This window comes from Clupea harengus, chromosome 1 (assembly GCF_900700415.2).
Source record: "Clupea harengus chromosome 1, Ch_v2.0.2, whole genome shotgun sequence".
Taxonomy (NCBI): domain Eukaryota; kingdom Metazoa; phylum Chordata; class Actinopteri; order Clupeiformes; family Clupeidae; genus Clupea; species Clupea harengus.
In genome coordinates, this window is record NC_045152.1 from 30,170,158 (window position 1) to 30,225,157 (window position 55,000).

The 55,000-nt window shown below is 39.5% G+C and overlaps 2 protein-coding genes and 1 long non-coding RNA gene across 3 annotated transcripts; all 3 read right to left on the reverse strand.

Moving 5' to 3' along the window:
* Nucleotides 1-25,268: 25,268 nt before the first annotated feature.
* On the reverse strand, nt 25,269-29,774 carry LOC122133169. The gene is made up of 3 exons (XR_006152583.1): nt 29,747-29,774; nt 27,189-27,425; nt 25,269-25,409 (listed from the first exon to the last, which is right to left on the reverse strand). It is a non-coding gene; the product is annotated as an uncharacterized LOC122133169 (long non-coding RNA).
* A 12-nt stretch (nt 29,775-29,786) lies between these two features.
* On the reverse strand, nt 29,787-32,114 carry LOC116222290 (the record flags this gene model as incomplete). The annotated part of the gene is made up of 3 exons (XM_031575632.2): nt 31,521-32,114; nt 30,168-30,434; nt 29,787-30,064 (listed from the first exon to the last, which is right to left on the reverse strand). Coding segments are annotated over exons 1-3 (600 nt in total), but the record flags the coding sequence as incomplete, so codon positions are not given.
* A 1,520-nt stretch (nt 32,115-33,634) lies between these two features.
* On the reverse strand, nt 33,635-43,939 carry LOC105905696 (hemicentin-1-like). Its single transcript, XM_031575626.2, has 10 exons — nt 43,193-43,939; nt 42,487-42,756; nt 41,936-42,274; nt 41,387-41,614; nt 40,932-41,159; nt 40,347-40,613; nt 38,751-39,014; nt 37,652-37,984; nt 35,542-35,778; nt 33,635-34,638 (listed from the first exon to the last, which is right to left on the reverse strand). Exons 1-10 carry the CDS (start codon nt 43,248-43,250, stop codon nt 34,403-34,405), a joined length of 2,460 nt encoding a protein of 819 aa, XP_031431486.1. The 5' UTR covers nt 43,251-43,939; the 3' UTR covers nt 33,635-34,402.
* Between the last annotated feature and the right edge of the window lie 11,061 nt (nt 43,940-55,000).

Here is a 55,000-nt window from a genome sequence, read left to right on the forward strand (position 1 = left end):
ATCATATACTACATATGTAGTATATGTTATCATCATATACTACATGTATCTAAACATTAAACATCTTATCATCATATACTACATGTATCTAAACATTAAACATGTTATTATCATATACTACATATGTAGTATATGTTATCATCATATACTACATGTATCTAAACATTAAACATCTTATCATCATATACTACATGTATCTAAACATTAAACATGTTATCATCATATACTACATGTATCTAAACATTAAACATCTCATAATCATGTATCTAAACATTAAACATCTTATAATCATGTATCTAAACATGAAACTTCTTGTCATCATATACTTACATGTATCTAAACATTAAACATCTTATAATCATGTATCTAAACATGTTATCATCATATACTTACATGTATCTAAACATTAAACATCTTATAATCATGTATCTAAACATTAAACATCTTATCATCATATACTACATGTATCTAAACATTAAACATCTTATTTTCATGTATCTAAACATTAAACATGTTATCATCATATTCTTACATGTATCTAAACATTAAACATCTTATAATCATGTATCTAAACATGACACATGTTATCATCATATACTACATGTATCTAAACATTAAACATCTTATAATCATGTATCTAAACATTAAACATGTTATCATCATATACTACATGTATCTAAACATTAAACATCTTATTTTCATGTATCTAAACATTAAACATGTTATCATCATATACTTACATGTATCTAAACATTAAACATCTTATAATCATGTATCTAAACATGAAACATGTTATCATCATATACTACATGTATCTAAACATTAAACATCTTATAATCATGTATCTAAACATTATACATGTTATCATCATATACTACATGTATCTAAACATTAAACATCTTATAATCATGTATCTAAACATGAAACTTCTTGTCATCATATACTACTTGTATCTAAACATTAAACATCTTATAATCATGTATCTAAACATTAAACATATCATCATATACTACATGTATCTAAACATTAAACATCTTATAATCATGTATCTAAACATTCAATTTGTTATCATCATATACTACATGTATCTAAACATTAAACATCTTATTTTCATGTATCTAAACATTAAACATGTTATCATCATATTCTTACATGTATCTAAACATTAAACATCTTATAATCATGTATCTAAACATGACACATGTTATCATCATATACTACATGTATCTAAACATTAAACATCTTATAATCATGTATCTAAACATTAAACATGTTATCATCATATACTTACATGTATCTAAACATTAAACATCTTATAATCATGTATCTAAACATGAAACATGTTATCATCATATACTACATGTATCTAAAGATTAAACATCTTATAATCATGTATCTAAACATTAAACATGTTATATCATATACTACATGTATCTAAACATTAAACATCTTATAATCATGTATCTAAACATGAAACTTCTTGTCATCATATACTACATGTATCTAAACATTAAACATCTTATAATCATGTATCTAAACATTAAACATCTTATAATCATGTACTACATGTATCTAAACATTAAACATCTTATAATCATGTATCTAAACATTAAACATGTTATCATCATATACTACATGTATCTAAACATTAAACATCTCATAATCATGTATCTAAACATTAAACATCTTATAATCATGTACTACATGTATCTAAACATTAAACATCTTATAATCATGTATCTAAACATTAAACATCTTATCATCATATACTACATGTATCTAAACATTAAATCAGTTAAAAAAAAAAAGTATTAATGCATGTATATTGATAAACAAAATCAGTTTAAAAAAAAAAAAAAAGTATTTATGCATGTATTTTGGTAAACAAAATCAGTAAAAAAAAAAAAAAAGTACTATTCTTTTCTATTTTGGCCTGTAACACTTCAAACACTTAATGGCTCATCTACAGTCTTAGTCAGCACCTAACAAGGCTAGCCAATGACTTTCCTGCCTTTTTTGCTTAACCGGTCGAGGTTACCAATATGCTCATACAAATTTTTTCTCTTTTGGCCTGTAACACTTAAATCAGTAAAAAAAAAAAAAAGTATTTATGCATGTGTATTAATAAACAAAATCAGTAAAAAAAAAAAAAAAAAAGTACTATTTTTTTCTATTTTGGCCTGTAACACTTCAAACACTTAATGGCTCATCTACAGTCTTAGTCAGCACCTAACAAGGCTAGCCAATGACTTTCCTGCCTTTTTTGCTTAACCGGTCGAGGTTACCAATATGCTCATACATTATTTTTTTTTTTGGCCTGTAACACTTCAAGCACTTAATGGCTCATCTACAGTCTTAGTCAGCACCTAACAAGTCTCGCCAATGACTTTCCTGCCTTTTTTGCTTAACCGGTCAAAGTTACCAATATGCTCTTACTATTTTTTTCTATTTTGGCCTTTAACACTTCAAACACTTAATGGCTCATCTACAGTCTTAGTCAGCACCTAACAAGGCTAGCCAATGACTTTCCTGCCTTTTTTGCTTAACCGGTCGAGGTTACCAATATGCTCATACAAATGTTTTCTCTTTTGGCCTGTAACACTTAAATCAGTAAAAAAAAAGAAAAAAAAAAAAAGTATTTATGCATGTGTATAAATACTTACACATGCATAAATAAACAAAATCAGTAAAAAAAAAAAAAAAGTACTATTTTTTTCTATTTTGGCCTGGAACACTTCAAACACTAAATGGCTCATCTACAGTCTTAGTCAGCACCTAACAAGGCTAGCCAATGACTTTCCTGCCTTTTTTGCTTAACCGGTCGAGGTTACCAATATGCTCATACATTATTTTTTTCTTTTGGCCTGTAACACTTCAAGCACTTAATGGCTCATCTACAGTCTTAGTCAGCACCTAACAAGTCTCGCCAATGACTTTCCTGCCTTTTTTGCTTAACCGGTCAAAGTTACCAATATGCTCTTACTATTTTTTTCTATTTTGGCCTTTAACACTTCAAACACTTAATGGCTCATCTACAGTCTTAGTCAGCACCTAACAAGGCTAGCCAATGACTTTCCTGCCTTTTTTGCTTAACCGGTCAAAGTTACCAATATGCTCTTACTATTTTTTTCTATTTTGGCCTGTAACACTTCAAACACTTAATGGCTCATCTACAGTCGTAGTCAGCACCTAACAAGGCCAGCCAATGACTTTCCTGTCTTTTTGCTTAACCGGTCAAAGTTACCAATATGCTCTTACTATTTTTTTCTATTTTGGCCTGTAACACTTCAAACACTAAATGGCTCATCTTAGTCTTAGTCTTAGTCAACACCTAACAAGGCTAGCCAATGACTTTCCTGCCTTTTTTGCTTAACCGGTCGAGGTTACATTGGCTCATACAATCTTTTTCTCTTTTGGCCTGTAACACTTAAATCAGTTAAAAAAAAAAGTATTAATGCATGTATATTGATAAACAAAATCAGTTAAAAAAAAAAAAAAAACTATTTATGCATGTATATTGATGAACAAAATCAGTAAAAAAAAAGGAAAAAAAAGTATTTATGCCTGTATATTGACAAACAAAATCATTAAAAAAAAAAAAAAAGTACAATTTTTTTTTTATTTTGGCCTGTAACACTTCAAACACTTAATGGCTCATCTACAGTCTTAGTCAGCACCTAACAAGTCTCGCCAATGACTTTCCTGCCTTTTTGCTTAACCGGTCGAGGTAACCATATGCTCATACAAATGTTTTCTCTTTTGGCCTGTAACACTTAAATCAGTAAAAAAAAAAAAAAAAAAAAAGTATTAATGCATGTATATTGATAAACAAAATCAGTTAAAAAAAAAAAAAAGTATTTATGCATGTATATTGATAAACAAAATCAGTTAAAAAAAAAAAAAGTACTATTCTTTTCTATTTTGGCCTGTAACACTTCAAACACTTAATGGCTCATCTACAGTCTTAGTCAGCACCTAACAAGGCTAGCCAATGACTTTCCTGCCTTTTTTGCTTAACCGGTCGAGGTTACCAATATGCTCTTACTATTTTTTTCTATTTTGGCCTGTAACACTTCAAACACTTAATGGCTCATCTACAGTCGTAGTCAGCACCTAACAAGGCTAGCCAATGACTTTCCTGTCTTTTTGCTTAACCGGTCAAAGTTACCAATATGCTCTTACTATTTTTTTCTATTTTGGCCTGTAACACTTCAAACACTAAATGGCTCATCTTAGTCTTAGTCTTAGTCAGCACCTAACAAGGCTAGCCAATGACTTTCCTGCCTTTTTTGCTTAACCGGTCGAGGTTCCAATATGCTCATACATTATTTTTTACTTTTGGCCTGTAACACTTCAAGCACTTAATGGCTCATCTACAGTCTTAGTCAGCACCTAACAAGTCTCGCCAATGACTTTCCTGGCTTTTTTGCTTAACCGGTCGAGGTTACCAATATGCTCATACAATCTTTTTCTCTTTTGGCCTGTAACATTAAATCAGTTAAAAAAAAAAGCATTAATGCATGTATATTGATAAACAAAATCAGTTTAAAAAAAAAAAAAAAGTATTTATGCATGTATATTGATGAACAAAATCAGTAAAAAAAAAAAAAAAAGTATTTATGCATGTATATTGATGAACAAAATCAGTTAAAAAAAAAAAAGTATTAATGCATGTATATTGATAAACAAAATCAGTTAAAAAAAAAAAAAAAAAAAGTATTTATGCATGTATATTGATAAACAAAATCAGTAAAAAAAAAAAAAAAAGTACAATTTTTTTTCTATTTTGGCCTGTAACACTTCAAACACTTAATGGCTCATCTACAGTCTTAGTCAGTACCTAACAAGGCTAGCCAATGACTTTCCTGCCTTTTTTGCTTAACCGGTCGAGGTTACATTGGCTCATACAATCTTTTTCTCTTTTGGCCTGTAACACTTAAATCAGTAAAAAAAAAAGTATTAATGCATGTATATTGATAAACAAAATCAGTTAAAAAAAAAAAAAAAAGTATTTATGCATGTATATTGATGAACAAAATCAGTAAAAAAAAAAAAAAAAAGTATTTATGCCTGTATATTGACAAACAAAATCATTAAAAAAAAAAAAAAGTACAATTTTTTTTTATTTTGGCCTGTAACACTTCAAACACTTAATGGCTCATCTACAGTCTTAGTCAGCACCTAACAAGTCTCGCCAATGACTTTGCCTTTTTTGCTTAACCGGTCGAGGTAACCAATATGCTCATACAAATGTTTTCTCTTTTGGCCTGTAACACTTAAATCAGTAAAAAAAAAAAAAAAAAAAAAAAAGTATTAATGCATGTATATTGATAACAAAATCAGAAAAAAAAAAAAGTATTTATGCAATATTGATAAACAAAATCAAAAAAAAAAAATTACTTTTCTATTTTGGCCTGTAACACTTCAAACACTTAATGGCTCATCTACAGTCTTAGTCAGCACCTAACAAGGCTAGCCAATGAACTTTCCTGCCTTTTTTGCTTAACCGGTCGAGGTTACCAATATGCTCTTACTATTTTTTCTATTTTGGCCTGTAACACTTCAAACACTTAATGGCTCATCTGCAGTCGTAGTCAGCACCTAACAAGGCTAGCCAATGACTTTCCTGTCTTTTTGCTTAACCGGTCAAAGTTACCAATATGCTCTTACTATTTTTTTCTATTTTGGCCTGTAACACTTCAAAACACTAAAATCTTAGTTTAGTCTTAGTCAGCACCTAACAAGGCTAGCCAATGACCCTGCCTTTTTGCTTAACCGGTCGAGGTTACCAATATGCTCATACATTATTTTTTTATTTTGGCCTGTAACACTTCAAGCACTTAATGGCTCACACTACAGTCTTAGTCAGCACCTAACAAGTCTCTCCAATGACCTCCTTAACCGGTCGAGTTACCATATGCTCATACAATCTTTTTCTTTTGGCCTGACACTTAAATCAGTTAAAAAAAAAGTATTAATGCATGTATATTGATGAACAAAATCAGTTTAAAAAAAAAAAAAAATTCATGCATGTAATTGATGAACAAAATCAGTTAAAAAAAAAAAAAAGTAATTTATGCATGAATGAACAAAATCAAAAAAAAAAAAAAGTATTAATGCATGTATATGAATAAACAAAATCAGTATCAATAAATGGCTCATCTACAGTTTTAGTCAGCACCTAACAAGTCTCCCAATGACTTTCCTGGCTTTTTTGCTTAACCGGTCGAGGTTACCAATATGCTCATACAATCTTTTTCTCTTTTGCCTGTAACACTTAAATCAGTTAAAAAAAAAGTATTAATGCATGTATATTGATGAACAAAATCAGTTTAAAAAAAAAAAAGAAGTATTCATGCATGTAAATTGATGAACAAAATCAGTTAAAAAAAAAAAAAAAAAGTATTTATGCATGTATATTGATGAACAAAATCAGTTAAAAAAAAAAAAGTATTAATGCATGTATATTGATAACAAAATCAGTTAAAAAAAAAAAAAAAAAGTATTTATGCATGTATATTGATAAATCAGTAAAAAAAAAAAAAAAAAAAAAAGTACAATTTTTTCTATTTTGGCCTGTAACACTTCAAACACTTAATGGCTCATCTACAGTCTTAGTCAGTACCTAACAAGGCTAGCCAATGACTTTCCTGCCTTTTTTGCTTTAACCGGTCGAGGTTACATTGCTCATACAATCTTTTTCTCTTTTGGCCTGTAACACTTAAATCAGTTAAAAAAAGTATTAATGCATGTATATTGATAAACAAAATCAGTTAAAAAAAAAAAAAGTATTTATGCATGTATATTGATGAACAAAATCAGTTAAAAAAAAAAAAAAAAAGTATTTATGGCATGTATATTGATGAACAAAATCAGTTAAAAAAAAAAAAAAAGTATTTATGCATGTATATTGATAAACAAAATCAGTTAAAAAAAAAAAAGTACTATTCTTTTCTATTTTGGCCTGTAACACTTCAAACACTCAATGGCTCATCTACAGTCTTAGTCAGCACCTAACAGCTAGCCAATAATTTTTTTTTTGCTTAACCGGTCGAGGTTACCAATATGCTCTTACTATTTTTTCTATTTGGCCTATACACTTCAAACCTTCAATGGCTCATCTACAGTCGTAGTCAGCACCTAACAAGGCTAGCCAATGACTTTCCTGCCTTTTTTGCTTAACCGGTCGAGGTTACCAATATGCTGCATACATTATTTTTTTCTTTTGGCCTGTAACACTTCAAGCACTTAATGGCTCATCTACAGTCTTAGTCAGCACCTAACAAGTCTCGCCAATGACTTTCCTGGCTTTTTTGCTTAACCGGTCGAGGTTACCAATATGCTCATACAATCTTTTTCTCTTTTGGCCTGTAACACTTAAATCAGTTAAAAAAAAAAGTATTAATGCATGTATATTGATAAACAAAATCAGTTTTAAAAAAAAAAAAGTATTTATGCATGTAAATTGATGAACAAAATCAGTTAAAAAAAAAAAAAAGAAAGTATTTATGCATGTATATTGATGAACAAAATCAGTTAAAAAAAAAAAAAGTATTATGCATGTATGAAACAAAATCAGTTAAAAAAAAAAAAAGTATTAATGCATGTATATTGATAAACAAAATCAGTTAAAAAAAAAAAAAGTATTTATGCATGTATATTGATAAACAAAGTCAGTAAAAAAAAAAAAAAAGTACAATTTTTTTCTATTTTGGCCTGTAACACTTCAAACACTTAATGGCTCATCTACAGTCTTAGTCAGTACCTAACAAGGCTAGCCAATGACTTTCCTGCCTTTTTTGCTTAACCGGTCAAAGTTACCAACATGCTCTTACTATTTTTTTCTATTTTGGCCTGTAACACTTAAATCAGTTAAAAAAAAGTATTAATGCATGTATATTGATAAACAAAATCAGTTTAAAAAAAAAAAAAAAAAAGTATTTATGCATATATTTTGGTGAACAAAATCAGTAAAAAAAAAAGTTCTATTCTTTTCTATTTTGGCCTGTAACACTTCAAACACTTAATGGCTCATCTACAGTCTTAGTCAGCACCTAACAAGGCTAGCCAATGACTTTCCTGCCTTTTTTGCTTAACCGGTCAAAGTTACCAATATGCTCTTACTATTTTTTTCTATTTTGGCCTGTAACACTTCAAACACTTAATGGCTCATCTACAGTCGTAGTCAGCACCTAACAAGGCTAGCCAATGACTTTCCTGCCTTTTTTGCTTAACCGGTCGAGGTTACCAATATGCTCATACAAATTTTTTCTCTTTTGGCCTGTAACACTTAAATCAGTAAAAAAAAAAAAAAAAAAAAAGTATTTATGCATGTGTATTAATAAACAAAATCAGTAAAAAAAAAAAAAAAGTACTATTTTTTTCTATTTTGGCCTGTAACACTTCAAACACTTAATGGCTCATCTACAGTCTTAGTCGGCACCTAACAAGGCTAGCCAATGACTTTCCTGCCTTTTTTGCTTAACCGGTCGAGGTTACCAATATGCTCATAAAATTTTTTTCTCTTTTGGCCTGTAACACTTAAATCAGTAAAAAAAAAAAAGAAAAAGTATTTATGCATGTGTATTAATAAACAAAATCAGTAAAAAAAAAAAAAAGTACTATTTTTTTCTATTTTGGCCTGTAACACTTCAAACACTTAATGGCTCATCTACAGTCTTAGTCAGCACCTAACAAGGCTAGCCAATGACTTTCCTGCCTTTTTTGCTTAACCGGTCGAGGTTACCAATATGCTCATACAATTTTTTTCTATTTTGGCCTGTAACACTTCAAACACTTAATGGCTCATCTACAGTCTTAGTCAGCACCTAACAAGGCTAGCCAATGACTTTCCTGCCTTTTTTGCTTAACCGGTCGAGGTTACATTGGCTCATACAATCTTTTTCTCTTTTGGCCTGTAACACTTAAATCAGTTAAAAAAAAAAGTATTAATGCATGTATATTGATAAACAAAATCAGTTTAAAAAAAAAAAAAAGTATTTATGCATGTATATTGATAAACAAAATCAGTTAAAAAAAAAAAAAAGTACTATTCTTTTCTATTTTGGCCTGTAACACTTCAAACACTTAATGGCTCATCTACAGTCTTAGTCAGCACCTAACAAGGCTAGCCAATGACTTTCCTGCCTTTTTTGCTTAACCGGTCGAGTTACCAATATGCTCTTACTATTTTTTCTATTTTGGCCTGTAACACTTCAAACACTTAATGGCTCATCTACAGTCGTAGTCAGCACCTAACAAGGCTAGCCAATGACTTTCCTGTCTTTTTGCTTAACCGTCAAAGTTACCAATATGCTCTTACTATTTTTTTCTATTTTGGCCTGTAACACTTCAAACACTAAATGGCTCATCTTAGTCTTAGTCTTAGTCAGCACCTAACAAGGCTAGCCAATGACTTTCCTGCCTTTTTTGCTTAACCGGTCGAGGTTACCAATATGCTCTTACTATTTTTTTCTATTTTGGCCTGTAACACTTCAAACACTTAATGGCTCATCTACAGTCGTAGTCAGCACCTAACAAGGCTAGCCAATGACTTTCCTGTCTTTTTGCTTAACCGGTCAAAGTTACCAATATGCTCTTACTATTTTTTTCTATTTTGGCCTGTAACACTTCAAACACTAAATGGCTCATCTTAGTCTTAGTCTTAGTCAGCACCTAACAAGGCTAGCCAATGACTTTCCTGCCTTTTTTGCTTAACCGGTCGAGGTTACCAATATGCTCATACATTATTTTTTTCTTTTGGCCTGTAACACTTCAAGCACTTAATGGCTCATCTACAGTCTTAGTCAGCACCTAACAAGTCTCGCCAATGACTTTCCTGGCTTTTTTGCTTAACCGGTCGAGGTTACCAATATGCTCATACAATCTTTTTCTCTTTTGGCCTGTAACACTTAAATCAGTTTAAAAAAAAAAGTATTAATGCATGTATATTGATAAACAAAATCAGTTTAAAAAAAAAAAAAAAGTATTTATGCATGTATATTGATGAACAAAATCAGTTAAAAAAAAAAAAGTATTAATGCATGTATATTGATAAACAAAATCAGTTAAAAAAAAAAAAGTATTTATGCATGTATATTGATAAACAAAATCAGTAAAAAAAAAAAAAAAGTACAATTTTTTTCTATTTTGGCCTGTAACACTTCAAACACTTAATGGCTCATCTACAGTCTTAGTCAGTATCTAACAAGGCTAGCCAATGACTTTCCTGCCTTTTTTGCTTAACCGGTCAAAGTTACCAATATGCTCTTACTATTTTTTTCTATTTTGGCCTGTAACACTTAAATCAGTTAAAAAAAAAGTATTAATGCATGTATATTGATAAACAAAATCAGTTTAAAAAAAAAAAAAAAAAAAGTATTTATGCATATATTTTGGTGAACAAAATCAGTTAAAAAAAAAAAAGTACTATTCTTTTCTATTTTGGCCTGTAACACTTCAAACACTTAATGGCTCATCTACAGTCTTAGTCAGCACCTAACAAGGCTAGCCAATGACTTTCCTGCCTTTTTTGCTTAACAGGTCAAAGTCACCAATATGCTCTTACTATTTTTTTCTATTTTGGCCTGTAACACTTCAAACACTTAATGGCTCATCTACAGTCGTAGTCAGCACCTAACAAGGCTAGCCAATGACTTTCCTGCCTTTTTTGCTTAACCGGTCGAGGTTACCAATATGCTCATACAATTTTTTTCTCTTTTGGCCTGTAACACTTAAATCAGTAAAAAAAAAAAAAAAAAAAAAGTATTTATGCATGTGTATTAATAAACAAAATCAGTAAAAAAAAAAAAAAGTACTATTTTTTTCTATTTTGGCCTGTAACACTTCAAACACTTAATGGCTCATCTACAATCTTAGTCAGCACCTAACAAGGCTAGCCAATGACTTTCCTGCCTTTTTTGCTTAACCGGTCGAGGTTACCAATATGCTCATACAAATTTTTCTCTTTGGCCTGTAACACTTAAATCAGTAAAAAAAAAAAAAAAAAAGTATTTATGCATGTGTATTAATAAACAAAATCAGTAAAAAAAAAAAAAAGTACTATTTTTTTCTATTTTGGCCTGTAACACTTCAAACACTTAATGGCTCATCTACAGTCTTAGTCAGCACCTAACAAGGCTAGCCAATGACTTTCCTGCCTTTTTTGCTTAACCGGTCGAGGTTACCAATATGCTCATACAAATTTTTCTCTTTTGGCCTGTAACACTTAAATCAGTAAAAAAAAAAAAAAAAAAAATATTCATGCATGTGTATTAATAAACAAAATCAGTAAAAAAAAAAAAAAAGTACTATTTTTTTCTATTTTGGCCTGTAACACTTCAAACACTTAATGGCTCATCTACAGTCTTAGTCAGCACCTAACAAGGCTAGCCAATGACTTTCCTGCCTTTTTTGCTTAACCGGTCGAGGTTACCAATATGCTCTTACTATTTTTTTCTATTTTGGCCTGTAACACTTCAAACACTTAATGGCTCATCTACAGTCGTAGTCAGCACCTAACAAGGCTAGCCAATGACTTTCCTGTCTTTTTGCTTAACCGGTCAAAGTTACCAATATGCTCTTACTATTTTTTCTATTTTGGCCTGTAACACTTCAAACACTAAATGGCTCATCTTAGTCTTAGTCTTAGTCAGCACCTAACAAGGCTAGCCAATGACTTTCCTGCCTTTTTTGCTTAACCGGTCGAGGTTACCAATATGCTCATACATTATTTTTTCTTTGGCCTGTAACACTTCAAGCACTTAATGGCTCATCTACAGTCTTAGTCAGCACCTAACAAGTCTCGCCAATGACTTTCCTGGCTTTTTTGCTTAACCGGTCGAGGTTACCAATATGCTCATACAATCTTTTTCTCTTTTGGCCTGTAACACTTAAATCAGTTAAAAAAAAAAAGTATTAATGCATGTATATTGATAAACAAAATCAGTTTAAAAAAAAAAAAAAAGTATTTATGCATGTATATTGATGAACAAAATCAGTTAAAAAAAAAAAAGTATTAATGCATGTATATTGATAAACAAAATCAGTTAAAAAAAAAAGAAAAAGTATTTATGCATGTATATTGATAAACAAAATCAGTAAAAAAAAAAAAAAGTACAATTTTTTTCTATTTTGCCTGTAACACTTCAAACACTTAATGGCTCATCTACAGTCTTAGTCAGTATCTAACAAGGCTAGCCAATGACTTTCCTGCCTTTTTTGCTTAACCGGTCAAAGTTACCAATATGCTCTTACTATTTTTTTCTATTTTGGCCTGTAACACTTAAATCAGTTAAAAAAAAGTATTAATGCATCTATATTGATAAACAAATCAGTTTAAAAAAAAAAAAAAAAGTATTTATGCATATATTTTGGTGAACAAAATCAGTTAAAAAAAAAAAGTACTATTCTTTTCTATTTTGGCCTGTAACACTTCAAACACTTAATGGCTCATCTACAGTCTTAGTCAGCACCTAACAAGGCTAGCCAATGACTTTCCTGCCTTTTTTGCTTAACAGGTCAAAGTCACCAATATGCTCTTACTATTTTTTCTATTTTGGCCTGTAACACTTCAAACACTTAATGGCTCATCTACAGTCTTAGTCAGCACCTAACAAGGCTAGCCAATGACTTTCCTGCCTTTTTTGCTTAACCGGTCGAGGTTACCAATATGCTCATACAATTTTTTTCTCTTTTGGCCTGTAACACTTCAAACACTTAAAGGCTCAACTACAGTCCAAGTCAGGACCTAACAAAGCTAGCCAATGACTTTCCTGCCTTTTTTGCTTAACCGGTCAAAGTTACCAATATGCTCTTACTATTTTTTTCTATTTTGGCCTGTAACACTTCAAACACTTAATGGCTCATCTACAGTCTTAGTCAGCACCTAACAAGGCTAGCCAATGACTTTCCTGCCTTTTTTGCTTAAGAGGAACTTTCAGTACAAAGAACCACATATAGAACCGAGTTTATTTCTGAGAATTGTTAACTCCACGATGTTTATCTTTTCAGCAATTTTGCTCACAATTCTCACAGGTAAAACATTTGTTGTACATAATGGTTTTTAACATGTGAAAACGTTGAGGCTTACAGTGACAGAGCTGTGACAAAGTTGTCAAATCTGAATCTGTTTTTCAAGCCTTTTAATGCCCAATGTGTTCCTACAGGGGACTCCTCTGGGGATATGATAACATCAAATAGGGCTGACAGCACTGCAATGGGAAGATCTAATGTGATCCTTTCATGCAACTACTCTTCTGCAACAATTCTTCAGTGGTATCGTCAACATTCAGGATCAACTCCAACATTTCTAATGACTGTGTACAGTGATGAAGACCAGAAATATGAGAAAGATGGTCGGATTTCTGGTAGACTGAATAAAGTGTTCCTGGAGATCTCCTCTACTCGAGCGTCAGACTCTGCTCTCTACTACTGTGCCCTGCAGCCCACAGTGACGGAACACCCAGCTGCTCTCTACAAAAACATCTGCAGCAGTGCAACAGCAGCTAATCCTTTCAGCATGGATGCAAGTCAAGTGTGCACTCTATGTTTCTACATGTGGCCTGTTGCTCTGATATGAGCTTCATTTTTAATTCAACTTTTAATGGATTCATGATGCTTTCATTTACATTGGATGAATTAAAAATATTTCAGGTATTAAATCAATTTCATATAATACGCTAGCACTAATAGGACAGGATGTTTCAGATATTAACAAAGAGGTCATGTTTCTTTCTAAGTGTTGCTTACTTATGTTTCCACCGTGAAGAGTAAATGTAACGTTCTCAGGTACAGACACAACCGGAACCCAAAAGCACGACAGACACAGAAAATAGTTTTGCGTTTGTTTACTTGGTTACAATACAACAGAGTCAAACCCTGGTCATCAGCCCAGTGTCTCAGTAATCCTACAGGGAAGCAGGCAGAGTTATCCGGGGAACAGGCAGGCAGAGTCGAAACCGGGAGATCCGTCCGTTCAGCAAACCATCCGACAAGGAGCAGGCAGAGTAATCCGTAAACGATGGACAGGCAGGCAGGGTCAAAACCCGGGAGATCCGTCCGTACAGCAAACCATCCGACAAGGAGCAGGCAGAGTATCCGTAATCGGTGGACAGACAGGCAGGGTCAAAACCGGGAGATCAGATAATACAGCAGACAAGTCAGACGAGGGGCAGGCAGAGAAAACGGAATCCGAGGTACAGTCCAGGGTCTAAATACAGGGGATGATAACACATGAACACAACCCAGATGAAAAACCCAGATGAAAAACAAACTAGAATTCAGGGGAATTCGTGACAGAACCCCCCCCTCTAGGGACGGCTCCTGAAGTACCACCCGGTTGTTCCGGATGAGACTGATGGAAGTCCCTTATGAGGGGTGGATCCAGAATCCAGCGACTGGGAACCCATGCAGGTTCCTCAGGTCCATAACCCTCCCAGTCCACCAGATATTGTATTCCCCTACCACGTCGCCGGGACTTGAGGAGGCGATGAACTGTGTAGGCGGGTGCTCCGTCTATGAGTCGGGGGGGTGGTGGGGCTCTGGAGGGGGGCTGAAGCAGACTTTCATTAACAGGTTTAACCTTGGAAACATGAAAAGTGGGGTGAACTCTCATAGATCTTGGCAGACGGAGGCGAACTGCTGCAGGGTTGATGACTCTAGAGATGGGGAACGGACCCACGTAACGGGGAGCCAACTTCTTGGACTCCACTCTGAGGGGAAGGTCCCGTGTGGATAACCATACCCGCTGCCCCGGGGTGTAACGGGGTGCAGGGATGCAACGACGGTTGGCGGACCGTTGGTAGCGGTCGGAGGAGCGCAGAAGAGTAGAGCGGGCCTGCTTCCAAGTGCGTCGACACCGCTGGACAAACGTCAGGGAAGAGCGGTGGTTGGTAACCCCGTGAGCAGGGCCGGCGATTGCTATAGGCGAACTAGGCGACTGCCTAGGGCGACAAATGGGTTGGGGGCGCCCTAGTGTCGCCCTTGGACCTACTTCCCATTAATCATAGTTAGAATAACAAGCAAATTAAAACATGTTTATTAATCATGATCATCGTAGGGCGCCCCTTCAGCCACACGTTTACTTGTCAACCTGATTTTTAGATTGAATTGATGGTTATTGTCGATCATTTGTCGCGGTTGCGTTAAGTTACGTTACGTTAGTTACGTGAGGGCTCCTGCACACTGCCAGGGTGGGGTGGGCGTGTCAGCTACGTGACATTCGCAAAAATGAAGCGGTCTAAACCACCTGGAGCACAGGGACGAAAACGGAAAAGAAATCCAAGTATAGAGGTAAGTCTTCTCATCTCAGCCATTAAGGTGTCAAATGAAACAAATGTAGTATTGTGCATCACCTAATATTGGACGTTTCATTGCTGTCACTTAGGCTAGCTATAGCTAGCTAGCGACTGTTACTTTGCTAATTTGCTACGTAGGCTATTACTAGCAAACGTAACTTCACTGATAACCTACATGGATGTAAATGTCAAAAGACCAGTATCTGGATAACGTATGCTAGTTATTGAAAGTACAGTTGCTGTCTAGATTCATTATAAATGTTATAAGTTCTGTTTAGTGAATTCACAACTAGCAGGTGCATACACACACAGTAACCATTTTGGGGATAGTGGTGGTGTTCACCCTTCTGTACAGTTCCTCCCCAGGAATATACTAAAATGTATATGTGTTTTTTTTTTTTTTTTTTTTTTTAATTGGCCAGATGCACTCAGGCAATTTTTGCAGAGGCCGGCCCCTGCTGGAGAAAGGACGCCTGATTCGCCTCCCTCTGAACTTTGCAAGTAGCCTACACAACTAGATAGTACTACTGTTGCTGTTTTTGTTATTGTTATTATTATTAGCAATTATTACTTTCATAATCACATCACATTAATACTACTAATTGTAATCAGTAGCCTAGTATTATTTAGCCTTGTGGCAGTAATTGTAATTGATCTACTACAAGTTACATGGTCAGATAAAATGTATTTGTACAATGCAACCATGTGGTGGGATGATATAAATGACCAAATGCAACTGTGTAAGGAACAGCATGGATGAACTCTGTGTTTAAATACAGCTTCAGGAGAAGGGACATCCAGTAGTACTCAAGGGGCCAGTAACACACAGGCCAGGAACACACAGCCTGCATCAGGTGAGTCTATTTAATAGTATTTTTTCAAGCCACATCCATACTTTAAAGTACAATAGAAACATGTTAGCATGGATTAAATACAATAGCTTGTTTTCTTAAAGAAGTTCAACCACATTCATGATAATTTCACTTATTATATTAAACACTGCTTGTCTGGCTATACAATATGCTTGAATACAGGTGAAGGTGAAGGGACATCCAGGACCACATCAAGCACTCAGGGCACCAGTGAAACTACACTGCAGACACCTCACCCTCCACAATTCCTGATATTCAGGGAGAACCTATAGATCCTGCTGACTGGCCAGCCCTCTGTGATCCGGTAAGGACAGAGTTAGTTTGCAGAGTACCATACCAGACCAGTCCAGACTTTACATTTCCAAAAAGAGATGATGGGAGAAGCTGCCACCACAACCACTTCTACAGGAAATTAGTAAATGGGGAGAAAATCAAGAGAAGCTGGCTTGTATATTCAAGGGAAAACAATACTCTGTATTGCTTCTGCTGCAAGCTCTTTTCACAGAAAAATGACCACCTCATTAGTAGTGGCCTAAATGACTGGAAGAATTGTAGTGAGGTATTTGAGATATTTTGTAGTGGTACGTACAGTATCCATAAAAGCACTTTTGTTTGTAGAGGGTATAGTTAGGGTATAGAGCAGGGGTGCCCAATGCGTCGATCGCGATCGACCAGTCGATCGCAAAGCTTATGGTGGTAGATCGTGTCATTTAAAAAAAAAATTAAAAAAAAATTAAAATAAAGTTTTTTTTTTTTTTTTATATAAATCGCCAGATCACAACAGAAATAATTTAAGGTTACCTTTCTTATAGAACAGATATAGCTTTTTCGTGTATTAAACTAAATAAAAAGCCTTATGTTATTTAGCTGTGAATAATGAAGGAAGCAATAAATCCGATTATTATCCAAACCCTTGAGAGCTGTTGCCATGGAGATTTAACGTTACTTTCTGTTTGAAGATAAGGTAGAGCGAGTGTTGAAGAATGGATGACTTGAAATTGGATGACTTTAAATTAATATATGAAATTGAACAACAACTTTACGGATAGAATAAATAAACAAGGATAGCAGAACAGAAATTGATACGCATAGAATGAGAACGGCAGAAACGCAGGCAGGACGTCAGATGACGAGACAGATCACAGTGGCACAGGCTGTTTTTTTTGCCTCATATGTGAAGGCTGAGACATTCATAACATTTTATTTAGTCTTACTGATGGTCCTTCTGTAATGCCAACAGGTGCACTGTGTTGTGGATACGTTTTGTAGTCCTGGTAATCTTTTGTTTAGCATATTGGCAAGGTTATTTATTTTTGTTCTTGATGAATGAATGTTTGTTTATTAATCAGTTACTTTTCAACAAATAACTCAATTATGATTACAAAGAGGAAAATTCGCAACAAACACCTAAAAACACAGCAACTTTCATCTGAACTTTTTGGAAAAGCTCCCTCGAAATCAAGAATTTTAGGCCGCAACTATCTCAAATAATGTCACCAATATGATTCCTTTAAGTGTCTGTGTCGGTGCCCCCCCCCCTCCCCCCCCCCCCTTTTTAGCCATGCATAGTCTCTATTTATGAACATGTTTTGTGGTAGATCATTTTTAGTTGGTCATTTTAAAAGTAGATCACAAAAAGTGTGGGCACCCCTGGTATAGAGGGTCATAATTTGCTTAAATGTCCTTACAGGTGCTTAAGAGTGTTTTGCACAGTTTATGGTTTTGCACAGTTTATGGAGTTAATTTAATCAAAACTTTGAGTGTGTAATAAATTATTAAAAATAATAAAAAAGAAAATGTTCTGAAACTATTCTGGTGTTTGTTGTCCATGCAACATTTATTGTTGAACTGCAATGTAGAATAGTAGAATTATAAGTGGGTGAAAAAACTGCTATGCAAAGTAAAGTGATATTCAGCAGGTCCCGGAGAACATCATTTACCAACCCCTGGAAAACTGCAGGTGCATTGGTAAGACCAAAAGGCATGACTAAATACTCATAGTGGCCGCTAGGAGTATTAAATGCTGTCTTCCATTCATCCCCCTTCCTGATTCTTACCAGATGGTAAGCGTTGCGAAGATCAAGTTTAGAATAAATGGTTGCCCCTTGTAACAGCTCAAAAGCAGAGGCGAACAGTGGGAGAGGATACCTGTTCTTTACCGTAATGTCATTGAGTCCTCTGTAGTCAATACACGGTCGTAAACTCTCTTTCTTCTCCACGAAGAAAAATCCTGCCCCCGCAGGTGATGATGATGGCCGAATAAGTCCTGCCGCCAAGGAGTCGTTAATATACTTCTCCATGGTCTTGGTCTCTGGAGCAGAAAGGGAGAAGAGTCTGCCTCTAGGAGGAGACGAACCCGGAAGAAGGTCAATGGCACAGTCATATGGGCGGTGCGGCGGTAAAGAGGTGGCACGAGCCTTGTTAAAAACCTCCTTAATGTCCATATATTCCTTAGGCACCCCGGAAAGATCTGGAAACTCAGAAACAATGGGTGAAAAAGCAGGTGATAGAGCCGATCTTAGACAGACAGCATGACAATGGGTACTCCACTGCATGATGGTCCCTGATGCCCAATCAATGTGAGGATTGTGCCTCCTAAGCCAAGGATATCCCAAAATAACGGGTTGATGAGGTGCATGAATTAAATGAAAAGAGAGGGTTTCATGGTGATTACCTGACATGTTCATCTGCAGAGGGTTAGTTTGATGTGTAACCCTGCAGAGGAGACGACCATCCAGGGCAGTGGCGTGTATGGGTGTTCCCAACAGCTCCCGACCGACACCCAGCTGAGAGGCAAAAGTTATATCCAATAGATCGGCATCAGCACCAGAGTCAATCAGGACAGCCACCGTGTTCTTTTTCCCCGCACAGCATAACTGTGCCTGAATCAGAGGTCGAGAGGGCAATTCAAAAGTCATGGTTCGACTCACCAGCGCCCTCTGGATGACTGGTGAGCCCCGTCTTTTAACGGACATGATGAAACATAATGGCCGCCCTGGCCGCAGTACATACATTTATTATCCTTCAGACGACGCTGTCGTTCAGACCCTGACAGCCGGGTACGTCCGAGCTGCATAGGCTCTGAACTGTCGGAAGGAAAACCAGTGTCGGTTTCAGTATTGAATAACAGAGGATGAGGTGACTGGCTGTGTGGCCGATGTGAATGTGAGAACGTGTCCCTGTCCTTCCTCCGTTCTCGTAGACGATCGTCAACCCGAATGGAGAGAGCGACAAGTTCATCCAGATCTACAGGAAGATCTTTGGCTGCTAATCCATCCTTGATGCGGTCTGCTAGTCCGTTGTAGAACGCATCCAACAGTGAACTATTGTTCCAATCACTCTCCGCCGCCATGGTGCGAAATTTAATAGAATATTCCGACACCGATCCTCCGCCCTGTGTCAGCTTGAACAAGCCCCTCGCCTGTTCCCTTCCTGGGGTCACATGATCAAAAACTTTTCTTAGTTCAGCGGAAAACAACACAACTGAAGTGCAGGAGAAAGCTCTCTTCTCCCACTCAGCAGTTCCCCAATCTCTTGCCTTACCTGTGAGCAACGAGATGATGTACGCAACCCGGGACTTCTCCGTGGGAAATGCGGAAGGCTGGAGGTCGAAGGCGAGTTCACACTGGACAAGGAATGCCCGACACAAGTAAGGAGCACCGGAGTAGCGCTCTGGAGGAGGCAGGCGTGCATCAGAAGGATTCCGAGGCGCAGAGCTGGCGTGTGATGCATGACCCACTCCTGGATCTGCCAGTCTCCGAAGCTGCTCCTGAATCGCAGTCATGCCCCTTGTGTAGCGATCCGACATCTCCTGCAAGGCCCCTTTTATGGAAGTAAGTTGTTCGCCATGTTGCTGAATAGCGTTAGCCTGTGCTGTCAACTCCTCTTCCAGCGCCTCTTTGTCGGCTGGGTTCATTTTGGCCAGATTGTACTGTAACGTTCTCAGGTACAGACACAACCGGAACCCAAAAGCACGACAGACACAGAAAATAGTTTTGCGTTTGTTTACTTGGTTACAATACAACAGAGTCAAACCATGGTCATCAGCCCAGTGTCTCAGTAATCCTACAGGGAAGCAGGCAGAGTTATCCGGGGAACAGGCAGGCAGAGTCGAAACCGGGAGATCCGTCCGTTCAGCAAACCATCCGACAAGGAGCAGGCAGAGTAATCCGTAAACGATGGACAGGCAGGCAGGGTCAAAACCGGGAGATCCGTCCGTACAGCAAACCATCCGACAAGGAGCAGGCAGAGTATCCGTAATCGGTGGACAGACAGGCAGGGTCAAAACCGGGAGATCAGATAATACAGCAGACAAGTCAGACGAGGGGCAGGCAGAGAAAACGGAATCCGAGGTACAGTCCAGGGTCTAAATACAGGGTAATCAGGTTTATGGTTAACAGACATATCGCGGGAAAGCTTGGCACAACACACAAGACAATCTGGCAAAGAACAGGTATAAATACACAGCACCTAATGCGGAGATGAGCTGCAGGTGCAGAGATGGGCGGAGATTTAACAGGTGAGAGAGATGAGGAGATTGCCGAGCCTGTGGGCGTAGCCGGATCTGAAATGACAGGGGATGATAACACATGAACACAACCCAGATGAAAAACAAACTAGAATTCAGGGGAATTCGTGACAGTAAATCAATTTCCTAAAACATAAAAATCAATTTGTCAATTTTTGTCATGACAAAGCATCTGGTGCTGTATTTTCATGACATCCAAGTTATTTCAGCATTTCAATTTCAACATCCTTTCAACATTTGATAAACAGGGCTGCATACAAATACATTCATATGCAGTGAGTAATAACAGAGTTAATGTCAATGCTAATCAGCTACTCTAGATCCACCAATCCTGAATGAAGGTCATGTGACTTATTTTAGTGCAGATGCAGTAACTCAAGGAGAAGCACCTCAGAGAACTGTGAGCAAGAACAGTGATCTCATCTGCCACTGCAGATTCCACATGGAGAAATCACTGCTACTAATCCTCATTATGACAACAGGTGAATTTGAATGAAAAGCACTGGATGATATGCTGCATCTTATAATGGTAGTTTAATAAATACTACACTCTATACTATATCAGGGATAACAGTTTCATGTCTGCATAACCCTTTCTTCAATTCTTCACAGATATTGCAGCCGATCAACTTAGTCCTGCCAATTCCTACATAGAAAGTGTGGAAGGAAACTCTGGAAATATGCAGTGTTCATATGACACAAGCAGTGACTATATTTATCTTTACTGGTATAGGCAGTATCCAAATGAGGCCCCTCAGTTTTTATTATGGAAAGGAGCGGGATCTGCCAGTGGTGCACATATTCCTGACTCTCGGTTTAGCACTACAACATCCAGATCATCCACTGAGCTCCATATTAAAGACCTGACTCTGGCAGACACAGCTCTCTACTACTGTGCTCTGAGAGTAGCCCAGTGACACAAACTCACTGAGACGCTGTACAAAAACACAAATGCAGATAATGGCTTTGAAAAAGACAAGTACATCAAAATAATCTTCCCACAGGGCGTTGTGGTTTTACCAAAAAGCAGACATCCATTCTAAATAAGTAAGAGATGTGGTCACACCTGGAGCACACTGCCACGTGAACTGAAATAGGGGAACAGCTGTGGCATTCTCCATTCTCTGGTTTTCTCAGTTGAGTATGTATATTTCTGAAGTGTACACTTCAAGAACAAGAGTGTGTGGCACTCTTAAAATGTATTTGTTCTATGAAAGTAGGTCTGGCAGTGAAAACTACAAGGTACATCTAACTAAATATGATGATCATGTCAAGGCATGAGATTGTGTATTAAGAGCGGTAATTCCTAGTACAGGAGGCATAATCTACAAACAGAAAAGGCTAAAAGCTATGATGACTGTTAGAGAAAATGGCTGACTTGACCAATAAAAGTGACACAGTTTATTTTTGTTTAGCTGATACGATTGAGTATTTCAGACATTTGCACAGCGGTGGGTATTTTGCATGACTATGTTTGTTAATCACATTATGCATGTGGACTGGCCTTAACACTGACTTTTTGGTGGTTTATTTTTAATACACATGTACTTTTACAAGTTGAGAATAACTTTCTAATTTAGTCAAAGTCAAAGTCAAAGTCAAAGTCAAAGTAGCTTTATTGTCAATTACTTTGCATGTTAAGACATACAAAGGAATCGAAAAAAACGTTTCCCACTCTCCCACGGTGAAACATATAAGTGCACACGCACAACAACAGATAAGACAGGACATATAGATATACATATACATATAGTTATAAACATTCAGATACATGTACAGCAGCATAAGTTTACTTTAAAGTGAGGTTATGGTAGTGCAAAAAAAGGCAGCAAAAAGACATCCTGTGAGATGTATTTGTTACATTGGCAGTGCAAGTATAACAGTAAGTGGTAAAGTGATAAAAGTGCAAGGGACAGTTTTGTTGCAGAGTCCTGAGTTATTGTAGGGGGGGGGGGGGGATTTCAGCCTCGTATCAGACTGACGGATATGGCTGGGGGGGGTGAGGGGAGAGAATTTAGCTTCCTGACAGCTTGGTCCTACACTGTAAAAAATGTGCATAAAATTCACACTGAAATGCCGTAAAATCATGACATAAAAAACGTTAAATAGAAATACAATAGAGCATGGGTCGGCAACAGGCGGCCCGCGGGCAAATTGTGGCCCGCCAGTTCATTTTTTGAGCCCGTCAAATTATTCCGATCGTAGCAGTTTTTTTTTAAAGAGACAGTTTTTATACTACAACATTAATTCATGAAATAATACCCCGCTAATGGTTAGATTAACATTTTACTTTTATTTTGAAACCGGAAACTGGGTTTCCTGTCATTGACTTTTCTGAAGTTTTTTATCGCTACATCTCACTACTGACAGATCGCCTGGGAGAAACAGTGTGTTTTACAGTTATGGCTAGTAATCCTAAACGCCCGCGTCTATTCTCACTGGATGAGACAGTATTTATGTGCACCAACGATGACGAGCCACCACGTTTGGATGACAGACCATGTTGATGTCAAATTTCAAAAACGTATTAGAAATAGTAATATTATCTAGCATCCTCCTGTTTGTTCTGGCAAGGCAACCCTCTCGTAACGTCTTCGTATGGCTGTCACAGAGAAGTGTCGGTTGGTTTATAACTAGCATCTCTGAATTGACATCGGTAGATCAATGAAATTTAAATGGATCGTAAACCCATGACACTTTTATTGGGGGACTTTTGAAGGACGTTCAATAAAGCGAATTTTAACGTTACCTCACTCATAGAAATGACAAGTCACTTTGTTACTACAAAGCAAGCACCGGTGTACGTCAGTGAGAGCTGTTTTTGTGCACCAATAATGACAACGTGGGTAATCGGCTGTGTTTTCTGTTTGTGGAAGTCAGAAAAAACGTCTTTTAAAATTTGTATCGTCATCTCGTTTTGTAAGACTATTTTGCCAGCTAACCTGCTAGCTAGCTACCTTGTCTGAGGTAATGTTAGTCGATAGCGTGCTATTGAGTGCACCAGCCTCATCACTCCTTAAATTGAAGAGACATAGCCTGATCATTGACATTGTACCCTTTGCAAACCACAACAAATTTGTTGCAGATGAGACACATGGGCTTTCCATTAGTGAAGCCGGGGTAAGATGAAGGCAAAGTTTAATAGGCTCTGTTGTCGTTGTCAACTTTCCTCTTCAGACCTTTTGACAAAGACATTGTATGCTAATTTCTCTCTGCACGCTATTTTCCCAAACAATAAACATTGTAAGGAGGTGCGTCAACCAACTATTTCGAAATAAAAGTAGTCTAAGATGGACTCTAAGCAGTAGCCTAGGTCTAATTAGGAGGCTCAATGTTGAAAAAACTTTGTCATTGCTATTATTCACAATAGGCAAGGCTATATTGACAGGGGGTTAAGACAGAGTTCGTTAAAATAATTAAATTATTCAAACAGACAACCAATGGGCTCATTCACATGGTTTATTATCATTAGTTATTTGTAGTAGACCTATCCATTCTCCATGTAGGCCTAGTTGTTGCGAGTGCACCTATCGCAGCGTCTTAAAATGCAGTAACCCAGACTTTGGCCCGCCACCTAGTGGCGAGGAAAAATACTGGCCCGCGGCCCAAGTTACTTGCCGACCCCTGCAATTAGGGGGATCTATTATCAGAAATGGAATTAAGTATTCATAATTGTTTTTATTAGTGTTCCCTGTAACTATTAATTGTCCTTTCGACATATCTACATAGAGGAGGTCGTCTTCCGTGTTTTGCCACCATGTCAAAAACAAGGAAGCTATGACCTAAAGTTTTACAGACTTAATGACCAAATACAATTTCCAAATATACATCTAAAATAATCTCGCCACTTGACATTATGGCGACTCGATGCGGTCATAGATGATGCAGTCATTTTAAAAAGGTAGCTACTGGCACCTGATACACACCATACATTCTCCTACACACTTGGAGAGGGTATCCAGTTGGTTGCAATCTGCAACCTCACCGCTAGATAAATGCCACAAAATCCTTCACACATTTACATTACATTTAGTCATTTAGCAGACGCTTTTGTCCAAAGCGACGTACACCACACCTTTAAAATGGCTTCTACATCAGGGACGTGTTTTGTAGAGGCAAGTGAGCAACTGGCCAAAGTAGGACTTATTTTTATGTGGTATGGAGTTAGTTGGCTGTGGAAGGTAGTTAAGTGCACCCTAAAGCTGTAAACTAAACTGATGACGCATCAATGCCGGCGTTAATATTGACAGAAATTATATGGTTTGAAATGGCTCAACACACCATGTACTGTTTAAAAATCATCCTGAACCTTGCAAGGTTGACACTGACGCATTTTTACGACCATTTGGTACATATCTACGTCATGAATGGGCGGCCCACCTCCCCCAGCCATAAGTCATTTTCATTTGCCGATTGAGACTTCTGCCCCACCCCTCAGCCCCACGCCCACTTTTTAGCATTTTTCAAAACTGCAGTGGGTGGAGTTAGGCTCAGAACTTAGGGTAACTTCCACTTTAATATTTGAGGGTGTCAGATAAGTGTGTGTGGGGGTTGGGATGTACCATGTAATGTTCCCTTGACAGCTGAGGTACTGGTTGATGTTTCTTGATCAGATAATGGAATTGGCACCGGCTCTCCACTTCAAGATTCCGTAGCCGCCGCATAGAACAAAAATCACAAAAATACCGGTTCCGATGATGGCCCAGAATGTACCTGTGACAGAATGAGTGGGATTAACCATGATTTGAGTGAGAAACAGTCAGCAGCAGTTAAGCAGCCTAATGCTCATCTCGCTCTGTCAAGCCTTACTGGCTCTGAAGGTCCAGCAGAGTGTCTGTTCTGCTTAATAGCCACAACAATGGCCACCATAGCAACAACTATAATCAGAACACCCATTATAATTCCAGCAGTGGTCCCTGTGGTGCCTAATGGAGAGAAGGGGAGCAGAATTGTGCAAAATAGTCATAACGTCAATTACAGTGGATGAGTCAGGTTCTGTAAGCAAAAGTTTGTCCGTGTCTGAATTACTTAAGTACAAGTGGTGTGGAGAGTTACATGTACTGTATGCGGATGAGAAAGTCCTTTAGACCCATAGCAAGTACATTGCAAGTTTCTGCTGAATATAGGGGGGGAAAGTAACTTTGAATGCTTATCAATAGAAATGCAGGGATATCTGTCCTTTTTTGTGTTTTTGGTTTTGTTTAGTTTTTCATTTTGTTCAAATGACAAAAATATAGACAAATTCTAAGCCTTCATTTTTGTTACTGAACGACTATTTGATTAAATAAACATCAATGAGTCATACTCCTGACATTATTATTAGCTGCCTGCCCAAATCAGATCAGTCCTCCTTCTCTGGTAGTGAGTACGGAGGTTCTACCGTGGGGGCTGTGGGTTTGGAGGAGGATGTTACAGAGCTCCTTTGGACTGCGAAGGGGCTGAGAGAGTGGTCAGTGGAGCTGACATGGGATTGCTATACTTGCTACTTCACTAGGAATAAGGAAACTTTACCCTTGATGAAGAAATGTACACATTCTTCTTCCTCTGGCTTTCAATTATTCGATGTTTGTTAGTGCTGCTACTACTTTTTGTATCGCTTCATCTAGCTCTAGCACTGCCACCATTGTTGCTAGTACATTTTGAAACGCTTCACTTCAACTTTTACTAAGTCACCCCCACTGGTCACTGAACGGTCCGCCCTTCAGAGTGGCTAAGTGATTCATCTTGCAAATAGGGTTTCCAGACTACAATCTCTTGGGGGGAGCACAGAGCAGGGTGTTAAAGGGTTGAGCTTGACATAGAGGCTGTGTGATCCTAATAGCATTTTCAATTGTATTTAGTATTTGCTTTGTTTTTATGTCTAACTTCTCAGGATTAAGGTTTGAAATGACCTAACTCTGTTGAGTGAGTCCCTACCCAGCTCACAATCATGCTTTGTCCCTGAAAAATAAACATAAACTGATCAAAAACAACGTTCTCACATCTCACGCTAGGTGTGAGATGTCATCAAAATTGAAAGTAAAGAGTGGACGTAACAGGAGTTCAGTTGTTTCCTATGGACCCTGGTGTGCAACTATTAAATGATGACTCCCATCTTTCCCTTGTGGAAAAAGATCGTAATCTGGCTTGCAGGCCTTACTGCAGCCAAACAGATTGTTGTCCAGCACTGGAATACCCCCCCCTGACATTTCCACAGCCCACTGTTTAGACATATCCTGCATCCTGTCATCTGTAAGAGTGAATAATGCTCAGCCACATACACTCGTACTGTGGGAGAATTTGATATCCAGGTTGAAGGATCTACTGTTGATGTAGACATGATTTGTCTGTGACTGCCTCAATGCTGTGTTGGGTGGTGTGGGAGGAGGGTGGTGGATGGGGCTGGGTGTGTGTGTGTGTGTGTGTGGTGTATCTGTATCTATATAACATGTCTCCTTATGTGTTTGGCTATATGTCTTGGATATGGAAATAAAAAATTGCTCATATTCTCACCTGAAGATCTGGACACTACTATGAAATGTTTGGTCCCACTGCCAAGACGGTTGGAGGCTGTGCATGTGTAGTTCCCAGCTACATCAATGGGGAGGACTGGCGTCTTCCCCATTTTCTCATGTGTTCCTGAGGTCTTCCAGGTATAACTGGGAGGGGGGTTGGCATCGGCTGTGCAGTTCAATGTGGTGTCACGCTCCAGCTCCAGCACCGACACACCCTCCGAATCAGAAGGGGGATCTGAGGAGGAGTGCAGCAGGGAGTCAATGCCATCTCTTATTTTACATGAGTCACATCAGGCAACAGTTCTCCCCACTATTCTCTAATTTGAAAAAAGACATTTGGACCAACAGCACACAGTAGAAAATGTGCAGTATGAAATTAACTCTGATGGTGTTGAACTTAAAGGACCAATATGTAACACGGACAGCGAGCATTTAAAATGGGGACTGCAGCCCAAGTTCAAAATATTGGAGAGAGTGGTCTCACATGGGTTGCCACATTGAGGACACTGAACCTACATGAAGGTTTGAACAAGTGTAAAATTAAACTTTGACAATGGCAAGCAACATCGAGTCCCTCACAAGTTGTTTGCAAATGATCAACCAGATCATGTGGATTGTAGCATTGTTGTCGGAGAAGCAAGTGTTTTAACTTAGCCTGTTTCCTTAATCTCTGGTAACATATTTTGGTGTAATATATTACATGTTGGTCCTTTAACACCGCTAAATCGATACAATCCCAAATGTGACTGACAATGGTGTAACTCTGAGGATTCATTTTCCTCATTAGTATTATGTCATTGCTCTTTTAGCATTTTTTAGAACTGAGTTTACTTGGCAGCAGTGTTGGGAGTAACTGATTACAAAGTAACCGATTACTGTAATCAGATTACTTTATCCAGTAACTCAGTAATGTAAAGGATTACCTTTAAGTTTTCGGTAATCCGATTACAGTTACTGACCGAATAAAAAAGCAGTTACTTCAGTTACTTTTTACGTGCCTATCTGCTCCCTTTCATTCGATTGATATGCTCACGCGCGGCCGTGACCCCATATTCACCTCAGTTTCCATGGTGTTACTTTGTAAACCGTTGGTGGGAACTGCGGTGAATGTGGGGTCACGCGAGTAGAAGGCTAATAAACATGATGGCAGGCGATAAGAGTGACCACGGATGTTTCGGAAGATGGAAATACTCCCATTATTTTCTTTTTGTATCCGTGAAAGAAAAAAATATTACAGTTAAATGTAAGCTGTGTCCTGGAGACAAGCGCCTCTCAACTGCACTTGACTCAACAAGCAACCTCTACAAACATCTGTTTCGCTAAGACAAACAGGTGAAACTTGTAGCGAGAGATGGTCATGCCTCGGCCTCGACTGAAGGACAGACTGCCCCAACTCCTCCGAAACAAGCTAAACATTAAGATTAGGTTGTAACTGCACCACGAAGCCAGAGCTGGCACTTAAGTTATTGTTTGTGTAACCCTGTTAAATTGTATTCATTAAAATATAAATATAAGTTAGAATAAATAAGTTAATTATATAATAAATAGCATTTAAGGTTTAAAAAGTGAATTGATTCAAATGTTAATTATTTGCTGTGCTGCTTTTACTATGTCAAGCGCTGGGCCTAAGGCTTTCCATCAGTCTCTGCCTTTTCTCTTTGGGAGAGCAGTCACACTCCTCCACCATGGGCCGTGCTTGACCCAGCCACAATTGTCAGCCACGATTTAGCCTGTTTGGTAATTTGTGTGTATTTTACATTTTTGTAATTTCATATTTGAAAATTAAATGACAATCTAGATAATTGACTCTGTTTGATATGTCACTAATCCTATAGTGTACTGGTGCATTACAAAATTGCTTGTTATATTCACATTTCTATTAACTTGGCTTGGGTGCATTGGTTGGGACATTATGGTAAAAATAGATTGCTATAGTATGTACAGTCTGCTTTTTAACCCTTCCTGTTTATGTCATCGGGTCAAGATGTGCCTAGAGTGCTGGTATAGGATCAGATTGTCTTGTGTCTATTCAAAGATGCAAAACTGATCCTAGATCAGCACTTCTATGAATCAGGTAAGGGATGATCTTTTTTTTGTTTTTGGAAAGTAACTGAAAGTAATCAGTAATCCGATTACTTTATAGAGCAAGCAATCAGTAAAGTAATCTGATTACAATTTAGAGAACGTAATCAGTAACTTTACCTGATTACTTTTATTAAGTAACTTGCCCAACAATGCTTGGCAGTGAGTGCTAATTTAATAATAATAATAATAATAATAATACATCACATTTACATAGCGCTTTTCACAGTTCTCAAAGATGCTTAGATTTATACCCCCTTATCTCAGAAACTGGTGCTGATAAGACTCTTTGGGACCTTAAGTCAGAATAAGGTAACAGAAATTTTGATAATCCATTTTCATCAGGAAACACAGAGGTGCAAGTGTAGAGTGTAGAAATAAATAATTCTGTCATGTTTATAAAACGTCTCCTACACTGTACTGTAAAAATGCTTGGTTGTAATGTAACTTAGCTCCATAGCTAGTGTTTCTTACAGTGGACAGTGACAAGGACTGGTTGTGATTGAATATGAGGATCAGACGTCAAATTTAGCCCAGCTTCACAACGGTACTCTGCTCCATTGTCAGATGGTTTGAAGATGAGTTGCCGTTCATAAGTCTTGTTCTGTGGACCAATGCTGTCATCTTCTTCCCCACCAACTTCCTGAACCAGCACCTGTCCTCCTTTAAACCACCTCACATTCAGGTTCTGGACAGGGGTGAAGTTTTCAATGCGGCAAGTAAGGATGTATGTCGTGCCAGCATCCTTTGGCCCAGGATCACCTATCGTCAGGGTCACACTGTCTGGCATTTCTGTAAAAGGAATACTGACAATTTAAACATTTAACATTACAAAATTATCATATTAGTTATATATCATAAGGAAACATTTTTGGAGAATGAAAAGGTAACTCACTGTATACCACAACAGCAAGTTCTTTCTGGCACTGGTCACCATCCTCTGGGTTGATGAAGCATTGTGGCCTCATTATCCACTCTCTCAGCTCCTTCACAGTCCAGTTGAGCTCAGTAACACCCTCCTCCAAACCCACAGCCCCCACAGTAGACTCCCAGCCCATACCACTGATGGGTACGAGTGTACGACAGGTGGCAGAAGCAGAATCTCCATACCTCACCACCAGAGAGGGGGGACTGATCTCAACAGGACAGGCAGCAAATAAACCTAAAACACAAGTTACTCTGTCTGAGCAGGTGTAGGTGCAGTTGCAAAGCACCCCAAGTCTCCATAGCATATTCTTAATCCTATACCTTGCACTTGATGAAAGCAAAGTAACCCTTAGTGTGTGTCTCTAAAACACAAAGATACATACAATGTATTGATATAATACGTGAGCCTTTTGGGAATTTAGTTACAGGAACATGTTCTATTTTGTTATTGAATATTAACAATCCATATGTATAACACTTGTACTGACATACAATAAACAATACAGCACACGACACAGCGCATTTTGTAGTTCCTTTTAAATGAAAAAAGTCTATACTCAATGCATATTAAAAACGCACAGCATTTTCCTTTGAATATTTTGTTAAAATAACGGCATAACGACTTAATTCAGAAACAAATTACCAAGAACTTATTCTTGGTGTTACTACTCCTAACTAATCACAAATGTTCATGCATTCATCCATTGAATTACTTTTGTAATTACACCCAAAGACCACAAGCCTTTACAATCTCTTAAAATGTAACTCTTGATTAGGTTCTAAAGGAGCTAAGACACTTTCATATGTAGCCTATAGACGCTCTAATCTAGACAACTTTATGTTCCCCTAAAAACGAATTAGATTAGAATCAAGTAGGGGGGTGCTGTTTTCCAGAGAAAACAGGGCTAATACGCTCAACATATCCCAGGCGATAATGTGATATACTATTAACCCTAGCCAGCGCAGCCAGTGACGAGTAGGCTATTCGTTACCATATCTTCACCCAATCGCTGATGCAAATAGAATGGGCTTGAGCCATTTTTAGATACTCCTGATGCCTTACTCGAAAGTATGGATCCACTGACGACTAGGCTATGACTTATTTTTTAAACGAAAGGAAATTTGTGTGAAGACAATGTAACTGTAGCAGCCTACTAAACATTCGCTGAGTCCAGACACATAGATGCAGATACAAATGTAGGCCATATGAGCTACAACAGGGAGTTGAACAAGTCAATAGCACACCACCGCCTAGTTTGCAGCCGCTGTGAGACAGGATACCTTAGTTACCCTGAGAACAGTAGTGAAACAGATTTCTTACCTGAAGGTGCAAGCAACAACAGGAATCCACAGTAAAGCTTTACTTGAGTCATCATATAGGCTATTCGTTAGGCAGTTCCTTCGATTATTAAATATATACGTAGCTATATACCAGCTACCAGAACTTTTAAAATGATCTTAAAAATACAATTCCAAAATTCTTGGTTATTTAGTTCCAGTTTATATCCACCGCGCTGGCATTGCTAGTCTGATTGTGGACCCTTTTCACGTAAAGCGCCAGTGATCAACTATACATGGAATCTTCCATGTTCAAGTAGAAAGTTAAGCAAAGCTGTTCAGTCGAAAAGTGGCGTTTGGTAGGGCTGTTTGATACTCTGGCTCGATGTAAGTAGTAAAAATCCTCGTCCACGATATTCCGTTTGGTTAGTAAGTAGGCGACTGTGGGCAAATGGTGAGCATATCATGAAGATATCTCACCTTTGGTTGAAACGCTCAGCAAGCAGCCCAACCCGAAGAAGATGAGGGCGGAGCTGTTGTTTTGGGAGTAACACTATTGATTGCTAAGCCATAGGATCACTTTTGGCAGAACATGACAACTTCACCATGTTCAGTCATTTTACGCTTACTTGGGTCGTGCCTGAAAGTAGGTGCTGCTACTGAAATGAACTATAGCGTTGTCTGTTCCGTGGCTCGTAATATATAGCCTAATTCTGCGGACATTGACTCTTTTTGAGTCTATAGGTCCTAGGCTTTTTTATTTTTCCCATTTCCTAAGAAATGTCAAAGTGAAACTTCCACAAGCAGGACCAAAATGCGTTATGACTTAGTTGTAGCCTAATTCCTGCCATATCAAGGGCAGATAGATTGACTGGAGACTTTTCAAAATCACTGTGTAACTTCATCCCCAGCTTTGAACAAATCTCCACCCTCTGCATTATTTTGAAATATGGGGGGTTGCTCCGGGGAATGATGAGTCCCGATCAGCAGGGGGGCGGGGGCTTCCCAAACGGTTAACTCTACGTCTTGCTAGGTTCAGGATGGGCACTAGATGGCGTGTTGAGCAAATAAAATAAATAAAAAAAGCCGTGTTGATCTATTTTCAACACATACAATGCCTATTTTTTATGAAAAGCAAATGTTGTCATGTTGTAACAGTTGTACCCCAACATTGATTTGTTTCATCACAGTATAGTCATACCATTTCGTTTATAGCTCAATAAACACATTTCAGTGTGACACCCCCATATTCCTGAGCATTATTTTGCATCTCAGAAACAAGCAGGAAAGTATCAGCATTCTGCAAATATAAGTTGGAAGAATATGGGCTATACGATTCTTGTAATTACAGTGCATGAAATGCCCTGTATTGTTATTCATATTGTGAATTCTGAAATAAAAAATTAAGGGCATTTTCAATATTTCGTATTAAAATAAGCCTACGCCTAAGTGAAATAATTGACTAAGTTTAATTTAAAAGAGGATTCGTCTGGGGTAGGCTGTTTACTGGTGTGAAGGGGACGAGCCCCTGAGCAAAAGAGTCATGCAATATTTTTTTTTACAAATACTTTATATAAATAAAAGTACATAGTTCAATAATGCAAATTTAGCTTCCGTCTTACTGGAAAAAAAGTCTATTTTTCTACAGTGTGATCACAGATGTCATCCAGTGTACAACAGGTCCCAACATTAAGGCAGGTAAGCTAATGCCAGCAGCTCATTTCATAATAGGCACATTTCTGCAAAGCCAAAGGCGCCCTTCCTATAGGCCCACACACACACCTATTGCAAATTCCATAGGAGGTCCTGAAAACATGTTTATGTGTATTCACCGATTTTATGGGTAACATTGTCATTTTCAGGACTCTTAATATAATCTTCATCAGAGAAACCCCAGTCATAGTTGTAGACATTGTGTTACGTCTAAGAGCAAACACAGTTAGAAACCCCAGTCATAGTTGTAGACATTGTGTTACGTCTAAGAGCAAACACAGTTAGAAACCCCAGTCATAGTTGTAGACATTGTGTTACGTCTAAGAGCAAACACAGTTAGAAACCCCAGTCATAGTTGTAGACATTGTGTTACGTCTAAGAGCAAACACAGTTAGACGTCAGGAGTTCCGTGCCATGCCCATGGAACTCCTCCCCCCCCCCCCCCCCCCCCCTTTTTGCAAGTCTTCAAACAGCAGTGACACTAAGGGGCTATTTCACATCACAGATCTATACATATTTACGTTCATTTTAGATGTAGTTAGATACTGATAGAATTATAAGATAATATTTCTAATACGTGCATGTAATAGCATAACAGTATGACATCATACACAGGGCCAAGCATGTCTCAAGTGACAGCCACAGAAGGAGGAATCTACGCAAACACCATTTGAATAACAAACAACCGTGCTGTATGGTGGTGATGATGATGATGATGCAGTGGTGACCTCAGCACACAGTACCTCCCACATACAGAATAACAGTAGTTAGCTGAGCTACACAGCTGACTCACAAGAAGAAAAAAACATGCTGTAATGCCCAACATATATTCTCTCTTTATGCATAGCACGAAAGCTGTACTGGACTGTACTATGTCAACGTATTCATTCACTGCAAAGTAACAGATGGTCCTATAGCCTCTTCCAACTGACATGTACCTCAGTTGGAAACATCCTGGGGCAAAAATGATCACAAAGGAAAAAAGGTACAGGCCGTTCTCTGTAGTCAGCAAGCAAGGTTCTGCCAGACCAAACAAGCTTTTGGGCGGATTCGGATAAAGACAGTGTGTGTGCTGATCTTAAGGAGTATGAGGATGATGATCGGATAGGCTGAGGACCCGCCGTAACCCTCTCTGGCTGGTCAGAAAACTCAAATCTGGCCCGAGCTTGCTTTGAATGAAGTGATGCACATCCTCACAAGGCGCATCACAAGTCACGGAGTCCCATCCAAGACATAGATGTTCTGTTGCGAGAGTTTCTTCATGGGAAAGTTGCTGTCAAGGCCATTCTGTGCAACGTTGCCATTTTGTGTGTTGGGCTTGGCGTCCTTCAGGCTGTAGCGGCCCATCTTGGTGTTTGTGTAGTAGATGGAGTAGATGAAGATGAAGATCACCGAGGTGATCACCACGATCACTGCCACAAAGCCGGCAATCAGGGGCAAGTAGTCCTCTGTTGCAAGAGAAACAAAACACAGCTGTCAGTCATTCTTCAGGGAAACGGTGTCCATCATATGTGACGTTATCATCCAAAAGTAAGGACATTAGATTCCCGTTTAGAACAACTGTGGTCAATGCCTCAATGCATCACACCGACATTGCAGCTCTGCCATACAAGGGTCAAAGCCAGGCATTACAAGTTTTCGAGCAGTAGCGCTGTTCAGTCCACCATGTGCTACGAGAGATTTTAGGGACTTTTTGAAATACTTTATTTAGTCTCAAAGAAAGAGTCCCCTTGAGACAGATCTCTTCAACTGGAAATATAGCACGTTAAGCAGCTTCAACTCACATTAGAGTATGCTGCATGACATGCATCGCCAATAAGCCAGAGTGGTTTACAACTAACACGAGTCCTATCAGTGCATCACTGTCTTAACAACGTGTTGGAGGAGACCATTAAGGGAAGACTTTTGCTTAAGAGTCAATGGCCAGTGCAGGTCCCTCCATCAGTTTAGGATGTACCAAGGCTCCATTGAGTCCATTGCCTCACTTGTCAGGCTTTAACCTCAGATGCTCTAGTCTAGGGCACGGAAAAAGTACCTACTAACCTGAATTCTCATCACATTATCTAACCTGAAACCTGGGGCAATTAGAGAGGGAGTATTGGTACTCTGGTGGATACAATAAAGGACACTGAGTTTTGAGGCCAAAATGGGTAAAACTTAGTGGACAATGCAAGGACACATGGGGACTGAAACATGCAAGCGAGCATGCAAAGGAAAAGCACAAGTTATACAAATGTACTGAGTTATGATGAAAGAAAAAGCATTAGTAACAGACTTAAGCAGCCATTGCATCTCAAGCAGGGATGAGTGGGTGAGTACATTTAAGCAATGTGAGAAATGTAGGTTGTTACCTTTGAACACCAGCTTCACTGTTTTTGTAGCGACGTCAACCTCATTGCTTGCTCTGCAGTGGATCAACCCTGCCATTTCAGTGCCAATGGTGAGATTGCCACCTTTGATGGATTTGTTGTTGAAGATCCAAATGATTTCTGGCTTGGGGTTTCCCTCTGCTTCACACACCAACACCTCCTGGTAGTCTTTGAACACGGGCAAGTCACTGACATTTGGCCGGGTAATAACTGGTCCATCTAAAGAGTATAGGTAGAGACACAAGGAACATGGGTAAGGGTATAGGTAGAGACACATGGGACGTGGGTATGAGCATTGACATATATACATAGACGCCCCATTGACTCCTTCAGAACGTTGCTACGACGTGCCAACGTCGGCGCCATCTTGGGGAGGTAAAGACTGGCCTGTAAACAAACGCATGTTAACGGTCGAGCTGCGGCTTTTCTGGATAAAAAGCACTATAGCGTTTTAATTTCTCGACTGATTTCATTGAGTCGTTTTTATATTCAAGGGTTTATGATCTACGGACATTTTCAGTTCAGACACGTAAACACTTCCAAAACAGTGTAATGTTTTTATCTTTGTAAACGAAAAACAGGGACTGTGAAATCGGTGCTTTTTATCCAGAAAAGCCGCAGCTCCACCGGTAACATGCGTTTGTTTACAGGCCAGTCTTCACCTCCCCAAGATGGCGGCAACGTTGACACGCGACCCAAAAGCCAACGGGGCGTCTATGTATATATGTCTATGGGTAAGAGTATAGGTAGAGACACATGGGACGTGGGTAAGGGTAGCAGAAAGCCAATGGCATGACAGTTCCTGTGGCTCAACTGAGCAACTAGTTGAACAACAACACCAAGATCATGGATTCATTATCAAGGGAACACATGCTGATAAATATATAGTGATGGTATACGTATATATCTTATTCCGAGTGAAAATGTAAAGTAACCATAGTTTGTGGATTAGTAGTTACGTTCTGTGGTTTTGAGACCTGTCTAGTGAGGATGACTGTGACTTCATAACGTGCTAAATTTGAGCCTTTTGTGAAATTGACATGACATGAGCAACAATATGACCTTCATTGCATAACTGATAACAATATGTTTTGAAAAATATGTATGCATATATCAAATGTGGGATTTTAAGACAAGTATATGTTTGAATACAATAGTAAATGTAGAGTACATGCTATTATAGGCTTCCTAGTGTCAATATTTATAACAGGACAGGGGTACACACCTTTATAATAATACGTTTAAATATAGTCACGAGTGACTGAGAACTGCCTCAAGTAGAAAAAGGTTGAATGATTGGACTGCTTCAACAGGTGAAAAACGACAATTCGAATTTTGTAAATGTTACGTAAGGATTTAAAGACATAGTGAATTTTGAAGACAGACCAAAACCATGTCAGAAGAACAGAGGAGAACATGTTGTACGTAGCTTGTTGTAGCAAAATCTTATGGCTGATTTGTATGAAATTTGGTAAATAGCTTCTATATGCCATCATTAAGATTGGCCATTCACACAGACATATTGGCTGATACATTTTGTCGGGCCGTTGATGGCCATTTTGTTGAGCGAGCCGAATGGATCAATCAATCAATCAATCAATTCAATCTTATATAGCGCTTCTCTATATACCCGAAGTCGCTTTACAGAGTCCAGAGTCTAGTAGTCATTCATACACAGGTGGTGGTAAGCTACCTCAGTAGCCACAGCTGCCCTGGGGCAGACTGACAGAAGCGTGGCTGCCAATCAGCGCCAACGGCCCCTCCGACCACCACCAACATTCATTCATATTCATATGATGCAATGCATGTCTTTATGATGGTGGGGGAAACCGGAGTACCTGGAGTAAACCCACGCAGGCACGGGGAATGTAGCCAAGTATAAGCATACGGAATTTTTTTATTTTAGCTTAAGGCGTTCTTCAGATATTGAAATGTGTCAGTTGCAGCGTCCCCTATGGATGAAATGTGTCCAAATAATGTGGTAGTGATGATATTTGATGATAATTTGATTGGCTGTTTAAATATCAACAACCTTTTGCCAGAATCACAGAATGTACCTTTAATTCGTTTCCCTCATCAGAACAGAACTTACAGTAGACGGTGACACTGAGGGGCTGTGATGTGGCGCTCGTGTCGTGGTCTCCCAGCTTCAGTCTGGCCTCACACCAGTACTGCGCCCCGTTTTCAGACTTGGTGGCTCTGATGAGGAGGGTGGAGGAAACATTTTGGGGTGTCTTGATGGAGTTGTCCGGAAATGTTTCATTCTTCACGGAACGAGAACTGTTTATTTCCTTTTTGTACCAGTTGACAACGAGGTTCTTGATTGGAGCGACATTTTGAATCTCACACAGGAGTGTATATTGTTTATCCTTAATTAAAGGTCCAGAGTGGTTCTGAAAACGGATGGATAAATCCTTTGGCGTTTCTGAGAAGTAAACATAGAAAAAAACATCTTAAAAAGCATTCTTTGTTTCCAATTTTTCCTGTTGCATGCTGCAGTGTAAAACTCAGCACAGCAAAGGTACACCATGCTGTTGTTCTATTGTACAGTAGGTACACAACACAACATACCAATGGCATTCTTTCTTTCAAACTGTCTGAAAACTAAAATGTCAAGCAAAAATATGTAGGTTTTTACCATTTTAAGGTATAGTTAAGGGATTTGTTTTTATAACATCCTCAAATTCATTTATGATGATAGAATATCATGTGAAGGGGAGATCTGCCACATGCCTTTCCACTAGCTGCCCAGGCTATCCCGTGTAGTTTTGTGGTCTGAATATGAAGTCACACAAAAATGTAAGAATAGCATTTACAGCACAATATCATACAAATATTTTACCAAAAATATGTCAAACAGTGTCAGCAGTGTTGTTGTCTGCGTATGAAAGGCAAGTCTGTTGGCTGTTACCTCGTTGGCTTGGTAGTTTTACAAAAACTCCTCACTGCCTATTCAATGTTCACTACAAACTGCATTGCACCAAATTATGCTTAGGCTTTTCATGGATAAATGGATGAAAGGCATAATACATAATGGACAATGGACTGACCTAAGTGTTTTTTGTTTTTGTTTTTTATCACCAATCAAAGATAATAGTAAAAAATATTTTGAATTTTACTCTGGAGCCTATGAAGGAAGGTAACATAAACAACAAATAACTAAATAGATTGTTCAACAAATGACAACTTACTGAAAAGAGTAACATTGAAGAGTTTATGGCAAGGGTCGCGGTTCCATAAAGTAACTTTGCAAATGGGCTTTACATTCCAGTCTGTTAGGGCTTTCTCTGTCCACGTGTCTCCTGTGATTCTGTGATTCCGTGAAACTGTCCAGAGAATCTCTTTGTGTCCTGGGGCAGAGCATCTGATTGACACATTCTTGTTATATTCCACCACTGTTTCGTTCACTGGTTTGTTAGCGCTGGAAAACTGTATTGGACATGAAGCCTGTACTCCTGCAAAGGTTTGAATAAAAAAAATTGTAAATTGTATTAATACAATGAATAAAATGAGCCATCAACTTAACTATAATTCGAGAAGGCATCCTATGATATCTTGAATGACCATGGCAGGAATGGGGTAAAACAGGATGCAACGAATGACTGCCCTGGCAGGCAGGCTATTTCAACTTCCTCTAATTCTTTCAAGTGAAGTTGTGTTGCAGATCAAGGGGAACACCCGGAAAAACTGCCCATTAACGTTATGACAACATGCATACGTTTTGACGCCAACGCGTTCAGCTTTCTGGGGAGGAAAACGCCAACTATGAAGAAGTAGCCATTTATAGCGAGACAACACGTTAGCTGTTCTTAGTGTAAGGGCGTATGCGTCTTGTCGGATGACCAACACAATACGTGCCAATCACTTGGTGGCACAAGATATCGGCAGTGTCACGGCGAGACCGTGGTGTATGCCAGATAACGAGCCAAATCCGTTCCACAGTCAGTGGTTTTGTATTAAGTGCCATTCAAAAACAGTCATGCAAGAACTTGGAATGTCCTATGTAGGAGTCTGATTAGGGAAATTGTGCGAAATTCAACCGTTTATCAACCATTTCCCTGTAAAGCATCCTCAGGTAAGCTATCTTTCAGCGGAAAACGGTTCGATTCAGTCCATAGTGTAAGATGCTAAAACCTACTTAACATCAACTTCCTTTCTGTACCAGTAAGAGTAGGCTTGTAACGTTAGCACGCATCAGCAGGAAGTTGGCTGAACTAAAATCCCCTCATTTAAACGACAAAAAAAAAGGAAACTGAAATGTTTCGATCACTTACTCAGTGTTGCTCCGTACAGACTCAAAACAACAAAAGTTATGGATTCTATCCATGAGAGTTTCATTTTGATTAACGTTAAACTCCTGGTAGATTTTCATCAGGTCGGCGTCGACTTCTCTGGCTTTTCCCTAAATTCATTGTGGGCAGAGAGGCACGTTTCCCTTCAGGAAAAGCACTCCCCAATCTCTCTTCCTCTCCTCTGGCTCCCGGTTAAATGTAATGGATAACAGACCTCCCCCACGTTCTAAAATACGCTCCTTTGCTCTATAACAAAGCGTGCACTATCTTGCTTGCCTATACTAACAAAGGCAAATTAATAACATAAATGAAACTGGCTACAATCTCTAAGGTAACGGTTTCTTTTTTTTATCATGTATAACATTATGTCAAGGGTGAAAAGTTTTAAAGACCAAAAGGACACAAACTGAGAGGGAGCCAATAACACCCCAAATGGGGAGATATAGCCTTGCATACTGCCAAACTCCGCAGTCATTTAAGAATGCTCTCCCTTACCTTTCACAGTGACTCTGACAGATCTGCGCGCTTCTCCAAGCTTGTTGAAGGCAAAACATACATACGTTCCAATGTTTGCTTCGGTGGTTCCATTAATGTGCAGCAGGGACACCCCATCCTCAGTCTTCACCCACACATTACTGACCCAAGGGTAGCTCCACTCGTACTGCGGCCGAGGGTCTCCATGAACAGCACATTTCAGCACCACATCAGACCCCACCACGTCCACCTCTGTGTCCTCAAGTTCAGCTATGGGTGAGGGTGGATCTAAGGACGTAAGGCATACATTGATAGCCCTCAACAAGTTATGGATGCATTTTATATGAATGATACAGTATGGCCATTTCAAGGATGTGGATGTACTGTATAACGAAATAAGATGGGGACATGTGGCACAATCAGTAGCATCCCCTACCATATGCATGTCTTTGTGCCCAAGGAGACCTGTGTTTGAGTCCGACCCCATGTCATTTCCCAGTCCCACTCCTTATCTCTCTCCCACAAATGTTCTGTCTCTCTACACTGTCCAACTTAACTAAAAGGCTATAAAGCTCAAAATGAATTAGGAAATTAAATTGTACTCACAGAGGACTTTGATATCCAGTAAGTGAGAAGCATTTCCGTAGGTGCTGTTGGCCAGGATGAAATATTGCCCCCCATAACCTCTAGAGAGTTCCTCTGGCAAAACGACTTCCTCGCCATCTTTAAGCCACTGTGTGTCAGGTCTGGGGTAACCGTCCGCCTCACATGATAGGTTATGAGCTGTATATTCCTCAACGATGTAACTGCTGGGACAGTGAAATACTGGACCATCTGAAAACAAAACATGAGACAGTTGAAGGAAGAAAGGGTAAGCCTGAGAGAGTTAAGATGTTTAGTTAGATACAGAACATAAACAAATAGATAAATGTGAACATGAACGAATAATTGGCTTCTTAAATCAGCTATCTCAAACTACATTGCACATAAATTGTGTCATGATTCATTCCAAAACATAGTGTGGCCTTTAGAAACAGTGTGTCAGCCAGTGGAACACTTACACATCACAAAGACTTCAATCGTATCTTCAAATGACAACAGTCCTGTAACGTTGACAGTATAGACACCACTGTCCTCTCTGCTGAGTGGACGACTGGGGTCTATGGACAGTCCATCTCGGAGCCATCTGACGGTAGGACGTGGGTTGCCTTCAGAGGGACAAAATGTTTCCAGATTGTCCCCCTCTGATATTTCAATGGTGCGTGGACAGTTGGTTGTTACTGGACCATCTGAGTAAGACAAAAACAAATGTGCTGTGTCATATTGTATCAGAGGAGAAAGGAGTAAGGTATGTGGTATTTGATAGTACATGGATTTTGGAGCATACTCAGTTTGGCCATTACTGTTCTTTGCCATGTGACTTGGTTAACCCTACAGAACCATACAGTATAAATACGATTCAAAACTAACCTTTTGTCATGTAATGTAATGTAATGTGATGTAATGTGATTCTGAAAAGATGGTATGTAGTAATCATTTGAAGAATAAAAGGGGGAAAAAGTATAGAGATAGCTTCTGACAATTCTGATGAATACTAAATGCAGACTCACAGTGCACAGTGATGCTAACACTCTGAGATATCATTTTAGGAGGGGGTGGTTGAGGTCCCTCTTGTCCCAGATTGAGCTCTGCCTCACACCGAAACTGGGCTCCATCATCATGTTTTGTCGGGGTGATCCGGAGGCTGGCAGTCACATTTACTGGGCTGGGCAGCTCTGTGCTGTTGTCAGCTGGGGAATGACCTATCAGTACATCCCCTCTGTACCACATCACGGTAAGGGTACGGACAGGTGCGACGTTGTATACGGCACACTGGAGCAGATATGTAGTTCCCTCGATCATTGGTCCCGTGTGGTTAGCTGAGAGTACAGGTGCATGTTCTAGATCCTCTGTGGAGAGTGTTATTATTATCAACATTATTATTGAAAGTGAAAGTTGTTATTGCAAATGTGTGTAATATGTGTGTACATGTATATGTGATGGTCATTATATTGCACAAAATCACTGTCCAGCTTAGTGACTGTCATTAGTGAAAAACATGCAAGCATGCCTGAAGATAGTCAAGGAATATTGTGTGAATATGATATCACATGGTACTTACTGTACATGACAACAGTAAGGGTTTTGATGCACTGTTCATCCTCTAGATTGATGAAGCACTGAGCTTCCACATCCCAATCTGTCAGCTCTTCCACAGTCCAGGTGATCAGATGGATGTCCTCCTCAATGGGTTTGTTCCCAACAGTAGCCTCCCAGCCCATCCCATCATGTGGTCCTGATGCGCTACAGTTCACCTCCACGAAATCCCCATATTTCACAACCACTCTCTCAGGGTGAATCGTTAACACACCTTCTGGACACTGATTCCCATCTACACAAAACACAGAAAACTATAAATAAATGTCGTACGGTTATGCACGTCATTAAGGTTGTGAACAAACGCAGGAGAGCAATGCTACTCCGCCCTCCTGTGGTTGTGCACTCAACTCTGCACTCCGAGATTGTAGGCCTATCTCAATACATCGGTTTAGAAAGTAGGCAACCAGTTTATATTCTCTCCACGCTAGCTGCGACGAACATACGGGTGATCTCAATCTATTAGAATATCTGTTGCCTTACTTTACAAGTACTTTACGCTATTAAAATAGTTTTATGACACACAGCCCAGTCTTCAAAAGAACGTTTAGACATTATTAGATTCTACATATAAGTAGGCTACAGTAACCAAACCAAAAAGTAGATTATTGTCAGTTTGATAATGTTAGAATGAGCTAATGCTATATGAAGGCAAAGGTTCAGTTACTTACCAACAACCCATAAGGGCAGCAAACTTAAAAAGACCCGAAAATAAATTCCCACATACATTTAATAAGTCGTAACTCCAAACTCCAGTCAATGTTAAAAAAAAAAAAAACACACACAAACAATGCGCGCAGTGGAAATGCACAATGAACAGTCGGTCCAGGCACAAAGAAAGGTAGTCAACTGGTGCTGTGGTCTCACAGTCTATTTCAGTTCTGTATTGAGTTACATGCAGGGCTAGATAAAATAGAGAATGGACACGTGTTGATGCACTCCGCCTCCCTTGCTCCAGAGTAGGGGAGAGCTCGGTCTACTTTAGTGAGAATTTCTCTGGAAGAAAATGCTCTCAGAAATCCTTTGACATCGTACTGTTGCGTTGATATACGTCAAAATGAATCTCAAAATTATCTCCGAGTTAATCGACACCAATCCTCTCTAAAGTAACAAAGATATGCTTAAAACTCCTTAACAGCCTATTTGCACAATGGCAAAGTGGCAGGTTCTTTAGTCTATATACGTTTAGTGTAGGCACAACACTATAGTGTCACATAATTCATCAAATTATTAAACCGCAGGGATCAGAATTTCCACCATTTGTGCTAGCAGCTCTATTATGTCATCAAAAACCTTTGTAAAGTCTATTTTCGCTCTCTCACCCACAGGTAGGTCAGTACAGGACACCCACACGTTGTCTGCTAAGCTCACAATGTCCTGTTCGAAAAAATCCACCTGAGCTGACCACCTGAAACTAACAGCATTTTTTGTTGTTGACAAGAATACGGCTTTTTTCACCTCCTTCATCACCAGTCTTAGCATAAGTGCTTTTTCATTCATATGTGGGCTATTTCTTTAGCAGGCGCTTTTACTCAAATTGAATACAGTAAGCAATAGGCAAGATGTAGTTTGCCATGCGTGGTCCGTGGGAACAAAGCCCGTTAATTTGGTGTTGCTAATGCTCTTTGCTCTTTCAGTTGAGCTATGGAAATAACTTCTGTATTATTGCTTTCACATGTCACACTGAATTATAGGAATGCACCCAAATGTTGTTGTCATCTTTCCTCTAATGCTACTTCCCCTTCAAAATAAATTGTTCTGCAGAACTGGCAAATTCAAACAAACATGTGCCTCGTTAACAGACTATGCTGAGGGATGAGATACACACACACACACACACACACACACACACACACAGTCACATATCTAGCACACACTTTCATCGCACACTCTCACACCCACAGTCACCCATGCACACACACACACACACACACACACGCGCGCGCAGTCACTCTCGGTCACACAAAGAGTCACACAGCATGAAGAAAAGAATGTAATCTAAACTGTTGGATGTACTTGCTGTCACTGAATGCTTGCCAGAGAAAAAAGGAGACTATCCAAGCATGGATTTTTGTATCTGGGCAACCAGGTCAAAAGCGTTCTTTCTCAAAGTAAACAGTTTCCAAACAGCAGGAAACACTCTTCACACTGATTGTTATTCTCCTCATGGACATTATGTAACCTCTCCAGTTCTAAAGTCTCATTGTTCAGGCATAATCCCTTAATGAACTTGAAGCCTCAGCCACCAGTTTTTAATCAATGTTAATCAACACATTTGATGAACAGAGTTTTCTGGTTCTCCACATTTGCCTGCATACTAGATTGTAGGGTTGCACCAATACCAGTATCGGGTATCGGGCCGATACTCGGCTCATATACTCGTATTTATACTCATAAAAATGATCTGATAACACTTCATGGACACATTACGTTAAACTCAAGACTGCGGTCAGGAGGTATTCTGTAATTTCTCTTGCTGCCCCATCATATTTGCCTTCTGGAAATAGCTAGTAGCTGGATTTTATGACTGTCTGATAGTTTTTGCTGTCCTATCAGACTTGCCTATCGGAAACAGTTGGGTTGGAGAAATTGATAGAGCATATTATAAATTGATAGGTACTCGTATCAGTAGACGGTATCAGCAAGGACACAAATGTAAGTACTCGTATTCGCTCTGAAAAAGGTGGTATCGATGCATCCTTTCTAGATAGTCTGCCTGTGCTCATATTTTTTGTGAAAACCTGACAACTGTGGAGGGAGGTGGAGTGGGCGAGCAAATGAGTAAGCTGCTGAATCACTGGACATTAGTCTGTTGTCAGGAAGGGATGGTGGAATGTTTTTAAGCTGGTAGCTGGTATCAGTTCCCCACTCATTCCCAATCACGTCTACATTCACAGTGCTGAAAGCCCTACTAGGAATAGAGATGCTCAAATACTGCGAGAGCTGCCATTTCTCTCTTTGCTCGTGCCATTTCGCTCTGTAAAAAGCAGAAAAACAGAGAACTGAGTGCATCAGCCAACTGTTGCAAATCAGTTTAAAATTAGCAGCACATGAATTTGAGGAAGATGAATTTCCATGGCCCCCATGGTATAGACTACAAACCCAATGATTTAGTTCAACCCCCAGTAGCGGTAAACAGAGACAGAACTTCCACTTTTGTACTATGCCTCTGAGGGCTATGTTTGGAGTCATATATAAGAAGTGGTAAATGTAACAGGCTGTTAAAGAAATGACTGTGTATCATATGACCCCCGCTTTAATACACTTATGTTTGTGGATGGTGACATATAATGATGAAATATAATACATGTGATAAAGCAAACAAAACTGTACACACAAAATGGCAAAATCATACAACTGCTCACAGGAGATTGTATTCCATATTGTGTCAGAAATGAATTGTAATGAACCGGTTCCTAGAACAGAGTGTTCCAGAAACCGTTGCTCCCCCTGCACTGCTTGGCGGGAGGGACAGAGAGCAGATACGTTTCACATGTACAAGAGTGAAGCAAATTCCTTTTCATGAAGGTAGAACAAAGCAGCCACATCGAGAGAGTGAGAGAGAGAATTTTTGGAACTCTAATCATAACCTGACCATAGACTTCAGCTAGTTACATATTTGATACATGGACCAAATGTCCAAATAAGTGGGCACGGTGGCTCAGTTGCTTGCACTGCTTGCACTGCTGCCTCACAGCAAGAAGGTCATGGGTTCGATTCCCGCATGGGGCGCTGTTGGCTCTCGGGGGCAGGTCCTCCCCAGAGTGCACAGTGCTCAGGTGGGCTATCTCCCGGGCCCTTCTGTGTGGAGTTTGCATGTTCTCCCCGTGTTAAAAAGGGGTTTCCTCCACTAAGAACCCCAACAGTAAAAACATGCAAAAATAACAGAACCTGATGTCATGTCCATCCCTGACCAAAGATGGACAGTTCACTTCACTTGGTCCCCGGGCGCTGCAAAGCTGCCCACTGCTCCTGGGGGGTCCTTGAGGAAGGACGGTCCAGGATGGGAAAAAGCAGAAAATAAATTCACCGCGACCTCAGGCCTACCTGTGCGTGTGTGTGTGTGTGTGTGTGTGTGCTGTGTCGCCTGCACGTGTGTGTTCCAGTGTGTCGTGTGTGCCATTAAAAACCTGACAAAGGTCTTAATTATGTCAGGGTGAAGGTCAGAAATAACACCTCACTTGAATCCACAGTGGATCCTAGGTTAGGCTTAGCTAGGTTTTCTATACACAGGTTTTGTTCAGTTCAGTGTGATAAAATAACAATGGTAGTACAGTGGTACAATGATAACGGATAGATACGTGTATGTTATCATACTGAATCCCATGGGGGGGAAAAGAACAGCAGACTCTGACTGGTCTCCTGTCTGTCAGGGCCCAGTTGGGCACTGTTGTGTATCATGCCACCCTTACTTTGCTTGTATGACTAAAACTCCCCGTGCACCAAGCCAGCCAACATAACTAAACATAACTCATCACAACTAAACACATACAAAATCCCCCAAATCAATAAAAAGGAGCTTCAGACAGCGCATGTTGTACCGTGAAGGAGGGCCTTTACGGATCCCGGGTACAGCATAGGGCACGTGTTGTGGCTGTCACCAGCCAGTTGGACACTGTTGTGTATCCTGCCATCCTAACTAAAATCCACATGCACCATGTCAGCCAACCATAACTAAACATAACATAACAAAATTAAATGCAAATAAAATTCCCATACACCTGGTCAGGCAGCCTCTCTCTATCCCTCTCCTTCTATATCCTATTGCTCATATATTGATACTGATAAAGTGGCCATATTACCTACTGTCAATTGCCTACCTAAATGTATCTCCTTATTTGTTTATCCAATTGAACAATGTGGAAGGGATGTGGAAACATTGCTTCTCATCACCATTGCTCCTCATCTACGCATACTGGCAGCTGAACTCTACCCACTCACTCTGTCTCTTTCTTCCTCTCCTAGTCAGGACTAGCTTCGCTGTGGGATACTGCTATAGTCTCTCCACCCGATCTACTTGTAGAAACCCTCGGCCCAAATGTACCCATCACCACCGTACTGCCGTACACTTATTCTACCCCATACTCTATGCTAGCATTTATATGCAATATATAGAATTACCAGCACCAACATGTTTTTCTGTTCCTCCTCTACTTACTCTTGTAACAGTAACCCTGAGCACACTGTATACCCACTAAGCTGTTTTTGTATACCATATGATGTTTGTATATATATTATGTACATTTACCACTTGTCGTCCCCCCCCCCCCCCCCCCCCCCCCCACACATACACACACACGCACAACTTTTCATTTCCCAGGGGTTCGTTGAGTCACTCTCAGGGGTTCAACAGGGGTCAAAACACACACAGTATAGCCCGGTTCACACTAGCAATGTCTCGTCGTTTTTATATATATACCTATGTTTTGAAGAAATCATATTTTATTTTTCCAATTACGAAGGGTTCGGTGAATGCACTGATGAAGCTCGCAGGGTTCAGTACCTCCAATAAGTTTAAGAACCACTGTACTACAATTCTGAAATGTTCAGTATTGGGGTGATTTAAAGGCAAAGGAGTGATTCAATTTATCTTCTCCTAAATCGAAAGGTCTCTTCTCTTTTCCTCCCTTAATCTTTCTCAGATAAGGGAAATTACCCATAACTGAGGGAAGGATTGGTTAATGATCAGTAAGAACATATACTGTCGGGCAGGAAGAAACCAGAGAAAACAGGACATCTTGTGATTAAGTGGATGTTGTGGCAGACTGACAATGGCAAATGGCACTCAACCCCTCCCCTTATTACACAGAGAAAATGTTGTCTGGCTACTCATTTCCTGTTCAGGGTTAACAGTGCTGTTAATACATAAATTACATCGCTGACTGATTGTGCTGACTGATTGTTTACAGAGTTCACAGTGAAAGTGTTTCTTTTTCTCCTGTACACAATCAAAACAACAACAAAAAACAGGACAGAAGTTAATGGCTGACACTCCAGGAAGCAGTGATCCTGGTTCCTAACTCCTGGCTAGTTTGTGCTTGATGTGACCTCTTCAAAGTATTGGGCTCCTTCATATACATCTGTTCATTCAGCAGATCATTTTATCCAAACTACTACTCTACTCTTAGTCCTCTTGGTTGAGCATTCACAAAAACTCTTCGACCTTGATATCGTCACTCCTGGAATAGATAACCAGCGTGCACAACTCATACCAAAGACTATGAGTCAACATGATTCAAGTTCACAGGAAAAGAAAAGTCTGCTGACTAGAAACGTCATGCGCCCGTACGTCAGGAATTGCTTCATTTTACTTCACTGGCTTGTGACTCATTAATAAATCAAGACTGTAGTGAATGATTCTGAATGCACTCCCCCCCCCCCCTCGCCCTACCCACATACACACACTCCACTCCTTTCCGGAACCAAATTCCTCCGTCTCACCCAATATTATTTATCCATTGCCTAAGTGGATGAACACAGTTCTTCCCTGTGATTGGTTTAGGCCATTCGATATTTCATCAGTACAATACACTGAGTTTAGATATAGGATGTATACAGATTTAGAGACAGGATGTGTACAGATAGCCCTCCTCTCATATTGAGGCGGAGGAAATTCACAACAATTGGTGTTGACACTTCCAAAACCTGGAGCCTTACCAACTGTATACAGTTATTACAAGTTGCTTATTGACTGCTGATCTGGAGTGGAAACTTACATACACAATTGACAACTTAATACATATTTTCTACTTTTCAAATAGCTTTTCTTGGTGTCAAAGTAGGAAAATGAAGGCAGTAACTATTATACAAAGCACAGTTCAATGGCCCCATTGTTTCTTCATCAAACTCATGGCAAAATACTGCAACATTTTGTTTTTTTGCTTCCTTTGAAAAAAGCAGTTGTTCAACTTGGACCTTTGGCTCTGGCTCACTACAGCTGTCCTTCAATTGTCATTCAGTTCTGACATCATTTTCAGTTCCTGTTACCACAATTTAAGGTCAATCTAGGCCGTAAGGAGGATTTTTTAAACACCAAGGTCAAAAGTCTCAGCATGCAAAGGGTAGAGTGTAGAATGTAGGAATGCACCCAATATCGTGTGTGTGTGTGTGTGTGTGTGCGTGCGTGTGTGTGTGTGTGTGTGTGCGTGTGAATCTAACTCTACATGTTTCAAATCCATCTTGGGTAATGCTTTGTTAATGCTCAGATCTAACTTGTCCGCTCTATCATTTAATGAAGTATCTGAAACCTGCTGAAAAAATGGCAAGTAAATGACTTCAGTGCCCTCAATGGTAGATAAGGGCAAGTTGGTCAAGTATCTGTTGCAATGTTTTTGACATGAGTCAGGCCATGAAATCCATTCGCACTGGTCATTCTCAGAATCAACAAGGTTCTCATTGCTAATGTTTATTTTCCCACTTTCCATGTCTCCAAAAGCTACTGTTTGAAGTTGAGTACAAACAGACAAATGATGGCCTGTTATTCCTTGGTAGAGGGAAATGGAAACTGAGGAACGGCAGGGGCAGGAGCCAAGTAATTCAGGGGGAAAAACACTTTTTCTTAACACTCTTTTTTATTTTCTGGATTTTTACATAGCCTGCTCGCTGTGAGTTTCGCTTTTGCTGTACCCCTGTCTGCTGTGTCATGCATTTAGGTCATCTCTCCCACGAGGCGTACAGATAATGACAGTTGGTCACTGTTGTGTCTAGATATGGTAACTAGCTTGACGTTGCTATGAGTAAGGTGGTAAACAAGACTGCACATGCCTGCGGAAAAACTCACTCCATTTCCATTCACTCAACTCACATTTCCCTTCACTCAACTTTATCAGCCAGAAATGACAAAGCACTGATTTGCACTCTAGAATGTTGGATATCAGTCGTATTGACAGACTCTGTCCCAACATTGCTGATTCAGCACCATTCCTCATGTGTCTTTGAAGCATTTGTGTTATTCCCTCTCAAAATCCAGATTACGATAGTGCCTACCTCACAATTACCTCACAATGACCACAATGTATCTGATTTTTAACAGCACTGATACATGTCTGGAATGGCAATACACAACTTCTTAGCATGAATAGCATGATACAATAATGGCTGCCATACGATGACACAAACAATCAGGTCGTCTCAAAAGAGTAACACCGATGCCTTTCTGACATGTCTATAAACATTTCGTGGCATTTATGCAGACTTTTATCACTGGTGATCTGGAGTAACATTCCATAGCTGTGCCTGACTCGGTCCTGGGGAGCGTTCCTTTGCCCCTTCGGTGCTCTCATGTTTCGCATTTCACATTTGAGAGGGAAGGTCAGTGTGATTGCTGCGGGGGGACTTGTGCACACACACTACACACACACACACACACACACACACACACTACACACACACACACACACACACACACACTACACACACACACACACACACACATTACACACACACACACACACACACACATTACACACACACACTACACACACACACACACACACTACACACACACACACACACACACACACACACACACACACACACACATTACACACACACACACACACACACACATTACACACACACACACACACACACACACACACTACATACACACATACACACACACATTACACACACACATAAAGAGACAAAGAAATGAGACTCTCGGATAAATCACATGGTTTCTCAGAAAAAGGGCTCCCTGCTTGACTTGCACTGAGTCATGGGAGACTTCATCCAAAAAGAAGGAGGGCCTGGGTCCTCTGGAGTCCACCCCCCTGTTTATTAGCACAATGAGTTCAGACTGCATCCCCCGCCAACCATTCTCCAGCTCCGCGTCCCCTGCCATGCTCAAGGCAATGTGGTGCTGTGTTAGCAAACTCACTTGTTGTGAGGTACCTCCCTATTGCTCAACACGGACAAAGGCCTCACATGTGTTTGCCATTACAGCTGTGTTCCAGATGAGCAACAACCCCCACTCCATTTAAGAACACATACTCTTCAATGATATATGGAACAGAGAGAGGGGATGCAGGGCACATACTTCATGTTATAGTTGCTTGTGCATCACTGATCTTAGATTTATACTTCCAGTACATTCGTTTAGCCAGTAGATACCTTTATCAAATATTTATATTGAATACCTTATATTCCAGGACAGGTTGGGTATACCTATGTATTAGTAAGAGATCCCAGGGGACCGAACCTGAGATCTCTGTGTTGTTAGAACCTTGTTATACCAGATGAACTACAGGAACAGAAACTAGTCATAACAATACTGACAAAATAAAGTTAAATAATGAATTGCTCTCAATAGACATAGATTTGTATTTGTTCAAGAAAGTATGTGTTAAGATCATTAAAGCTATCTACATATGTGCTTTCCCTTATTATATTATGCGTGAAGATACAGATAATTATCCAGCCCCCTCTTCAATCAGATAGCTTTGCAGCATTTGAACTGAGTGAATGCCAGTGTGTTCTTTACTTTCTTTTGATTATATTTGTATCTTTCACTTGTTCTTATCTTTCCTTTGGATGTTCCTCTGTGTATGAAATGTGCTGTATAAATAAACTTGCCTTGCCTTGCAAAATTCCTTTCTTTTTAGTCTCTTGTTTATTTTGGGTCTTATGTGAAACTGTTCTGATATCTTTACCCAAATGAATTAGTTATCATCATGGTTGATTTTAACTCTTATTGTAAAATCATTTAAAATACCTATTTGCCTGGGTACTTTTGGACATAACCTATAGATTGCAGAGACTAGTCAAGGACCGACTCATTCACTAGTGCTTTCACTGAAATATATGAACTATTCCATCAAATGTTTGTCAACATTTAATACATATTGCAAGCAGACTTAATAAAAGCAAGAAAGAGAAAATAAAGAAGTATGCTTTTGGACTGCACACTGTCATTAATACATCAGTCCCCTCTTTGTTTGTGGATTCAAGATTTGTATTTACTCAAGGCCATGGGAGTGTGCCTGGGGCATTGTGCAGGGTGGGTCCGTTTTACTGTGCAGCGGGGTGCCTCGAGCCCTGTGTGTAATGCATGGAGGGGCTGTAAACGGGACACATGTATTCTCAATGGTAGCCAAGAGCCGCTCGCACAGCATCCGATGACTCCGCCTAGGGAGAACTCACGCCCAGATGTAGAGCAGACCAGTGCACAGGCTGCTGCCCATATACTGTCAGCTGTGGATGAGATGCGTCTCAGGCAGGATCCACCATAAATGCACATTTATGCTAAGGGCCATCATGTTATGCACAATACACAGATGCTAATGCTAATACTGATACCTAATTGTACAACTACCACTGTATAATGTTGATATTTATTATTATTATTATTATTATTATTGTTGTTGTTGTTATAATACAATATACAATATATAAACCGTCTGCAAAACAATTTTGTTCTTTTTTGTTGAAGATCGCCATCTAGTGGTATTAATGATTGGATGTCTGAAAATGTTTGAACCAATGACTGAATACTCTATCAAGAGTCGATGGTTTGAACGCCTGGAGGCTGAGGTTACAGTGGAGCATGTTGTTGTAATCACTTCCCTCCTTCCCTCTATCTGTGAAATGATCTCTCATCATCCATACACAAGCAATCATCTATCTCATCTCAGTATGCAGACAAGCATCTGTTGTTGACTTTCATCAAGTCTTGAGGGGACGATGAAAAACTGTGTGTAAAAAGTATGTCTGGAATTTCAATGTGTGTGTGTGTGTGTGTGTGTGTCCGTGTGTGCGTGTGTGTGTGTGTGTGTGTGTGCGCGTGTGTGTTTCGATGTGTGTGTATCCGTTAGCGGCACAGTGTACTCCCACTGTCTCCAGATCCTCTCAGGATGAGTTGTGTTCCCACTTACAAGAATGTGCGTCACTTTTTGGGATGTGGGGGCGGCATTGGGGGGAAAGTGGTGGAGAGGGACTATCTGGATCTGGATGTGCAGAACAGACACGGTGTTACAGTGAACAGACACGGTGTTACAGTGAACAGACACTGTGTAACATGAGCGGATCCGGTTAGATAGTTGTTACATTCCATCCGAATGCAAGCTGATAATAAGATCACCAAAAATACACTTTTTCATGAAGCAAAATGGGCAGTTTCCATGATGTATTATTATTATTGTTATTATATGTATATTTGAGGGATGTTAATAGAGTGCGAACGAAAGTAATTTTGTCAACAGCCATTCTATTTTTAAAGAGGAATGTTGACTCTGCCCTTACAAATTCATTCCGGCAATTCCAAACGTCAATATCAATTTTCAACCAGCAGGTGGCAGTCTATACTCGACACATGTTCGCCTCACATGCCTGGCCCTGCGAACTCCAGTGTCCTTTTCCCCCCATAAAACGTAGTTTTTCAGTCGGCGGAGGCAGGCAAGCGGTTCTCGCATTACTTATGGATTTAAACAACCTCAGTGGTGGCAACCACAGAAACCCCAAAGCCCCATTTTAAGGGTAAGTGGGTGGTTGATCTCATGAAGACATGATTAATAAGTTCGGATGTGCCAAACTACAGTGCTGTGCTTCTGTTTCCCGGGCCCACCTCAAAATGATAAAGGAGAATGGGGACGCAACAGCGACCATAGCAAATGAATCTAAATATTTTTTCAGCCCAAAACTCCAGCTGAATGATTACAATAACAGTCGAAAGCACTTTGTTGTCAGACGGAGAGTGACACTGAGTTCAATTCATTCATACAACAATATGTCTGAGAATAGGGAATATGTTTGTCCAAATTGACTCCCCACTGGTGGCGACATTTGTTTGTGGGGGTATTGAAGCCCATGGTAATCTCCTGTTTCTCAATACTTTAAACATTGAGATTTGCTTTCTTGGCGTGGTATAATTTTAGTATGTTTGTTTTGGTCGGGTTCCAGTGTGTCTGTGTGTGTATGTGTGTGTGTGTGTGTGTGTGTGTGTGTGTGTGTGTGTGTGTGTGTGCGTGTGTGTGACAGATGGACACATTCTCACAGAGCAGCCCAGTCTCGAGGTTGTTCCCACTCTCGTTCTGGGCCCCAGCCTCAGCCCCTCATGCCCCGCGGACCTGAAGACCCTGGCAGGACGTAGTGTCCTCTGATTTGGTGTCCTTGCAATGTCAGCCTCGCAACTCTCCCTCCAGCTATCCTCTCTCCAGCTGCCCGCCCACCCGCCCACCCCCCGCTCCCTGTCTTCACCATCAGAGCCTCTCTCATGGAAGCACACATACTCGCTCGGCTTCTCCCTCGCTGCCATCTACCGTCTCCCTGCCGCCTGAGTCTCGCTTGTGTTCATGTTTTCACCTCCTGTTCCCCCGGAATGTCTAGCAAAACAGCATGAATAAATAACGATAAGAGTCTGGCCTCCAACTGAGACGATGCGTTGCTTGTTTTTGAGGAAGGGTAATAGGAGTAAAATGGAATGGCTGGGGGGTGGTGGGGGCAGATGGGTGGGGACTAAGGAGAGCGAGGTTGGGGGGGGG

Excerpts from the sequence above, each read along its gene's own strand:
- LOC105905696 (XM_031575626.2), bottom strand. The coding sequence starts at position 43,250 with ATGTATGTGGGAATTTATTTTCGGGTCTTTTTAAGTTTGCTGCCCTTA. Across the intron at positions 42,757-43,192 it reads GCTGCCCTTATGGGTTGTTG|ATGGGAATCAGTGTCCAGAA; the intron begins GTAAGTAACTGA and ends TGTTTTGTGTAG. Across the intron at positions 42,275-42,486 it reads CCTTACTGTTGTCATGTACA|AGGATCTAGAACATGCACCT; the intron begins GTAAGTACCATG and ends CACTCTCCACAG.